General features: G+C 34.4%; 2 protein-coding genes across 2 annotated transcripts; both read left to right on the plus strand.

Moving 5' to 3' along the window:
* Positions 1 to 4014: 4014 nt before the first annotated feature.
* Positions 4015 to 55839, plus strand: LOC123538484 (multidrug resistance-associated protein 1-like). The gene is made up of 17 exons (XM_053544586.1): positions 4015 to 4117; positions 20543 to 20725; positions 21694 to 21822; positions 22521 to 22649; positions 23884 to 23997; positions 24314 to 24375; positions 24718 to 24861; positions 25262 to 25480; positions 26219 to 26396; positions 26954 to 27274; positions 27991 to 28128; positions 49619 to 50379; positions 50467 to 50998; positions 53673 to 53831; positions 54163 to 54329; positions 54493 to 54687; positions 55165 to 55839. The coding sequence occupies exons 1-17, from the start codon at positions 4085 to 4087 to the stop codon at positions 55274 to 55276; spliced, it is 3576 nt and encodes a 1191-aa protein (XP_053400561.1). The 5' UTR covers positions 4015 to 4084; the 3' UTR covers positions 55277 to 55839.
* Positions 55840 to 64359: 8520 nt separating this feature from the next.
* LOC123539370 (uncharacterized) lies at positions 64360 to 65492 on the plus strand. The gene has a single exon (XM_045323934.2). The coding sequence runs from the start codon at positions 64374 to 64376 to the stop codon at positions 65490 to 65492; it is 1119 nt and encodes a 372-aa protein (XP_045179869.2). The 5' UTR covers positions 64360 to 64373.
* The last annotated feature ends 6597 nt before the right edge of the window (positions 65493 to 72089 follow it).

The following is a 72089-nucleotide window of genomic DNA, read 5'->3' on the forward strand; positions in this document are numbered from 1 at the left end:
CATGCGTATATGTATAAATATTGTCATTTCTAGTTACAAATAACTCTGGCTGAGCATCACCGACTTTTACATTGGTGCTTCACTTTATTCTCCCAAATTCAACGCCATTGGTCCTCTTTTGTAATCATATTTCATTCATCTTGCTTATGTTAATGTTGAATTTTTCTACATTTTAAAAGGATGTTATTGGCGTGCAAATTGAATACCAAGTTATATGTAAATAATTTACTACATGTATTAAAAACTGGAAACCATAAATGCAAGAAAAGCAAGGGAAATACTTTTCTACTTCACCTGTAGAACCTTATTTTCTTTAAAAAATCATACTTCACTCATTGAATAACACCTCACATTGCACAGAAATGTAAATGTTCTATTCGGTAATGTTTTATTTTTTGACAATCTAACTGGTCACCTATTACAGTTAGCAAGGTACCTCTGTAGACAAGTGGTGAAAGATGTAGGTATCAAATCACTACACCATAGTCTCTGAGGGTTCGAGCCCTTCTTTGGTCATTATATGAGTCATCGTGCCTGCTTGCGGAAGGATAGCGGTTCAACCAGGTGCCCACATATGCCCGAAATAATGCCCTGAAGGGCATATGAGTCTTCATCAACAATACAGATAGAAAGTTGCCATTTATCCTGCACTGTGTCAATGTGATGTAAAACTTTAAACATATATAATTATGTACAACAGAAGTTAGAGTGTCTTCAAGAAATGTGCCATGAAGTTTTGTTTAATTTTAGGGTTTATGTCCTACCAAAATAATTTAGGAATATGGCAATTTTTCAGCTCTGAATAGTAAAGGAAGGCCCAGACGCCCGCCAGTATAGGCATGGGCAGATGCCCCGATAAAACCAATAATCTTCGGTAAATAGCTGCATTGCTAACTTAACTGAAAGCATTTTACGTCACTTAAAGGATTTCAACCCCACATAAGTGATGGAAAAATGATTTGAAAGCCAATGTCCAGCTTTGAATGACAAAGAAAGGCCTTTTAACCATTCAGTTATGCATTGCTCTGAGACAGCCGCCATTTAGTAAAAGTATAACACCACAAAATTAACATTTGATAATTATAACAACAATGTATCTTAAAATTACTTCCCGGTATTTCCTATTTATTTTATTCAAGTTAAACGTTTTGTAACAAAGCATTGTACATCATAACTGCAGCTCCAAATGGAGAAAAACTGGTACAGTGTGAATGTTCATTCTAAAATATCTGGATATAGTTCTCACATTTTGTAATTATCTCCATTTTTCATTAAACCAAATAGATAAATACTGATAATAACACACAAAAATTTACCTTGACTTATTTAATGTAATAAATGCAATCGCTTTGCAGATAGTTAAATAATTTCAATAATATAGGATGCCAAGAAACAAATACACATTTTTGCTTTTTACCTCCCTTTACTTTGTCTTTTTCATGTTATCGCTATGCTTTAAATTGTAAAGATTAAATTAAAAGACATACAGTATGGTTGGTTTAAACATATTTTGTATAAAGAAATGTATTTTGTTCATGTCAAATCTGTATCTTAAAGATGTTGCAAATTATACTAAATTAATAACATTACAATCGAATTATCTCCCTTTAAGCACAAATTACTCCACTTTAAAAACACAAGAATGAATTAAATGTTGAATTTAAACTTGTTTAATACACCCTAGCATTTATGTAACATACAAAGTGCATACAGTACATTTTAGAGAAATTCAATTGGTAAGAAAATTGAAAATAACGTAATTTGAGGCGGCCATTTTAAAATCAAGATGGCCGCCAAAATAATGATGACAAAAAATGTTACCAATGGATTTTGAGAGGTTGGGTGTTTAAACTTTCAAATAAATAATGATGATAAAAAGTTTTACCAATGGATTTTAAGAGGTTGGGTGTTTAAACTTTAAAAAAAAACACAATTTAGTAAAATATAGCAAAAAAACTCTTATTTTCGGACAATTCCTCACAGACTAATTACTATTATTTCTTTTGCAAACTTTATTACAGCTAGCTTGTCCTATATAGGATTGTCTAGCTGTACATGACTCCTGTACGGCTTGACTATTAGAATAAACATAGGGTACCAGTAATTCTAAAGGCAACAAAGGGAGATAATTAAAGAATATATCTATATATAAGGGAGATAATTTATCTAAAAAAAAGAGGTTAGGCACTGTGAGTGACATAAAGAAATATCTCACTGATATTTTTCAGTATTTCACCAGTTAGCATAAAATAAACCGTGTTTACAGTGACCTGCCGTAAATGCGACGTATACGATGGACACGGTGATGTTTGACGTCGTGGACACCGATACCAGAACATCTGTTCGTTGTTTTGATATAAGAATAGAGGGTAGAGACGTAATAAATAAGAAGGCACAATTTCTTTGATTTATGTTTTATAAATTGAAAAATACGGCATATATTTTTTAAACAGGCCACTCAAAATTAAATTTGCGGTTCTGGTACCAGGGGTCGTGGGAGTGAAATAAAGTCATTAATTACATCAGTTTGATAATACACTAGTGTAATAAAGCTTTGACATAGACCTCGTTTATTTATAGGAGACTTTGTTCTTATTTAATAGGTAAATAGGTAAACAAAAGAGAAGAAATGCTGATGTTTCAACTAAAAAAAGCTTAAATGTGATGAAAAGAGTATATCATTTGTGTCTTTCCACATTCAATTTTTTAAAGTCATTGAATAAAGTTGATAAAATGCTCGACAGAGCCTCGCCTTTTATTATTTTATTCGACTCGTTTAATAAATTCAATATGAAAGACATTCATGCAATATCCTCTATTTATATACTCAACATTCTGGAAAATATGGGCACTACATTATTATTTATCAACTATTTTAAACAACGACGTTGAATTCACAATATTCAGCGCTATTTTAAGGAAAGTGCCTCAAATACTGTAGATCAAATGTCCGCATATGATGTATCTTTAATTTAATCACAGGCTAGATTTTACAGGTAATCTTAGAGTTAGTGTCTATGCATGCATTGTTCAATTAATGTATGCACATAGGTTTATACGTCCTTAAATAAATGCAAAATCTGTTTGATAAAGCACAATATGTCTGTAAATCTTCCGAAGGGAAGTATAGTACAAATCTGTGTTTGATAAAGGTTTCTGATTTAGCGCGGGTAGTCGAAGAAAGACACCAACCTGGAACGGATGAAACGATTTATTTCTGGTCAAGCCCACGGAAGATGTCATATTTACCTACCTAGCATCCCGTGTAGGATAATACAACTAGACACAGTACCAAGAAAAGTACCCGGTACCGAACACTAGTCAGGAGATCCCCCATTCTCTCTTCCCCTCCCTCCCCCCTCCCCACTCCACCCCGCCCCCCACCCAACACACACACGCACACGCACACGCGCACACGCCGAGACTCGAACCTGGAACGACAATCCAATCTGCTTTCTTGCGTGGACGAGAAACGTAGCGGGAAGACACCCTTTCTGCAATTTTACCCTTACAAACTATTAACTATTTATATGCCTTTTTATATTTTTTATCACCAGTACTTCTGTACATTGTCCTCTAATTCTATTGTCATTGTCACATGTGTAGCACTATAGGGGATATCCCTTTCTCGCGATCCATTTCCACTGCTCTCTTTATACATTCTAGGATACACCTATGGGCTGTCACCGAAGAATCTTCAGTGGTAGTGAATATACACAGACAGGACTGAGAAACTAAGCTTGTGCACCCAACAACTCGAATTTAGATACCGTGGCGTTAGTTTAAATAGTATAAGAAAGGCATAATTAATAAGTCGTATTGATGCTGCGCAACATGTAGTTACGTCATTAAATTTCAACATTTTAAAAATAATATCTTTCGTCAAACTTGTGTAATAAGTGTCTCTCAGTGGTAGTTTTATTTTTATATAGGTTATCGCATCAGAGGCGCCCGCCGCTCTGCGCGTACTTGGCGGAAATTGCCGAACACTGTTCGTAATTTATGCATGAGGACTGATTGTGCAACACAATGAACTATTTAACTAACAAACTGGATGAGGAATTGAATAATAACCTGAACAAGGATGGAGCAATTCTGTGGGAGAGAATCGTTTTGGGTAATATGTTTTAATTTTACCTTTTAAAGAGATTTTACTTAACTGATGTAACTTACTGTTTGTTCAATGTTAAAGGGTCACCTACAAAATAAATGAAAGATAAAATTCGATGAATACAATTATCTACGAAAATATCTGCACTTATAATATATTATTGATTGTATTCACACAATATATGCACTTATTCATGCGAAGATGCTGCATTGGTTAAATGTTGCCAGAACTATATTTCGACCTCTTAATGCAAAAAGGTACCATAACCTTCTTTAATTATCACCGCTTGGCAAAAAGGTACCATAACCTTCTTTAATTTGGTACTTGGTACCTTTTTTGCTTTAATGGGGGCGATTTGTACGTTTCATTGTAAGATTTAATACAAGTTGCAAACAAACTAATTTTCTCCTGTATTTTGTTTGTTTGTTTGTTTTTACTCGTTGTCTTTTTAAATGGCTTAACTAAAAAGTTCCATACCAGCGAAAAGTGAACTAACCATATATTTCACTATATAACACAGGATAATTATGATCCAGTTTTTTAACAAGACCATAAGAACTCATGCGGTTTATAAAATCCGTTTATTTTAAATAAAAAACTTTATACTTTCGGCTTGGATTTTTCAAAATGATTCTGACGAGTGTACGCTTTAAACTATTTTCAGTTTAGGGGCCTGAAATCACCCAAAGGTAATAACTACCAAGACAATTATCATTACATTAAACTAAATGAAATCAATCGTGAACAATGTAAGTGAATTTAGAAAAATAAAACGTTAAAAACCATACAGAAAATATAACGCAATTGAGTGAATTGATGGGATTCGAACCATGGGGTTAATTGCTGTCACAGGAGGTGTTGTATATGCTAGTGTATCATATTACATGTAGCATGCTTGGTTAAGCCGCACGCTGTCTGTGAGGGGAGTTCTTTGATAGCGTTAGAAATGAACAAACGTCTATAATGTATGAATGAAGAATGAATTTATGTTGCCTCATTTATTAAACTATAAGAACCCACATAGATACGAACACATCAAATGGTGACGCATATGGGATATAAATGAGTTTTAAAATTTTGGATAAAATTCCGGAAAGAAAATGTTGGATTTGATTCCATTTGACAAAGTCATTAAACTGAAACAAAAACATATCCCATGGGCTTCTGCAGACGTTAATACACGACAAAACGTACGTGTATTGTCGCTATTCTTGCATAAAAACAGTACACAATGACTAAATGTATTGTTTTCATATGTGATGACTACGATTCCGGTACATTTTTTAATTACCATTCTGTTGTTCTTGAAAACGGTAAACATGTATATGTTTCATAACCAGGGCCCAGAAATCAACAACGTTACCAAAAGCACATACTGAAGAGTTTTAAACGATTTTTTTTATATCTTGGTATCACAAACATGAAATTACCAAGAATTGTTCAAATAACTTCAAAATTTGGTAAACTGGAGCACAATTTCAAGAATAATAACTTTACATTCGAGTTATTTTGAGTACGGACACATGTGGAGTACGGATAAGTACGAACGTAGTGTCAAGCTTTCAAGCCTTTTATATAAATTCTTCGAAAAATTAGACAAAAACATACCGACTGATACTTACCAAACTGATAAATATGATTCCTGCAAACAAACAATCGCACAAGTTACATGCGATTCTTTAACATTCATGGTTATCTACAAAAACTGAAACAACGCCGGGTTTTAAAAGGGGAGTAAAAAGGGAAGAAGCGAGTATGAACATTGTTGGGAACAGTGCATTTGGCGTTGGTAACTGATAAAACAAAACATTCTATGCTACTAAAAGAGATTATTAGGGAAGAAACAAGACGCAGATACCAGATATCAATCTGCGGAGAAATACATGTACATCCCTGGGAAAGCATTTTAAAAATAGAAATCATGTATTAACAGCACCTAAATTGCCTTCTTTGCACACGATTTTTCTCCCGTTAATACATTGGGCGGATCTAGTGAAAAAAGTAGTTTTTATGCAAGAATGTTGACAAAAACACATGGAATTTTCTAAAATCACAGAAACAATTTCAACATACAAAATCCACAGATAAAAAAGACTGAAATTGCTTGGTGTATTTCTTGCGAAAATTGAATTTAATTCAGTCACTATCAATAACGTAGAATTTTCAGTTCTGGACGGTAAGGGACAAGCATTTTGGAGTCGAGAGATTTCACACATATTTACACGGCTTGTTCTAATCTCTGGCCTGGCCCGATGAGCAAAATTTTCGACCGGGCCAGGCCAGGACAGGCCAGGCCAGGCCAGGCCAGGCCAGATATATATTATTGTACATACAGAAATGAATGGCATGAAATCTAAATATACAATTACAATAGTAGACAGTATTAACCTGTGTTGTTTACTTCCTGCAGGTCAAACAGAATGACAAACCAGTCCTTTGGAGAATCATTAATTAGCCATCATTCATCTTATTTGAAATACGGATTTCCACTGAGGAAAATGGTGTAACTAAATGATAACTACCCGATTTTTTCCTGTAATCAAATTATTAAAAGTCAACTATAACACTTAGTTTTATAACTAACGGCTAATTTCATTGATAACTTTACCTGCTGCAATATAACTGAATATTCGCATGCCGAGAATGCATCTCTTTAGCTTGAAGGGGCCTATGACAAGACTGATTCTACTACACCTGATTGCTGCTGAAAGTTATTGTCCGTAATTACAGGTTGTATTCCTACTATCCTTAGCTGACCTCTTAATTTTAATGAGTGTTTGGTTTAATCAAGATGTTCAATTTATGGGTGGGTAATAAAAATAATATTTATTGTGGGCCCCCTTATAAGTGGTCAGGGTGTTGGCATTTTAGATTATTTGATATTTTTTTAAACACAAAAATTAATGGTGCATCTAAGTTTTGTCTTTACTTTCCTGTGACAAAGCCACAAGAGCTATTACAGAGCTAAAACCGTCCCCCATCCCACCACCGGCGCCAGCATTTGTCTGTTCATCTGTCTGTCTGTCCGGAAGGAAGTTATCGTTTTCAATTAGTTTCTATGTGTCCCTTCACAACTCCCTCCCATCAACAGGTGTCTCGGACGCACAGCTCCGAGATTGGTAGCTGAGCGTTTTGTCGGCACAACTATATCTGCATGTACGACCTGGTAATAAAAAATGTTTATGTTTTATTTGGTTTTCAATATTTATATTTTTATTTAAGTTTAGGCACCGAAAATTTATTTACGGAAGCATACGGAATATTCTTGAGTGCCAAGTCAATAGTACTATATATTTCTCAATAGACAAAATAATAATAATTATTTAGGGGGAAAACCAAGCCACCAGTCAAGAGTCAATGCATAGATCCGATTTTTCTGATAAGGAACGCCCCCTTGGATATTGTTGCTATGTCTCACAAGCTTTCTCGAAAATGGCACCGCTATGACGGAGTATCTAAATCCTTTACACATAATTTTAAAAAAATCAAAAACCTGTCGGATCACGCGTTAAATGAATAGTTAGATAATTACACGAAAGGTCACATTAATTCTATGAAAAAATGTGGTGAAATACAGCTGTAAAATGTCGGTGATAAGAAGGTCTTCGTAGGTACGAAAGTCGTAGGATTTGATAAATTTGTTTACTTTGGGACCGAACAAAGTGTACACAGACTATTAGTATAAATACATGTAATAAAAATCACTATACGGTCGTGTTCTTGCAAAGAGAGATATGTCTATAAATAAATTATAGTTGAAATCCATTTTACCTGCGCTTGCAAATTATGTATTTTGGTGCATGATATGTTTGCTTTTACGCAACCGGTTAGATCATATATGATTCAGAAGTTCATCCATTTCTTTATTTGCGAATACGTACCAGTATATTATTTAAATGGGAATTTAAATAATTGTACGTTTTTTTATATGTTGTATTCTTCTGGAGGCTCGACTGATACTGTTAGCTACGTGGAAAATCCACAATGTTTGTGTGTACCTGCTGAAGGAATGTCCCGCGGTTTGACAAAAATAAACTTATGTCAGTAGGTATCACATTTATCGCCCGCTGCGAAAGATCGATTTTCACATCAGTGTTAATCACAACTAGAGGGTACCTGTTAAGCTGTAATTGATAATACATGTTTTTACTGAAATAATAGAACAAGTCAAAATTGTACCAATTTAGTTGAAACTGAGTACCATTTTATTATGTGTTGTCCCAAATATAGAGAGCTAAGACAAAATGTTTTTACCAAAATACTGTATGAACTGGCCAACAATTGAAAAGTTTATTACACTTATGAAATCAAAAAATCAGTTTGTTTGTTTTTGTTTTGGGTTTAACGCCGTTTTTCAACAGTATTTCAGTCACGTAACGGCGGACAGTTCACCTAACCAGTGTTCCTGGATTATGTACCAGTACAAACCTGTTCTCTGCAAGTAACTGCCAACTTCCCCACATGAATCAGAGGTGGAGGACTAATGATATCAGACACAATGTCGTTCATCAAATTGTCACGGAGAACATACGCCCCGCCCGAGGATCGAACTCGCGACCCCGAGATCCGTAGACCAACGCTCTTACTTATTTAGCTAAGCGGGCGGGCTTAAAAATCAGAGAACCATTGTTAAGTTTGGAAAAAATTTAAAAGCTGCATATAAGCTTAGAAATAGCACAGATTAATAAGTAATAAAGTTTATGTTCTTCTGTCCTGGTAATACGTACAAAACGTTTTAGTTATAACAGGTATATCACTGCGTGTCTATCTTGTATAATTATACTTTCGCACAAGACAGACAACAGTGAGAAATTTTGCTATCATATGCATGGTCACATGTCATTCTTGTTATTTCGTTTCAAACAAGTTTGATACTTGTGAATCCTGCATTTGTTCTAGTACATAGTTATATATTTGTAAACATGTATATCTGTATAAGTTATTAGAACAAAACTATTATGTTTAACATGTAATTATATAGTAAACCTTTCTTTAAAGATCGTGATACCTTATTATACATACAGATCTAAATGCTTATATTTAAATTCAAAATGCTTATGAGTATGAGATCATGTTTTCTATTGCAAAATGTTTTGTATTATATAATATATGATTCACATTATGTTTGTAATTTTTATTTTGTTTGTAATGTTCGTTGCCAACGTCATGTGAATGATGGTGTGCAATAAAATCATTTGTTGTTTGTTGTTGTTGTATTGAAAAGAAGGAGAAGTTAACTTTTTATTCAATATGCGACACATTTATTAATGTCATTAATTAAATTATCTTATTATATAATCATTCAATGCTACAAATTGACGTAATTCTTGCAAGCTGTACAAAATGATATTTATGGACATCAAGGTGGTTATTACATAAAGAAGCCATACCATATGGTAATTCTATAAACAGACCATTAAGATTTGTATTTTGAAAACAAGAAAGTTAAGAAATATTTGTCTATACATCATTAAGGCATTTGTCTGATCATTTCGATATAAAACTCATGCACGCACGCACACACGCACATACGCACAGCACATCCGAAATATATACATAACAAGTTGGAAAAAAATATGCAGAAACACCTTCTTCCGAATATACCGGTATACCGATTCCCATGAAAAAATATAAATACAGTCTATTAGTCAGTTAGATCACTTACAGCTATATTTGTTATTGAGCTTCAAAAATATATTTTTTAAAACACATTTTTGCACAGGGAGAAAGGAAAATCCTTTTGCATTTTATATCACCACAGTTGGTTTAAAAATGCAAAGTAAATAATTATACTATAGGAGCAACAGTGGTTTCACCACTTTGGTCAGATACGGATCATTTTGGTCTATCTCAGATCATTTTAGAATAAAACTAAAACGCACTGGGACACCTGTGAAATAATAATTGATTTCTCTCATTCGACCAATCATTACATATTGGCAAGCTAGAAAGGTAAAAATACTTCCTTGTTTAAAAAGGATTTCTCGATTGTGTTGTGTCACTGTTGCGTGAGTTACGGATCACATTGATTGACAAAACATGAACTTTCTTCACATTCCAGCGATCTGTAAAACTTATATTTTGGTATGTTATTTCTCTTATTGAAGCAAAAATTCATGCTAAGAACTAAATGATTATCTTCGACTTGTAAGTGTACACAGTGCTGTGATCCGGAACCCCTGTGATCCGGAATTGACTATTCAATTGTATTTATATCTGTAAAAGTAGATATAGTCAGAACATCGACTTATGTAAGTTAAAGACCCATTCTTGCATAACATCTTTTCACTGGATCCGCCCATGTATTAACTGGAGGAAAATCGTGTGCAAACAAGGCAATTCACGTGCTGTTAATACCCGATTTTGATTTTTAAAATACTTTCCCAGGGACGTATATGTATTTCTGCGAAGATTGACATCTGGCATCTGCGTCTTGTTTCTTTCCTAAAAACCACTTCTTGTAGCAAAAAAGATGTAATCTAATCCATAGAATGTTTTGCTGTATCAGTTACCAACGCCAAATGCACTGCCCCAGACAATGTTCGTACTCGCCTCTCCTCTTGTTTACTCCCCTTTTAGAAGTCGGCGTCGATTATTTGTTTATTTTTATTATTATTTATTTTAGGACATAGTACACAATACAGACAAGACCAACACATATCTTAGGTATCACAGACAGAAGTTGCAAATATTAAGAATCACCATTTAAAACAAGACATTATAAAAATTAAGACAAGCTTGACAATTTGCATAAAAAACTTCCAAGTTCATAGCTTACTTTTACTTATGCATATACCCTCTGTATGCGAATAAAAATATATTTGCATGGATATATATATACTTATACACACACACACACACACAGCCAAAAGGGAAATGACTAAAAGAGTTAATTTAAAAAATTGTACTATGCTCCTATGGATAACCCATTAAGCTAAAAACTTATTTCCAATGGGGTCCATGGGTAAAATTGACATGCCCAGAGTTATAAAAAATGAATTACACATAAAAAAAGATGAAATCCTTTGTCAAGATTTAGGTTAAAAACGGGAGTAAAAGTAGGCTCATTATGCATACTTAAAATGACTAGAGAATAAAATGATATTACAATATTAACACTTATCAACGAAGATAACATCACATTCAGTAATACAGAAATGGATCTTCAAACACTCTCTAGTGCATTTATTGTAAGTAAGATTTAACTGATTTCTTAAAGTGATAAATGTTCTTCAAGGATTTAATACTTTCAGGAAGTGCATTCCATTCTTTAATGGCATTAAAACAAAACGTTTGTTTAATTAAAGAATTAAATGAGGTAAAACAAAGTTATAACCAATAGAGCGAATGTTAGCCTCATTACAGAAAATGATATTTTCTCTTAAGGTAGACAGGACTATTCCTGTAATAAATCTTATGCATATGGTTCAATCTTAATTGTCTAACTCTATATCTTACATTCAGATAGTTACTATCCTGGAACTCTGTAAAAGTAATGGGAGTTCTAGAGCTATAACCTTTAAGGAACCTAATTGCTTTGTTTTGTGTTATTTGCATTTTTTTCAGATTCTTTTTCAGACCTTCAAACCAAAATGAAGAAGAATAATCGAAGTGGCATTGTATAAGAGCAGAGCATAAACATTTCTTAGTATTAAAATCTGAACTATTGTTGTACCTATATAAAAATTTAAGTTTACCATTAACCTTTGATATGACATTATTAACCATGTATCACCAGGCAGGAAATTAACAATATGGAGACCTAGATACTTGAAAAACTTTGTGGCCTTGATCATATTACCATTACACGAGACTGAGAATTCTTCGTGTTTACGTAACATTGTCTTTGGTCCAAAAAGCATGCGTTCTGTCTTACCCAGATTTAAAGATAGCTTATTATCAACCAGCCAGTCAAAACATTTTTCCAAAGCAGTACCAAGTTTTTGTGAGATGAAGTCGGGGTCTTTATGAGTAAAAAGAATTGTACTGTCGTCAGCATAAAGTATAAGTTTACAATCATCATCATTACTGGTGACCATGTTATTCTGATAGCAAAGAAATGGCAGAGGCCCTAAAATACGCAACAGGTGACAGTGTTAGGTTTAGAATGAGATTTACCTATGTTGACAATTTGGCTTCTTGAGGAAAAATATGACCTAAACCATTGGACAGTTTTTACACCCATAAGACCAAATCACCACAAAGTATCTCGTGATCTTCTGTGTCGAATGCTTTCTGAAGATCAAACAAACAAACCGTTTGAGGTATTTGATTTGATAAAATAGAAAAGGTATATTAAACATGTATCTGTGGAATGTGATTTCCTGAACCCCGACTGATGTTCATATAACAAATTGTTCTTAGCTAAAAAGATTCTAATTGTACATATAAAGCTGTAACCGTGAATGTTTAAGAATCGCGTGTAACTTGTGCAATTGTTTGTTTTTAGGAATTATATAAATGATTTTGGTAAGTATAAGTCGGTATGTTTTAATCTAATTTCTCGAAGAATTTACATAAAAAGCTCGAAAGCTTGTTCGTACTCATCCGTACACAAACTCAAAGTGTGTTCGTACTCAAAATAACACGATTGTAAAGTTATTATTCTTGAAACTGTGCTCCTGTTTACCAAATTTTTAAGTAATATGAAAACTGTTTTGTAACGTCATGTTTGTAATAAAAAGTGATTAAAAATCGTTTAAAATCCTTCATTACGTACTGTTTGTAGTGTTGTTGATTTCTGTGCCCTGGTTATGGATATTTAAACATGTTTACCGGTTCACAGAGCAATAGAATGGTAATTTAAAAATGTACCGGAATCATAATGTCATCACATAATGAAAGCAATACATTTAGTCGTCGTGTTATGTTTTTTATGAAAGAATAGTGACAATACACGTTTGTTTTGTGTATTAATGTCTGCAGAGGCCCGCGGGAATGTTTGTGACCGAGACATGCAGAAGGCCTTGGGATATGTTTGTGACCGTTTCCCGCGGGCCTCTGCAGACGTTACCACACAAAAAAAACGTGTATTATCCCTACATTGGCATTGTTCTAACACTCCTCTTGGTACTGGCTATATTGTTTTCTAATTGTGGCAAAGCATTCAACATTACTTCTGATATTCTTTAGGAGAATACCAAAAGTTCAGTTCACGGATACTTAGCATTAAAATTCTTATTCAAAATATGTCGAGTGTGACCAAAATAATAATGACGCATTCGACATTACTTTTGACATTTTTAGGAAGAAAAACAAAAATTCGGTTCACGAATATTAAATATACAAAGTATGTAGATTTCTGGACTGTGGCTGAAATTTGAAGACCGCCGTTCACATGTATAGTAACTGTTTTTATTTGCCTTAAATGAATTTCCTTTTTCTCCTGTGCAATATCGAATGAAAATCCTGTAATACCTGTCTGAGAGTCAATTTAAAAAATAGCTGTAATATTTTGAAATGATAAACTGATAAATGAACATGCTACATGGGTTTTCGCAATTATTTATTACATGTTGTCACTTCGTTTCTTGTTTCTGAATGTTATATTTACATTTTATATGTAAAGCATATCTTTTTTTTTTCACATAAGGCCGTGAAGGAAACGTAAAAGAATATTGTTTTTATTTAAAACTTTACAGTCTGTAGGTACTTAGTTACGGTAAGGAGGCACAATGGCGCCTATCGAAGGATAACGCATTACAGTCGAACTTCGATGGCTCGAACTCGAGGGTCCCGTGGAAATTAGTTCGAATTTTCCGTTGTTCGAGCCATCCAAATGGCGGCCATTTTGAACTTGGGAATTCGAGAGCATGATGTGTTACAAACCTTACATTGCAATATATTGTCATATTTTACCAAAATTTGCGTATGATACGGATGATAAATAAAAAACGAACGCTGAAATATTTTTTATTATTTATTTTCAATCGAAAAAAAAAACACATATAAAACATTATTATAATTACAAGAATTCGATGATGGCGTTATATTTTGTTTCTAAAGTTTTGGGATCTAATTTTCGTTTTGTACCTTGCTTTCCAGTAGCCGACTTAGCTATCCCCCCGTTTCCGGGTCCTTTACTAAGTTGTTCAGCCATGCTAAAGCAGTATGAAAATTGACATCAGATCTCCTGTTTCTATGCAGAAAAATAGACAGACATTGCTCAATTATCTTCAATAATTTTTTTTTGTGATAATCAAAGCCCACTAAAGCATTGCAGTGAGCGAAAGTCACTTTGTTTAATTTGTTTGTCGTATACCGACGCTAATTACATAAGCGCATGAAAATTACGCACGCGCCGGTTAAAGGGGAAGCTTGGCGAATGTCAGGCAGAGGTGTGAAAAACTTTGTTAACACAAGCCATTCCGGCGACAAATTGTCTGTTCGACTGAATTGGTGTAATTATCACTGTAATTGAGCCGACGGGACCACCAAATGAGTTCGAGAGTTCGAATTTTCGAAGTTCGAGCGATCCGATGTAGAACTATATAGAATAAAGAAGGAATAAATTCGGGACCGGGCAAAGAGTTCGAGCGATCCCGGGTGTTCGAAAGATCAGAGTTCGAGCCGTTAAGTTCAACTGTATCTTATTCAATATTATTGGTTTGACTGACAGGTCGGATCTATGCTTTGAGGTGGAGATTCCCTGATAATAGTCATAACAATTAATCCACGCATCACCTTTAAATTGAAATCCTGGAAAACCTAGGATGGGCTCGTGGGATGGGATGGGATGGGCTCAAGGACATGGGCTGAACCTATTTGCCCCCCATATTTTTCTCAGATTCGCGAAGGTTTCTTAAGGTGAATCTGTTCTTTACAAAATAAATGATACTCCTTGGAATTCGTGTCATCGTGCCAATAAGATCTGGTCTAGAGTAACAAAAGGGGTAAATGTCTTCTTCAATGGGCAAGTACAAGTAAGTACAATGAAAATAATATTTATTTATTTTTTATTATTATTGTTGTTAAAATTTTTGATCCAGTCAGTAATACACTTTTTAAACAATAAGTAGGCCTAATAAATAAAAAGAATACAAACACATAGAATATAATTCTTGTATAATTATGTACTTATAAGTGATATTCTTTATGAAATAACAGTAGACTTATTTAGTGAAAAAAATGTACATTTATATGCCAAAATAATAAATAATTCGATATAGTGAAGAATTATATGTACAGGTTAGAACTATATGTACATATATGTCACAGGGAGAAAAAGGACGAATTCAGCAGTGACTTCGAAACCAAGTCAGAAAATGAAACTTCACTGTTTTTCATTAAGACTGATTTGTTAGGAAATAAAAATTAATTTTGAGAGAAATTATGAAATGGAAATGATTTAATTCTCAAATAAAAGTTACCGAAAATAAAAAGAAAACATTACTTCACAAAATTCAATATAAAAACATTATAAAAATAAATGCATTATATTTATTATAGCGTACGAAAAAGTGGATTCTCAAACATATGTCAGTTTTATTTTATCAAATGTAAATAAAATGAATAAATTTTGATGTTAACATTAACACCAAGTGGACAATGAATGATTAATATTTTGTTCCCAAATAATTACTGTTTTGTTTTAAGATTTTCATTACTTAAATTGGAACAGTAGAAGTACATTCTAACAAGTTAGAGATCTAAGTATTGGGGTTTTTTTTCTTTGTTTCCCTTCTTGGCAGCATATGTACTCACTCTATGAATTGTAATTACAGGTTGTGTCCCTGCTATCCTTAGCTGACCTCTTAATTGCTCAGATGAGCTTTAAATTCATGTTCATCACTGTATATGTCTTTGACACTGGGCTAACGATCCCATGACCTAGAGCCCATACCATCCCATCCCATGAGCCCATCCCAGATTTTCCAGGCTGCCCTTTATATTAGACTTAATAGTTATGTTAGCTACAGGTCTATTCCCAGATGTGTAATTTTGCTGAGTAGGAAAATACCAACACACATTCAAAATGTATCTATAGTCTGTGGCGAATTGTAATCCTGTGATTTTTTTCCTATATTTTGAAAAGTTATGTTTTTATGAAAGCTTATGTGATACCTTTTCAGAATTCCATTGGTACCATTTTTTCGGCCATCAGTGTGGCAGCCATCTTGAATTTTAAAATGGCTGCTATAATTCCGTTAGTATGCCCATACATGTTCAATCTCGCCCTCAAATAAACCTGTTTTTTTCTAATTAAGAAATAGAAATTTATATTTTTAAATAGAAAAGGATTGTATTTATAAAGTTCCTTTAAAATTTTAATCACGTATTGATTTTGTATACATGAAAAACATAATTTTTAAATGAAATTATAGGTAGAAAATCGTTATTTTTGCACATCTAATTTTTAATGGTAAAATCTGGCCATTTTTTGAAAGAAATAGTATATTTATCCAAATACAGACTTAAGACATCCATCTTAAACATAGTATCAATTATTTAAAGAAATTGTATTTATAAATCTTGATTGACTGGATGTAGAAAAAAAGTCCATGCTGCAACGAATACCTATTATAGTGTAAGAAAACACAAATATGGATAATTGTGATGTAATTAGAGTTGTTATCTGCTTTTCTTTTCATTTAAACACCATCAAATTAACTATAACAATTTTTACATGTAAGAGTACAGCTTTTCCAAAATCTAATACAGGAAGCCTGCTACAGTGTCATAAACTGGTATACTGTTGTAGAAGGCAACATGAAATAGCATTAGCAATTTTGAATTACTTTAAGAGTAACAGTTAGATATGACTTTAATAAACTTTCTGCAGCTTTAAACAAACAAGCATTGTTAATATTCAAAATTCAGCATATTAATGTGTTGGTGTAACATGTGTGCATCTAAATTTGGATACAGATAAGCATATCTGTATGAAATAGGACGAATTCCCTCCCACCCCTTTCCCTCACACACTCCCTGTATTTGATAACTCTTTCATTCTAACTGTAACTATTATAATCCCACACATCTACTAGTATATGAATTAGAAATCACTGTTGTGCTATGGAAGGTATCAGTCAAACTGTGAATGAATGCATGCAGTTTAACTGTTTAACTACAAAATGATATATTTTTCACACACAAAAACATTTGATATGTGTTCTTTCGGGATCTGATGAGTTCAGTCTTATTTAATCCAATATCTTCAGACAACTGAGTATTAACAGTTGCAAAAGGGGAACTAAAATATCTCCCTTTTTATTAAACCATTCATGGCTAAGCCGTGGGATCGACTATTTCTATTTCCACGGGGTTTCCACGGAGATATAGCCGGGGACTCTAACTCTTTGACGCGGCTTTCACTTGACAATATTGCGGCCCCTTATAGTGGTTTGGGGATAAACAACTTATAATTACTGAAGTTTATAAAATATCAACTTTCTTATTACTGAACAGAATTTAATGAAATTTACATGGAAATTTAAGTTATGAAATACAGAAAAAACATGAGAGGTATTTTATGCGTGAAATGTAACATTTACCTCAATAACTCAAAAATTTACAAAAAGATGATGCAATACCTGCATTTACACTACAGATAAAATAAGGCCCGTATGTCAATTTGTGACAGAAACCTTCGATATTCTGAGAAAATTTGGGGGCAAATGGGTTCAACCCATGTCCTTGAGCCCATCCCATCCCACGAGCCCAGTCCAGGTTTTCCAGGATCCCGTGCTGACATGCCATGAACTATCTTGAACTTAGTTAATGTTTTGATTGAACTGCGTGAATGAATTGTGACAGTGAAAACCTAGGTCCTGGAAATTATATTAATTGCTTTAGAAGTTTGTTGGTTTAGAAATAAATAGCTTTCGTGATGGAATTTTTATTTCAATTTGTACTTTAAATACGCATTCATTTCATTTGCTATTTTAATTTAAATTCAGTAAATATTTAATGCATGCACCTTTAAAAAACGTTGTATACGCTAGTGTATCATATTACATGTAGCATGCTTGGTTAAGCCGCACGCTCTCTGTGAGGGGAGGTTTTTGATAGCGTTAGAAATGAACAGATGTCTATTATGTATGAATGACGGATGAATAAATGTTGTTAGTTTATGTTGCCTCATTTATTCGGCGACGCCGTCTAAATTCGTTTTCGTTACCTATGCCATGTTTGCAAATCAAACTACTTGATAACGCATTATAGATAATTTATCAAAATGGAATATTTATGCAACATTCTGCCTGATTGGACGAGAGTGTCAATTCCTTTCACTCTGTTGATTGTGCTACGCTGAGTGAAATGTAGACAAAGTGTTTATCCTAAACGACGCTGTTCACAGTTTTAAAGCTAACTTTGGCTCAGTATATTTAGCAGGAATATTGATATATCTCAAAATGATAAGTAAGTTTAATAAATATGATAAAAACCTGTTCAAATACCAACATATATCAAATTAAAGAAGGAGCTGAATACAGTCTGCGTATCACATGAATAAGGGTGTGATAAGAGTATTTTTTGTAGAGAAGTGCTTTTTAAAAGATTTTCCTTGTTACAATTGTCGTCTGTATATGAAAAGGTTTCTTGCTTTTATGAATTATTCGGATTGCATATTAAAATGAGTACTTGTTTGTTTTGATAAATTTGTTATAAATTGTTTAACTGATTTATTATATATTATATGAATATTTTTCTTTAGTATGGTATGCAAATATTGAACTCAGTCGAAATCTGTTTTATTATATATATGCTATATAATGACTGAATCTCATTACACTGAAATGAAGGTACGCTGCATACAGTTTATCTAGTATGTGATATGACTACGGTCAAACTTTGCTTATGAAACAGAAATATTAAAATAATTACAATTGTATGTTATGCTTGACCTTCACTTTTTTATAGGTGTGACGTCGTTGTCCAAAGATTCATGAATAGCGAATATGCATTTGTAAAAGCGGAATCAGTTGGCCTATTTTAGAAATAAATAAAAATAATAAATAAAAAATCCTTTAATTGATTTTTTCCCATGTATTCTAATCAAACTTGATTTGTAGCATCTTTATTAGGCCCGCAGCCAACTTTGTTCAGCTGGGACATTTAACCCCTTTTAGGGGCTGCTAGAGCTAAAACTAGAAATGCCTTTATACAGCGTCTCATGAACAGCTTGGTGGATCTTTGTCATACTTGGTCTGGAGCATCATTATAAGGTCCTCTTCTAAATTTATTTATATAGGAACTTGGGCCCTATTAGGGACCACTATAGCTAAAAGTAGATATGCCTTTCTTCGCATTAACCACTAAAATGTAATGGATTTTTATCAATCTCGATGTGTAACAATATCGTAAGGTCTCCTGCTATTTTGTTACAAATGGGGATAGGGACCAATTAGCTAAATATATAAACACGTTTAATGACCTCTTCTCATGAACCGCTTCATGAATCTTCATCAAACTACTGCTGTAATTATTCGTCTAAGGATAAACGAAACAAAATTGCAACGCTACGAAACCTTTGCGAAAGATTAAAAGAGAACCATTTAAATTGTTAAAGTGCGTTGTTTAGTTTTGCAATTTGAAAAATGTTAGATAAAAGATGAATGTTAGATGAAAAATTCATAAACGTCTTTCCTTATTACAATTCGCCGACCATCATTGTTAAAGATATTTCTTGTTAAACTATAAGAACCCCAATAGATACGAACACATCAGGACGAATATACTTTTGCACGTGTATTAACCAGACAAGTTCTCAGTCAAATTTGTTTTCGCCTTTTTCTGCAACAGTGTCAACCTCTATGACTTAATTAACAATCATTTTCTCAACGAAATCTAATTATCCACGATCGCTGCACCGCTCGCACAGCTTCCGTACTGAGATTAGTATTACCATGTCACAGATAGCCGGATATTTAAGTTCACGGATAGCTAAAAGAGCGACCCCGTACTGAGTATCATAATAGAGAAGAAAATAAAGTATGTCTTAGATAAAGTATGTCACAGTTAAATAAAGTATGTCACAGTTCCTGTGATACGCAGCCTCAATAACCTCAGATCCCCTTCCTAAATTCCAGTTTCTTTAGTTCTGCCCATTGTTTTCTCGTTTGGGGCAAACCCTTTACTTTATCTGGGGACCAAACGCCGCTCTTCGTGGAATTACACGCCTCAACACGTGTATCATTGAAGGTTCCATGTTCACCGCCGTTTGAATACATCTGCGGATGTCTCTAATTTGTTTTGTTTTTTTTGTACTTTTAGCATGTGTAAATGTTGAGTTCTGCTCAACCCGGGGGTAGAGGGCGTGGACGGTAGCATGCATTTCCACTACCGTCCATGAACAGGCTCAATCAAACCGAGCCTGCAACATTTTCGTTTTTGTCGTGTTGAGCGACCTGTGAAGTTTCCACTTTTTTCTAATTTAGAAATAATTTTGTTTAATTCCATGGCTTTAGAAGGAAGATTTATTTATTTTAGAACACAAGTTTGACGTGGGGTGATGACAGAAGTTACCCGGGATTCACAGAATGTTTTCAAAATACAGTGTTGCTATGGATACCCAGCGGATGGTTATGGCTGACCATGCCGTTCTACATACCTTACCTGCGGTCACAGTCAAATGCTATCCTGCCAAAATCATGGAAGTACCTGTCAAAAATGGTGAGTAACCTGTGGATTGTAAAACAAAAGAACGAAGAAAGATAAATCTTTTGTTAATATTTCCTGTTGTCTGTTTGTTTCTGTGTAAGGTCGATTTATTTATGCTGTATATAAAGTCAGTTCCTGGGCAAAATAATTCCCAGGAACTTATTTCATCGAGTTCATTTTTGAGTCAGTAGGTCAAATGTCATGGTCAAGATCTCAGTAACCTCGGGCTAAATTGTTTTTGATTAATATCTGGAGCGTGCTTGGACATACAACTATGAAACGTTGTATTACTATATATGGTCAGTAGATGACACCCATTGCTTCAAGCGTCAGGCGGTCAAAGGTCAAGATCACAACAACAGGATGGAAAACGCTTAAGCGCACGACCATCAAACTCCATTACTGTCTATGATCGGGACAAGGCCAAGGTCACGACACACTTGAGACTGGAAATTACGTACCAGCTAACTTGGACAGTCCATCATAATAGGATTTGTGTTTTACAAACAGCTGTCCTTTAAGCTGGCATCGTATGAATTAAGTAATACGAGCAACTGAATTCTCATTGTTTTACCATTCGTTTATGTATTTGTCACGTGACTATCATTGAAGATAGCCGTTCTTCATATTTTAAAGACAAACTACTGACAAGAACTAACAGAGTTTATTTAGCATAACAGTAAATATTAAAGTTAAAACAGAATACTGCTCTATACTCAAAAGTGAGTAAAAAGAAAAAACGACATAAACAGCAACAATAAGAACACCAAAAGAAGATTTTAAGTTGTGCCAATGAATAAGGCTAAAAAAAGCAATCAATGATAACATACTAGTACCTCCTACGAAGATTCTCGTTTGTCTTGAATACATTGCTCAACATCTGAGCACACACCTACAAACAGCATAGACATTTTTATTTATTCTAACTGGATATATGAATATATGTTTCTGCAAATTATCAGTTTATTTTTGTTTTTCAGTTTATAGCCCTTTCACAGCTAGCTATTTTAGTGTTGAAACTGTCATATAGAGCAGTGGATTTAAATCAGAGGAACGAGACGTGTTTACAGGCCTTCTTTGTCGGTCCGCTTGTCGAAGCATTGACATTAGTAAGTGCACAAGTAAAATATTTGTATGATTATGTTTACATTTGACTTTGATGTAACCATGTTATATTGCCTCTGAATAATGAACTACGTATTTCATTTTAATACGTGTTTAGCAAAAGCACGACATTGAAGTTTTAACGCAAAAATAATGACAAATGTGTGGCAAATGAACGTGTTTGCAAATAAAAAAAATCTTATGTGAGAAAAAATACACGAAATACTTACATAATAATAATAATAGACAGGAGAATGTTTGTGTCAAACTTTATACATTTTTTGGTTTGATATATTGTAATACATTTTAAAATGTCAAGAAATGGTGGCATTCTAAAATAAGCTATTTCATTACATGCTATTAGCCCGAACGTCTGTACTGTTTGTATCTGCTGGGAATCCAACACGTCCTAATGTATGCAGAGACACCGTCTCCATAAAAGTACCACGGTACCCTGCTCTTAAATATTCATCTACAAAGGCTATCGTAGAAGTATATATCATAGATTTGAAAACGAAAACTGACATAACTATAGTATATTTGTATACTTTAATTTGAATTAATGTTATGTTTTTGCTACCGTTTAATATTAAAGACCAGCACAGACATAACATTAATTCAAATTAAAGTCCTATAGAATGTTTTTATCATTTAAAAGTACAGCAGGTCTGATAGCATTGAGTCACGTGATACATATTTTCAGATTCTGGTTGCTTATTATATAGATCTGGACAGATGGAAAGGACAGATAACGTCGGGTGTACTTTTTACATATTGGGTATTAGTGAACACCACATCCATCATTCCATTCTACATTAAAATCATTGAACAGGTAAACGTCAGGTATCGTTTTTAGGTTGAAACCGCGAAGCGGTAAAACCTATTACTATCGTATTCTGGAGACTGCAAGAATATCAATATTACAGTTTTCACTTAAGTAGATTAATCCGCCGATCTATTTCCGCACTACTTTTATTATTTACGAGTATACCGACCGCTACATAATTTCTATGTAAAAGTTCCTGGTCAGATTTAACAATCGTTTCAGTGAACATGATAAAAGGAAATATATTAAATTATACATCTTAGATTGCAAGCTTTTTAATGGTGTATATTTTTAGAAAATCGAAAAGGAAACTATGGCACACTGGCAGTTTAAACATAGCATTTTCTATAGATTGTTAGCGTAAAGTAACGACTTTTAACTGTTAAATATAAAAGAGGCATACCTAGCTATGACTGAGTGCAATTAAATATCTTCAGAAACCATGTGTAAATGAATCACTGAATCAAATTTACATCATACATCACCAAGCAGTGTACTTAAAGAACACAACACATACGGCGCCGCAGCAACAAGCGAATTCGCTGCGAAAACCACGCTATTTGGGGGACAAAGTAGACAGTAAATTTGAAAATTCCACTAATCTGCGCTGTTACCAGTGCGAAAAATCATAAAAAATCCAATTGTGAGAAATTCCAGAGAAGTGTTGAGCGGGTGTATTTCATATACTTAGCACTTCATCATGTGACAATTTTTGCCTGCCGATTCCGTTGTTTCTATGATAAAAACGAGTAAAACTGGGTTTAGTCAGAGCAGAATTTCTACATATAATATAACATTGATGCAAATGGTTTGTATGTTATACTGTTTAAAGGAAGTGACTTGAAGTGTTAGAGCAGGTTTCAACATTTCTGTGCTTTCAGCGCTTTGATTTTCTTATGTTTTTTTTTCACTTTGTTTTCTGAAATTGAATGGCTACAGGTAAATGCAAATACACCGACCCTTCATCAAAGCTCACTCTCATTAGATTAAATTATATGTACATTTTTGTCTAATTCTTTGTAATTTTGGGAAAACACCGCACTTGTACACCCGGTCCGTTCAGCACTTGAGGGATATCAATGGACTACACAGAAAAAGGATTCCGGTATACGGGGATACCTATCTAACCCAAGCCATTTTTCTCAAGCCTTTTTTTTATATATATGCAATATATATTGTCAGTAACAGTTGCAAGGACTATAGTATAAATATATTGCATGCATTTCTTTCTTCTCCGTAGGTATATATATACAGACCATTGGACTTCGCTCTGTTGATTGTATACTTTTTCTTGTGCTTGGTCCAGCTTGTATTGAGTTGTATTGCCGAAACATTACCTACATCGGAGGGTAAGGTCAGTACCGGCATACATACTCTTTACGAAGTAATCTTCAAAACACCAACAAAGTACAAACAATCAGATTTGCATAATTTCTGCCAATTGAACCTGTTTTGGAATGTGAAGCTTATTTAAAACTTTATATCTATTATCTGAAATGATTTAAGTTGATATTGTTTTTTCCTGTCTATGATCTTCACATGAACAGTCTTCCTTAGAATAAATATATTGGAATATTTTTTTATAAATACCACATTAAGTTTCGGAGAGAACTCTTACTTATATACTGTTTGGAAAGATATCTAAACGTCCATTATTGTATTTTCGACAGAGACCTTGTCCAGAGCTTAGATCTTCATTCCTATCAAGAATAACCTTCCAATGGATACAGCCGTGAGTATTCATGAATTAAACACGTTTGCGTACAAGGTCTTAAAAGATTAAATTTAAAGCAATAGACTAGACTAGTGTTTTTACTCTACAAGACTACTTTTGGCTTCTGTCGCATTTTCTCTCAATTTAGCATTGAAAATATACCTGTCCAGAAGCGCACATGCCAAAACAATCCGAATTCAATATTTGCGATATCTGGTTGTTTTAACAACCCACAATAAATTAAATAAAACGAGAAGTAGTACTGGTACTGCTTCGAAATGAGTTCTTGGTAATACATGTATATCCGTCAAAACTTTTCTTTAGTTTATACAAGCTTGTTACGACTTTCTTATTTTCCAGGTTGGTTGTGACTGGTTACAAAAAGCCGTTGACAGAAGATGACATGTTTCGCTTGAATCCTTTGGACCAGTCTGCCGAGGTTGTTAAGAAATTTGAATACTACTGGAAACAAGAAGAAATCAAGCAAAATGAGAAAGTATCAGGGTAAGAAATCCTGTTTCCTGTATGCATTTCCATGTCTATCTACAAGCAAGATCATCAATGATATTTGTTCTGATGATATAATTTAAAGATCGACAGATACCTGCTTTTCATTTATTGGTGCTATTTGACAACAACATTGGTCTTACGGTTGGATAACTTGAAACTAAAGACTGCTATATATTTAGCTTTTCAATTACATACTAGTATGTCTAAAAAGTAATGTCTATATTTTGGTCAAAACTTAAGCATGTGCATAGAATAAACGTATGTCCGTCAGTCAGAATGATTGTAACGTTAACAAAAGTCTGTAATCCAGCTGTACGTGACTTTTGCAAACAGATTATATATTTTTTCTATGCAAAGAATATCTGTATAATTATTTACCTTTAATTAATTACAGGAATACTCCAACGAAAAGTGTCAATGGTTTTGGGGGATCTCTACAGGAAGCAAGCAAGCTGCTGGAAGCAGCACCTCACTTTGATAATACTAGTGATGCAAAAAGTAGAATCTCATTACTTGCGGTGTTGTTTAAGACATTCGGTTGGGATCTGTTTCTCAGCAATATATGGATGCTGGTTAATGACATACTCATATTTGTCAATCCATTTCTTTTACAGTAAGTATAGTAATGTTGTAAAGATAAACAGAGCAGTCACGTTGAATGTTTCAAAATCTGGATGCATGTATATACAACTTTTCCGTTTCTCATAAATGTGTGTAAAATCTTGCAGTTAGGAACCACATGAGTCGGCAAACCGCGCCCGTAACAGTATTTACCTAAATTTTAAACATATTTTTGTTACATCAAGATATGTATTGAAATGCTGCCGTTATGCTATCCTGAAATTTTTGTAACAAGACATAAACAAACAAAGGAATAATTGAAATTTCATAAACCTTTTGGTATCAGAAATACAAAAGTGTAAGGAAATCATTAGTTTATTTGAGTGAGTGAGTTGGGTGTTACGGCGAATCGACACAAAATGGTCATATATCGCCCAGAAGAAGTCATATTGCAAACGCCAACGGTAAAGCATAAACATTGATGTAAAAATGTAAAGCATACCTAAAATCATCCATGTAAAAATGTAAAGAACACTATGAATAATGTAAATAGTTTATTTGATGATAAACTCAAAGTTAATGAGATATTGCGAAATTTTAGAAATTTCCTGTTACCACCATACCATTGGACTTGTTTGGAATGATGCATAAGATATAAATGATATTGTTTTATGTTCAAAGGGAAATCAAGGATAAACCTTATTACAAACATATGTTCTCATATATATCTCTTTTGAACCCTATCTGTTAGAAAACTTTATATAATTAAAATGCTAATTTCCTTTTACAGGTTGTTGATAGAATTCACCGGGGATAGCCAGAAACCAATGTGGAAAGGTTTTATTTATAGTGGAGCTTTCTTTGTTGTTATAACAGGGCAATCGTTTTGTTTCCATGTACAAGCGCACCAAGCCAGGACTGTTGGTATCAGGATGAGATCAGCTTTGATGTCTGCAGTCTTCCAAAAGGTATGCTCTCCTTTCATTACTGGTCTTTAGGATCCCCTGTGCAGTCCATTGATCTAGCAAAAGTGTTGTATAAATACCTTTTTCAAATCCTTTTCAGATTAAAACATTTACTCATAAACACAATCATGCGTATCCGAACTTACAGATTTTAAACAAGGACAAGCCGTATATACTAGTAGCAAAAGTTAAGAAACCTTTGTGTTGTAGGCTGGCACAAAAGGAGTTGCATGGTTCAGGCTAAAACAAGATAAATCACTAGAACGCTGTTAGAATAATATGGCTTCACAGTATAATCTACATACTAGAACGAACGACAAGTTCTACTAAGTATTACCAACATACTAGAACGCAGTCAGAATAATGGCTACATACTAAAATGCTCTTAGAACAAATGCCCAGTAGTATAACCTACGTACTAAAACGCTGTTAGAATAATGGTCCGCAGTGTATAACCTTCAGTGTTGTTCCTGAAATTGTGCTAGGTATCGAGTTTGTTAGTAAGAATAATAGTAAGCTCAGTTGCAGCGATGCATTCAGTCTGTGTGTTTCATTTTCAGTCATTACGAATAAGCAATCGTGCTAGAGCAGAATCAACTACTGGTGAAATTGTGAACCTTATGTCTGTTGACGCTGAACAGATACAAGAAATGACTGCATATTTATGGGAAACATGGTCAGTGCCGCTACAGATTGTTGCCTTCGCAGTTTTCCTATACTTCACTGTCGGTTATGCTATGTTTGCCGGTCTTGGTGTGTTAATTCTGGTAATGCCAATTAACATAGTTTCCTTAAAGAAAATTAAGCAATATGAAGCCAACATAATGGAGAGAAAGGATGACAGAATCAAACTGACAACAGAAATTCTAAATGGCATAAAGGTAATAAGGATGGCTTTAATGAAAAGAATTTCTAGATTTTTCAACAAATTAGTAGATAAATCTTCTTTTTTGACTGAACGTGTTTGGTCCACTCCGCACGTCTCTGTCATTGTGTTCCACTTTGTATGTTACGCCCGCCTGCCTAGCTCAAGGGAGAGCGTAGGTGGAGGCGTGTGTTCTCCACGACGACTGATAAAAGACATGGTGTCTAAATCATGCGTCTTCCGCCTCTAATTCATGTGGGGAAGTTTGCAGTTACTTGCACATTGCTCGTTAATACTGGTACAGAATCCAGGAAACCTAATTATATTAACTGTTACATATTAATTGAAACACTTGATATTGAAACGGCGCTAATCCCAATCGTAACAAACAAACAAACAAACAAACACATTGCTTGTTCCGCTTCACATATCTGTTACACTACTCGCTGTTCAACTTTCCATGTCTAGGAACAAAAATAATGGTCAATAATACAGACTAGACAGTGATACTATACATTTACAAATATGCTTTATACAAATACTGATATAATTAAAGTCATTGACAAAGTAAGCGATGGTTATATCGTGAAATGCACAATGTGACAATTAAGTTTGTTTCCTGCTAGCGTTACATTTTTTCACACTCTTGGTACAGTATACTATTGATTATTCTAGACACATATTTTGTTTACTGTATGCAGAAATTATTTATTACAACTGTTTTTGTTCCAGATACTAAAATTATACGCTTGGGAAATGGCATTTGGAGAAAAGGTGACAGAAATAAGGGACTGCGAACTTTCAATGTTACTGAAGAGGGAACAGCTCTTTGGTGTAACACTGTTCTCTTGGACGGTTGCACCGTTTACTGTAAGAATATATTTTATAATTTGCCACAATAATAATAATAATAATAAGTTCTTTATTTAAAGAGGGTACCCTATAGAAAATTTAAGTGGAAATCCCGACGGGATTTCGGTAGGATTCCAGTGGGAATTTCAGCGGGAAAAATTTTCGGGATTCCCAGTGCCTTCCGGTGGGATTCTCAATGGGAAATATTGGTTTTCCCAGCGGGATCCCACTTGATTTCTCATCGGGAATCCCGGATTTCAAGTGGGATTTCCACCGGGAATTCATATGGGAATTCAGGTGGGATATACCGGGATCCCGAAAATTTTTCCCACTGAGATCCCGGTAAGATTCCACCGAAATTCCGCCGGGATCCCAACTGATTTCAGTGGGATCCAGGTATATATAGACTATGGGAATAATCGGGATCATAGAGTGTTTTTGGTTGTAATCCCGCTGAATTATAGCGGGATCCAAACAAAAATAACGCAACAAAAATCTGGTGAAATCAGCTATTATATAGAGAAATAAATGTCTTTGAACATGTTTTAAAGTTAAAAGGTTGCAAATTAACACCAAATTTAATATTTTCTTTAAAATGAAGTCAAAAATTAGTTTATTGTAACATTTTCCCTTTGCTCTGCGTCTTTTCTCCCATGATACCACATAGTGAGAATGATTACTAATCAAAATGATATCTACTTAAAAAGAATTTTAACTCATGCTAAATGTGTATTAAAGACGACGTGAAAAAATCCAAATCTCTCCAAAATAGCAATAATTCTACTAAAACAAGCACACATATCGATTGCAGAAACGAATGCGATGTTAGTTTAAGCTATTACACCAATAATTTCCACATGATCTTGATTTACTTTTGACAGGGAAGTCGTGGAGACGAAAAATTCACGATATTTACAGATTTTAATTTAATCTTTGCAGGTTAATAATATAAACAATGTTTTCCCTAATAAAATGTAAGTAATATGTTGGCAATATGTGTGCTTATATAGTCTTACATTATTTCTTATTAAAATACGTACTCACTAGGAAACACATTGTAAGTCTGCAACCACAGAATTTGCATTACAGCACAAAATAAATACAGAATAAAACGTTTATCTTTCATAGAGTTTGCTCCCTTTAATTGGTTTCTTCGTAACTCAAAATTATAAAAACGATTTTAAAATTGATCACTTTTATTTGAGTTTGCTCCCTTTAACAAATATGAACATGTATCTTGTGAAAAGACGTATAAAGGTGTTACAGGGTATAGCAATAATGCCTATGCTAATATACTTTTCTTACTAGATCTTTAACATTAGCATGAATAAATCAAAACCTGTGAATCATAGACTTGAAATGACGCACATTGTTTAAGATATCATTATTACAACAGTAATGTCAACAATACGTTACACGACTAAGACCCGCAGAGTAAAATATAAAGGTGTTCTTGTATCAAAACTACCCTATCCAAGGCTAATAATTTTTTCCAGTATCTCGTGTATGTATATGTTAATCTTAGTAAACATCTTTATCGTTGCATATATAACTTATTTGCAAAGTAATTGAAAAGCCTGCAGATACAAAAAACTAGCAATTTTAATAGGGATGACCTGTCATTTGAGCAAGGTCAACCACATAATTAGAGAAATATATCTACATAGTTTTTATCGACTGATCGGCCGTGTGGTATAGTGTTATGCATACCCGACCGTGTAGAATTTCATAGTTCTTTAGTTCCTGGTCTAAATCTCCTTTAAAACAGCATCTATTAAAAGTAGATATTGCGAATGTTTCAATTTACATTTTTCACTTTTATCTGTTATTTTTAGTGTTTTTGATATATATACGCTTTGATGTTATCCACACAGACAAAGCAGCTGAAATAAAGATAACACGTTCCATTTGCAGTTGACAGTTTCCAAACTGTCAAGTTATGTCAAAAACATGCCAATTTGGTATACAAATCGTTTTATCCTGACATTTTGGAATAATGTTTTCTTTACTTTTACAAAATCGTTAAGCGGTATTATCAATTTGCCATAAAAATGCAGAACCTAACCATTAAAATCGAGACTGTTGCTACTTCATTTAGAGTTCTTATGTATGTACGTATCGAAGGAATTCGTTACTTTCTTCTTAGACAAGAATAATCATCAACGTTTATACAATGTTCCTCGCAAACAATACTATAAAGTTTATGGTTCATCCAATCTATAGATAGCGTAATTTCGCTAAGGCATTCTGAGGAAAGAGTATATTTGCAGTGCAACGTCCTCCTCTTAACGAAATTTCGCTAAGAGCGAATAGGATTTAAACCCTTGGAATAAAGTGTAAATAGCACACGTTTGCTAGTTAGGGAATAATTGTATGTTAAAATAATTCGCTTACTCCAACACATGAAAAGCGGATCGGACAAGTATATCATTTTGAATGAGGAAATTATTTTCAAGTTTGAGAATAGCGTAATTCCGCTGAAACGCTGCAAAAAAAAAAATTAAAAAAAAAAATAAAAAACGTTAGTTCACGTCATCCTTGAAAGAAAATTAATTGATAGGGAACATTTGGAGGTGTTAACTGTTTACTTTCTTGCGATAAAATCGCCATTTAATTTCTTTTTTTCCCCAGTTAATTCTTTGTTTGGTCACATCGCACAAATTAAGTTCATATGGCAATTTTTCAGCCTTCTTTGGTGGAGTAAGACTTCGCGTGCCCCTCTCTGCTTTTCAACAGTTATATCACACCGAATAGTTTTCGAGTTCTGGAATGTATTGTAACCATACTCTTATTATGATATTATATCCATTGCACTGCCAGGGTACAATTACATTGCTTATAACATCTGTTTTAGTAGATTATGAAAGTAAATGGATGAAATATGTCTGCTCAGTAATGCTTTTCAATGGTACAGGTCTACACTTGAATTGTGGATAAATATATATTATTATTAAATAAAAGTGTATATTTATTACATTTACTTCATCAGCGAAAAAATGTACATGATAACTACATGAATATTTCGCAGCTTGGTATAAACACGTGCTAGTATATAGATATCGCTTAAAATGAGCTTGCCAATACGGGGTAAGATATGACAAATTAAGGGCCATAACTCCAATGAAAATTATAGGCACTGGCCAGTCATGTAAAGTTTGGTAAAAGCGGGCCCATTAGAATATAAAGTATTATAAAACTCTGATCACAAAACAATGAACTGGTGTGAATCCGCATTGCTGTTTCACATGATATGCACATTTAGGTTTTGTGACATACAAAGGGACAAACGGACAGACCAAAATTTATGGGTCAGTCACTGTACTAATGCTAGATAAAACGTCGAGTGTACTTTTACATATACTTTCAAACCTGTCTATAAAGACAAGACTAGGTAGAGCCAAAATGTGGTCTTTATTTGGAGGTAGTCACAGGCTAAATAAATGTTAAAACTGGAAACAAAACTGTGTCTTTAGAGTCAGGTGGCCTCTGTTCAGAGGTGCTCTTTAACACAGGTTTGCCTTGCATCTCTTTTAAAGTTATGCTAACTGCACTACAAAAAAACATCCGTTAAATTAAAGAAAGAACAACATTTTGATTAAAAGCTCAAACTATATTTCATGTAAACTGCTTTTACAAACAATCACATTTTTTTCTTCGAATACGAGCCATATTCCGGACTTACTAGGAACCATTTTCATGAAATCTCACTTTATACATTTCACCTGAAAAAATAATGCTGCTTTATTGTAAAATATAAAGAATGAAGATAAAATGACATGTTTTTGTGTATAAACAACTTTTGGAACAATAATTATGTTAAACAAAACTGCGTTGGTTTTCTCCGTAAATGATAAGCACAAGAAACAATTTTAAAAGAAAGTAACACGAAAGTACTAGTTTAATATAGTACAGCCTGGACAGAATCAGCATGATTATAGGAAGTATGGTCTATCAATCGTGATGACCAAGCTTAATTGAAAAAAAATCTTAGTAGTTTCCTATGGAAAACATGACACGATTAACAAATATTCTATATATATTTTTGTAATAAAATATCGGCGATATATCATTTTCTCGGTACAGATTTACTTTACGTTACGTTACGTTTAGAGAGAATATGTGTTAAGTAGCCAGTTAGCCCAGTCGGTAGGTCCAAAGTTCGAGTCCCTAATTGAAGTCATACTTTTTCACAATTTGCTCAGAAAGTGGGTCTTTAGCATGTTTGCTTGGACAGTCTTGCAACGTTTGCAATATTGTGTTCTTTTGGAATTCGAGGACGAATTTACAATTTCTTGGGGGGTGGGGGTGGGGGGGGGTTGTCGAGGTACGGACTTAGTCACGTTAAACAGAGTATGTGTCAGGCAGCCGGTCAGCTCAGGTTCGCGACCCGAGCAAACTTCACATTTCTGTCATCCTGGATTTATCACAGCATTTTTTATTAAACAAAGATTTTCTATTATTGAACCTAATGACCTAGTTTTTGAATGCACATGAACCAGTTTGGAACCTGACCTAGATATTATCAAGGAGAACATACTCACCAACTTGCATGAAGATCTCATGAAAGTATGGCCTCTAGAGAGGTCACAATATTTTTCTATATTTATACCTACTGACCTAGTTTTGACTACACGTGATCCAGTTCAAACTTTAGCTGGATATCATCAAGGTGATCATTCAGACAAGTATTCATGAAGATCAATTGAAAAATATGGCCTCTAGAGTGGTCAAAAGGTTTTTCTACTATTAGACCTACTGACCTAGTTTTTGACCGCAGTTGTCCCAGTTTCGAACTTGACCTAGATATCATAAAGATGAATATTCAGACCAACTTTTATGAAGATCCATTGAAAAGAGAGGTCACAAGGTTTTTCTATTTTTAGACCTACTGACCTAGTTTTTGACCGCAGTTGATCCAGTTTCAAATTTGACCTAGATATTATTACGATGAATATTTTGATCATATTTCATAAAGATCCCATGAAAAATATGGCCTCTAGAGAGGTCACAATGTTTTTATATTATTTGACCTACTGACCTCTCTAGAGGACATATTTTTCATGGAATCTTTTTTTGAAGGCACGTGACCCAGTTTCAAAGTTGACCTAGATATCATCAAGGTAAACATTCTGACCAATTTTCATGAAGATCCATTGAAAAGTACGGCCTCTAGGGAGGTCACAAGGTTTTTCTACTTTTAGACCTACTGACCAAGTTTTTGACCGCAGTTGACCCAGTTTCAAACTTGACTTAGATATCATTAAGATGAACATTCAAACCAAATTTCATTTCATACAGATCCAATGAAAAATATGACCTCTATAGAGGTCAAAAGGTTTTTCTACTATTAGACCTACTGGCCTAGTTTTTGACAGCAGTTGTCCCAGTTTCGAACTTGACCTAGATATCATAAAGATGAATATTCAGACCAACTTTTATGAAGATCCATTGAAAAGAGAGGTCACAAGGTTTTTCTATTTTTAGACCTAATGGCCTAGCTTCTGACCGCAGTTGACCCAGTTTCAAACTTGACTTAGATATCATTAAAATGAACATTCAACCAAATTTTGTTTCATACAGATCCCATGAAAAATATTGCCTCTAGAGAGGTCACAACGTTTTTCTATTATTTGACCTACTGACCTAGTTTTTGATGGCACGTGACCCAGTTTCAAACGTGACCTAGATATTATCAAGGTGAACATTTTGACCAACTTTCATGGAGATCCATTTAAAAATATGGCCTCTAGAGGGGTCACAACGTTTTCCTGTTTTTAGACCTACTTACCTAGTTTTTTTTAACCCAGTTGACCCAGTTTCAAACTTGACCTAGATATCTCCAAGATGAACATTTTGACCAACTTTCATGAAGATCCATTGAAAAATGTAACCTCTAGAGTGGTCACAAGCAAAGTTTACGCACGGACTGACGGACGCCGGACGCCAGGCGACCACAAAAGCTCATTGTCACTTCGTGACAGGTGAGCTAAAATGCGGATATTTCACAGATTCAAGCAATAAGAAATGAATTAATGCAATAACAATTACCAACCTTTCTTAACTTTCAAAATACTCTCAGCGCTGCACCATTTCCTGAACCGGGGACTCTTTATTTATCGATAAGGCATCCACTTCATCCCTATCACTGAATGTCTGTAAATACATTTATGTAACATTTGTTCTAAGGTTACTATTAACAACTAAAAGATATAGTTTCCGATCTATATAGAGCTGCAGGAGACAGATTTCACATTTTACCAACCCTACTGTCTTTTATCAAATTACTCCGACGAACATATACCCCTCTCACCTTGGGATCGAACGGACTACCCTGCTTATCCTGAATCTGCGCTCTACCTACTGAAAGAGCCAGCTAACAGCAAAACAATTAGATCAAGTCATAAGACGGACGCGGGGTGGTTAGCGGAAGCAGTAACCATATTACTTCCATATTACATATCACTAATTAATGTTACAGTAATGTTTACAATTTTGATCACCTCTTATTTTGTTCTGCCTTTATAAGCTCCCCATAATTAAAACCAGGTATTACAACAAGGAATGCACCAAACATAATGTCCATTCCCAATAAGCGTACCTAATCCTGTTATCGAAATTACATTGAAAAACAAATTAACTACTTATTTCCAGGTGAATTAAGATAAGAAATATCTTATTTATAAGAAAATTATATTAAAAGTATCTGGCATTTGAATTCGCTTAAAAGTTGCAGTAAGTTCATTGTGAGTTGTTAGATTTTAATTCAACATTCTAGTCATTCTTTCTTTTTTTTTCTTTTTTTTTTTCCATTTCTAACATAAATTAACCGCTAATTTTTAAACTTGTTTTATCCCTTTAAACTGCTTTCATTTTCCTCTCGTATCTAGACAAATCTCATCAAATGTTTATACAATATCATTATGAATTAGGGTTTCATGATATTAACGTACATGTAGTAACAAGTTGTAATAATGTAATTTAGAATCATCTATCGTTATATCCATAACTTTTAACTTTTTCATCAATATTCCTGCGATCAACTAGTACAAACATTGTGTTTCCATTGACGTCAATATCCTATGATGTGCACACAATTCTTAGTTTAGTTGTTCGTTCTCTAAAAACAATATAAAAATACACACGTATGAAAATCAGCACTTCTGAGGAGTGCATATTGAAACATACCGATATTTTAAATACTAACGTTTTCGTTAAATTTACGTGCATTGCTAAACAAGTATTAAGTATGTCAGTTGTGCTATAGAATTTTCTTTGTATTATCAAAAGAAAGGTCTTACATCATATGGTGCACTTCTACTAACATATAATAAACTCTAAAAAGAAATGTAAATTTCACTCATGAGAATTCTTTTTTTGACAGGTAAAATACATTTTGTCAGCAAAAACAAAAAAAAAAAAAAACAACAACAAAAAAACGACGGTCTTTATAGAGCCTGTTAGTGTTCAGATGTTGTCTTTAAAACATAATTGATTGTATCTAGAATTTATGTATACAGTCGAGACTGTTTTAAGAGACCGACTTTGGGAAGCAGCGAAAAAGGTCACATATGACAGGGAGTCTCTTAAAACAGTCTCACTTAACAGGATGACGCTGGTTTCATATATTTTTCCAATTAAAGTACATGAATATCGGATACTTACATATTGGCCTTTTTTAAGGTAGGAGTGGAAAATGATTAAATACTATTTCTTTAATTGCATATTGATAAAATATAAATTTCAAATAATTTGCATCATTCGTGTGATGTTGATAAAACAAATTTAAGCTCATGATCTGGCAAGAAAATAAAGGGGAGCAGTAAAATATAAATGTTCCATTTGAACTATTTACACACTGAGGTTTATGATATTTATATTTTTGTGTACTAATTGTTCATTGACATTAATTCGATTATTGACTGCATCTTTAATCTGTGTTAACTTCGTCGTTTCCTGTTAAATATACCGCCATATTTTTGTTTCACCAGGAATAAAGTTAATTTATGCACCGACTCCGAATTCTTCAGCGACTTTATACGCTGGTTTTCCCTAATCGAGTAATTCAAGTGCCTTAACACGCTGTTCTAATGTGAAAACAGTTCTTTTTTATGCTTTTTCATCAGCCATTTTTTTGTAAACAAATAAGTTCTCGTCTCAAACAACTTCACGCGAGATAAAGAACGGTAACTCTATCGTGTAAAATCTTGCGAGGGAGCGTCTCAAAGTCGCTGAAAACGGTCTAAATATCGATTCGGGAGCCTGATTTCACAGTCGCTTGTCGCGTAAGGCAGGGGGTTGCTTAATTCAGACTCTTTTAATAGTAAATTGCGCCCGGAGCATAAAATAGGGTCGCATATGACAGGGAGTCGCTAAATTCAGGGGGTCGTTAAGGCAGTCTCGACTGTATTTCTACACGCCAAGGTAATAACTTAAAGTATTATGAAATTATATAACCTTTTGTCCAAACATTCCAACTATTTAAAAAAGAAATAAAGATATATAACATATTTAACTTACTTTAAAGGTTTCCACTTGCTTTAAATACAGTGGCGCCCGCGTGTTGGTTCCCCGTGCACACGATTAAACCCCTTGCGTGGCACCATTCATAAACGTTTCACGTTACACGCTTAGTTAATCGTGCAACCAATCAAATTAGTTTTAAACCGTGTAAGCGTGCGAAAGCGGGAGACGAATTTTTTTGCATTTAAAGCATGCGCAGCGTGTAGATTGGAGATGGTAAAACGCACGCGATCAGACGCCGATTTAATCGGCGTTTTGATCTGGTTCCAAGCTGTTTGCAAAGGCTGTTAAATTCGCCTGCAGCAGGCTAAGGGTTAAGGATTTCTATAAAATTAGAAAGGGAATATTTCTTCTTTGCCAATAGTATACCTATATTTCATTTTGGTTTATAAAATATCTCTAAAACTTCTTTGCCAATTAATTATATATAATAGTATACCTATATTTCATTTTGGTTTATAAAATATTTCTATGACATCTACAATAGTTTTCTAATGTTAGTGTCTAGTATCAGGTTTAGCTTGTTGCCTATATTGCTATTGTGGCCAAAATGAAGATAATTATATTTATTACACATCTGCGTCATCAGACAAATGTATTTATTACAAGATAAATGACTTGTATAAGATATAGATTACAAACACTGCATATTTAATTACCTAAAGACACATGTTAGTGGATCTAGAAGCTGCTAAAGCAAAACAAAACATGACACATAATTATAACTTTGTAGAATAATACAATTTCGACAAATTCCTACTAAATACAAGAAACTGCAATATCATTATGACTTCTCATTGAAATAATCATCTATTTCCTTAGAAATTTTATTATTCCAGGAAACAAGTCATTTAATGTCACTAATCTGTATAATACAAAATACGGACATTCAGGTAAAATTGTTACTATAAAATGATATTACAGTTCAAGACTAAAATTGCTTTGGATTAGAGGGTAAATGTTTATCATAAGCCATCTGTTTTTCTACCTCAGGTTTGTTCATACAACACTCAGGGGTATAATCTTACCGATAATTACTGAAACAGATTTCTTCACAGACTTATTTCTAAATAAAATCATCTAATAGTGATCAAAAATACTCCCAAACCAACAAAACACAAAGCCTCACACCACAATTATTTTCCATGGCTTGTTCAGAAAGAAAAAAGCCTCACACAAAGAATTACACCGATATGTGCCTGCAAATGTAATTTACGTAGATACCAAATCTGTCATGCGTCTGCATGCTTACTGGGCTTATGGCAGTTGATAAAAAAAGAGGCTGCAGAATGTGTCATATGTCTATTACACATTCCAACAGATGAAACCGTTTATTTTTCTGTTAAAAACATGGAAAGGCATCAAAGTTTTGTCTACTGTATTAACCATAACTCAGCAGCTTCTTTTGCTCCACACTACTATATATCTAGTAAAATACTAAACGTTTTTCAAAAGATAGTTTCTCTTAGCCTGGCTCCCTGGCTGCATGGCTATTTTTTTAAAAATATTTTATAAGTAAATTTTAAGCTTCTAAAATAGCACATTTTTTACTGATGGCTGTACCTATGCTCCTATGCTTAGAGCCAGGGGCAATAAAAATGGCAGTCTAGAAAGAACCTGCAGCAGTATAAAAAAAATTTATATGAGAAATATGACAGAACAAACATTATCTAAGGAACGGGAACCAGTCTTAGTTTCTCTCTTTAAGTGTTCTTACATGTAGTAATTATGAATAACAGATAATAAATAAGTTTGGCTGTTTCCATTTCCGAAAACAGTTAAACCCAGACATAGTCAACTCAGTAATAGGTAAAGCTCCATCATAAAAAACAAGTTTTTTATTACTCAATTTTTTGCCTTCCGAACATGGTTCTAGTGAAAACTTTGTTATAAAAAACACCTTTTATAGTCCAAAGCAGTAAATGACAAAGAAAAGTAAATGGGTAAAACAAACATTTTCAGATGTGTAATTTTAATAATTTCTTGTGACTACTGTCTTTCTTTTCTGATGATCAAAATGAATGAATGTTGACATGTATGTTGCAACAATAAAAATCAGACTTTTTATTTCCAAAGTTAAACTTGACTAAGTATACCAACTACCAGAAGAAAATATATAAAACCATATATTCTTATTGCTATTTTGTACAAAAATGTAAATCGTAAATGCAGCCCTTACTGACATACAGTAATTTCTTATAACTATCTGTTTATAAAATAAGTATATATATGTCATTTTAAAATATCTACTATTTAAAGAAGAATGTTTTTTCTTTATGGGAAGCCATGGTTCGATATACATACATAATGATATTTTTCTTTAACAAATTACCATAAAAAAATATGGAAACAAGAGCTGTCACTATTAGCACTATTAGTGACAAATGCCCACCCCCCCCCCCCCCCCCCCCCCCCCCCCCCCCCCCACCCCCCCCCCCCCCCCCCCCCCCCCCCCCCCCCCCCCAAGCGTGCCCAAGTATGCTACAGCAGCTGTCTGCACAAAACATGCTGGAATAGTTTAGGTATGAATCATTTTGTGACCAGGTCCTTGACCTTGACCTGAGAGACTAAGGTAATAAGTGCGACACACCTTCTCAAGATGGTTAACATTTGTGTCAAATTATTTTCAAATGCCTTGATAAATGGCAGAGTTATGGATTGGACAAGAAACAGACCATGTTAACCTTTAACCTGTATGTGTGACCTTGATCTTAAAGCTAGCTTTCTGGATCTTGTGCAGGACATGTCGTCTCATTGTGGGGAACATTTATGCCAAGTAATTTCAAAATCCCTTCATGAATGAATGAGTTATGAACTGGACACGAAACAGACCCTGTTAACCTTTGACTTCTAAGTGTGAAATTGACTTTAGTGCTAGGGGTCTTGGTCTTGCACATGACACATCGTCTGATTATGGTGAACATTTATGCCAAGTTATTTCAAAATCCCTTTATGGATGGCAGGTGTTACAGCGTGGAAAAGAATTTGCATGGGGCACACACACAGACGCACACACACGGAGGACAGTGCGATTTTAATATGCACACCTACATTTCAACATAACAAAATTTACTTTTATTTATGCTTAAGAAGTCACCTGATAATGCATCATTATTGTTAAGTTATTGGAGTGTTTTGTAAAGATTTGCCATCTCTTAACATTTCAAAGGAGTGATGAGCTACAAAAAAAACAAGGTAAATTATGTTTCTTACACTTCGTGACTTCTTCTGCAGTCGCTTTCATCAAAATTTCCATAATGCTGACAAATACTTTTAACATTGAAGCTATATTTACATTGCAATGTGCAATATGTAATGGGTGGTATGCAAATAATTTACAAAATTTATTACATATTATCACTCAACGATCCACCGCAGATTTACTTTTTGTAATAAATAAAACATTCATTATGCATGCTGATATTGCAAAACTATAAGCTTTTCTTTAAATTATACTCAGCAAATCTCAAAAATTTCATCAGAGATTTCTTCATCATTTCATCAGAGCCGTTACAAGCAAACACAGGTTTTTATGATTTAAATACTGTGGCCGAGGAAAAATTTACAGCAAGTTGAATATAATTAATAATTTCCATGTTATCTGTCTGTTGACTGTTTAAAAATTCTTATATATAAAATTTCAGTGATTTTAATGCCACCTGTAGGACACAAGATGACCTTACATGGCTCATAGATCTGAAAAAAGGCAAACTGGTTGCTCTCGAAAGAACTTGAATGCCCATAATAAATGTGCAATAGGGATATAAAACATGAGACATAAATAACCATAGCAATATATGTAGTATTCATCGCTTACCATAAAGGTAACATTTTGAGATGTATATCTGGTTATTTTAGTAACACTCTTATATTAGATTATATTAACATCGATTTTTTTTCCAGTCCTGAATTAGAAAGTCCACAATCTACACCTGTGCAACCCTGGAACCTTGATCTTGGATGCCAGAATATACTTTGGCATCCGATTCACACTGACTGAAACAAAATTCTATATATACTGCACTGGTCCTCTCACTTGTACTTCTGAGCAAACCGATTACATAATTGAGCCGCGTCATGAATTAGCATGGATCCAGACCAGCCTGCGCATCCGCGCAGTCTGGTCAGGATCCATGCTGTTTGCTAACAGTTTCTCTAATTGCAATGGGTTTTGAAAGCGAACAGTATGGATCCTGACAGATGCGCAGGCTGGTCTGGATCCATGCTGGTCGCAAAGCCACTATGTTGGTTTTCTCATGGCGCGGCTCAATTATTATTATGTTCAAAAAGATGGCAAAGACTTTTGCAATCGTTGGAAACATAATTATGTAGTCACTACCATGTTTGGTTCCCATCAAAACTGGCAGAAATATTTCGCGAATGCTTACCTTTATCTGTGACTTTGAAGAAGAAACTATCAGAACTGGCATTTTCTCCTGCATTCAGCACATACTGTATCTCTTGTCTATCTATGTCACCTGAAAATAGATAACATTCTATTTTTAGCACTGAAGATCTTCTTCCAATCAATAAATAACTCAAAATAGAAATCATTCTATTATTAGCACTGAATATCTTGACTAAGAAAACCTGAAAAAAGGTCAATACATAACAAATTATCCTGCAGTTGTCAAACAAAAGCAGAGTATATTAAAATGCAATTTTACTGTTTTGTTACGCATTTTGAGTACGATATGAGTACAATTTCTTGCATAACCAGAAATATTCACATGACGTAATTAACAGTAATTTTTCTCGTCTAAAATGGTATAAGCCTAAATTGTTAATAACTAAGATCTGAATATTAACAAATACTGGTTTGTTGAAAAAATCGTATTCTTCGAAAAGCAGGCGCAACAATTGGAAACATGGAATTACATTTTTTACCCATGGAGGTTTTGTTCAAACAATTAAGATATTCTCTCAGGGCAAATTCTGACTGTCTGTCTATATGCCAATATAAATTGTAGATTGTTTTATCATTGGCAAAAAGGCTTTGTCTGGAAACTATTTGTCAGGCTGGAGACATTTTGTCTGGTGTATGCAATCTTTTCAGGTATGGCAGAGCTTTTTAGAAACTCGAGGGAAATCTGTGCATGGCGGTTACATTAAATAATTTCTAAACTGCTTACAGACACACATTATCTTCACTACCATTTTTGTAATGGCGTGTACTCTGTCTTTTGGGCTTACACTTCTATTCTCTACAGACTGTATTGGGTTTGATAGAACAAAACCCCCATATCTGATTATCAAATATGCAAATATAAAGACCATCATGGAAATGAGTTTTGTATATTACATACAAGATTATTATTTTTTTTTTTTAATCCTCATGTCTCCTCTATCTGCTTCATTTAAATGGAAGGGTGGAAGACTTTGCAGTATCTTAAACAGTTCTTAACCGGCCCGGGTTATCATGCTGGATACGACTAATTCTGCATTTGCGACCAGCGTAGATCATGATCAGCCTGCATGGATGTGCAGTCTGATCAAGATCTGCATGCACTGTTTGCCATTCAGTCGGTATCTTTTTGATTATAGCATCCCTTTTAACAGTTAAAGGTATTGTCCAAATTGATAGATGGACAAGTTCATTACAGAAATTTTGCGGGGTAACTTCCCTTATGAAAAACCTTCCCTATTGTCAGTGTGTGGTCAGTTTATGTCCAGTGTGTTTCCAGTCAATAATACTCTAAAATCCAGTTACTTGCCAGCCTATTTCCAGAGCTGACAATAAACTGAACCAGTGTGTTGCCACTGAATAACCATCATGTGTCCATGTGCTTGTCAGCTGATTTCCAGACCTGAAAACCAGCTGTAAAATTTAACTTCCAGTCTGCTGTCAGTTTATATACAGTTTGTTGTCAGTGATGTTTATAATGACGTTTAAAAAAAATTTCATTGATTTTTCATATAAAACTATTTGAAGGAGCTAAATTATATAGAGGTATCTGGAAATAAACACTGACAACAATCTGGCAACAAACTGGTATGCAATGTCAATCTGGCAACACACTGGATACACAACTGACAACAAGCGGCTTTTTGGACTTTCCAGTTGTTGTCCTTGTATTGTCAGTGCACAGCCAGTCAACTGGAAATATTTTTTCTGACAACACACTGGCATATTGCCAGTGTGTTGTCATTGTATTGTCAGTGTATAGTCAGTCACAAACATGCCAGGCTCTCTTACATGGACAAGAGAAACACTTTAGCAAACTATCATTATTTAAAGTTTTAACTAAATTCCTTTATTAAGTACAAAGTTATGAGCACTTATACATTAGTGTTTTTTTGTTTTGGGTTTTAGCGCCGTTTTTCAACAGTATTTCAGTCATGTAACAGCGGGTATACATTAGTGTGGCAGATGGACTAGTTTTGTTTGTTTGTTTTGGGTTTAATGCTGTTTTTCAAACAGTATTTCAGTCATGTAACAGGGGGCAGTTAACCTAACCAGTGTTTCCTGAATTCTGTACCAGTATAAACCTGTTCTCTGTAAGTAACTGCCAACTTCCCCACATGAATTAGAGGTGGATGACTAATGATTTCAGACACAATGTCATTTATCAAATAGTCGGAGAACATAAGCCCCGTCCTAAGATCGAACTCGCGACCCCATGATCCGTAGATCGACGCTCTACCTACTGAGCTAAAGATGGACTAGTATCCCAGTATATCGCTTACTACTCAGTGTTACTAATTTTTTTTATTTCCCTCTAGGAAAATTGTCTTTATTTACCATTGTATTGTCATAGCATTGTCAGTGTATGGGAAGTTTGTTTCCAGTTTAGTGTCAGTATATATTTTTTTCTATTTATCCTTATTAATGTTTAATATGAATTTTAATGTGACTTAAACCTTCATTTGCTTGTGACTCAATTTTAATACCAATTAAGATTTGCAATATAATATAATATTGAAACCAAAGGAAATTTGACAAAGATTATGGTAAATCTGCAAGTTTAATTTTACAGGGTAGCGAAAATACATGACTTTTAAAATTTCTGTATCTGTTTAGCAAAAATACTTGTTGCGGACAGAATCTGTGTTACAATGAAAAACAAGTAACTGGAAAAATGATGAAAAAGTACCTTTACAATGTGCCCATCAGTGCTGGAAAACTATTGAAAACTGAAAATAGTTTTGGAGGGAAAAATGCAACACTCGGCCATTTGATAAGGTGTCTTGTAATATTTGTTTTGCTGTGAAAATTGCTAAGATGGGTATATTGCCAGTGTGTTGCCATTGTGTAGCCAGTGCATTGTCAGAATCTGCTCTGAGTAAATTTATATCCGATGTACTGTCAGACAGACAGAAAATTCATACAATATTGTCACTTAATGTAATTTTTATCTCGATTATTCAAAGAATAGAAGTTATTGGACATGCCCCTATGTTTTTGTTTTTTTTTTTTTACAAAATTATAGATTGAAACTAATTACACACTTGTTCAATGTCATGACCTGACATGTACTAAGCAGGTCCCATAACTATACTTTTTTCCAAAATTAAGCCCCTTTTTCCATATAGCATTTTTTGCTTAAGTTTTTGTATGCAAGCTGGTATCTCAGTACTCATTCAATTCGATTATAGAAATTATGTTTTTTATTTCCAGTTTCTTGCCATTTTCCTGCCAGATTTCTTCCAGACACTGGAAACAAGCTGACAATATTGTCAGTGTGTTTACATGCTGATTGTTATGAGCCAGTTTATTGTCATATAGTTTGCAGATTGTTCCCAGAAACTGGAAATAATATGGAAATAGTGTCCATATTATTTTCAGCTAAACTTTTTTTCTTGGAAGTTTGTTCCCATATAGGAGTCAGATTATTTCCAGTTACCTTTTTTTTTTGACAGACTGTTGCCAGATCATTGACAGTTACCTTGCAGCTTAATGCCAGCTTGTTTCCATATTTCATTTTCGTAAGGGTTGGTTTAAATCTCTTACTTACGACTCAGACGCATTTAAGCTTTCTTCCTTAAATTAAACAATTTCATAAGGATGTTTGCGCTAACAAGACAGAATCTATATTAATTTACAAAATAATACAAAACATATCCTTGCCATAAACAACATCTGTTCTTAACATTACAGTACAATTTGTATGCTGCTCCGATTCTTGGAATAGATCTCAGGTAATTTGTTTTGAAGTAAAATGTATTTTTACATAATAAATGGCAAGATTTCATGAAAGGATGTAGCTTAGATGCTTTGTTATTGTAACGTCATTTGAGTGTACCTATAATCTACCCACTTCAAATTGAAGGAGAATGTAGTTCTATATGGATGATGAACACTTATTCTCAGTAACTTTTTGCAATTTCATTTTCAGTTTCCTGGGATAAACACAGACAGTAATTTCTGAACACAAATGTCATGTCTAAAGGAGATGCATATCAAAACTGAAGGAAAAGTTATTTCTCACAACAATGTAAGCCTGATTTAAATCAATCTGAACTTTTATCTCTTACTTTTCAAGACAGCAGACTCAGTCTGAAATTTAATCAAATCAAAATCGGCACTACCAGCACTATCAGATACTATCGATACCATGTCAAGATTACAAGCATCTACCTGGGCTGATCCTTGATACATATCCGGTAATAATCACACCCAGTTGCAGAATTTTTACATACATTAAGTGCTTGTTTTTTCTTAAAAGATTCCACCGATATTTGCAGGTGAAATAGACCGATTGTCTTTTAGAATTACTTTTTGCAATAGTTTTTTGATATGATCTTGCAAAACGAAACTTGTTGGAAAAAAATCAAATTCAAACTTGGTGTCTGTCTTATGTTTAGAAGAAAGAAAACATGATTTAATGTCTGTCTGTGATAATGATAGGAGAAATTTTAAAAATTAATTTCAAGGGAAAAATCATTAATAATGCAGAAAAGCAAACCCCAATTTTCACAGTAATTATAAAGGCCTAGTGTGATTTATATACAAACTGATTTAATACAGTAAGTGAAAGAGCTGGCTCATAATTCACTGCTTAACTACTGTAATTGAGCTTCTTTAATGACAAGTTATAATAAAAAAAATATGCATTGGAAAAATAAGTAAGAAATTAGAGAAACATTTTTTGTTACAATCTATAATAAATTGCAACTTTGACTAAACATTTTTTGCAAACAGAAAGAAAATTATGATACCTAAATCTTAAAGGTTACATAGAACCGTCATTTTGCAAAAATGTACAACTTTGAAATTTTGTTGCAAATTGTCTTAAATTCTGGAACAAAATTTCCTAAAGAAAATTATCTAAAGAAAGAGACGATACTAAAAGATCAACAAGACCAGTACTTTTCTTATTTTGTTGTTTATATTATACTCACAGAAATTATAACTGATAATTCTTTTATTAAGTACAGGGCTAGTGCAAATTCTCAAAATTCCTCATATGTTCAAGAATTTTATTAATGCAAAATGTTTGGGTGGCAACATCATTTGGGTGGGTACACTTTAATATTAATCAGATACTTGTTTTTGACAGTTGTATAAAATGACTAGTGTCTATTATAAGTAGGAAGGTGTGTTGTTTTGTAAAAGAGGGCCCCAAACCTCTAGAAAGGCTTACCTACCCTTTACCCTTAGGAGCGTTTGACCAAGGACCTACTTTCACATTTTAAAGCTACAGCCTTCAAATCTGAAGCCGTGCATAGTTTTGTGTACCGAAATGAAATATGACCATGACTTTTACCTAGTACCCACTTTCACATTTCTCAAGCTACAAGCACATACATAGTTTTCTTTACCGAAATGAACTTTGATCTTGAAATTGATCTAGTGACCTACTTTCACATTTCTGTAGCTACAACCTTGAAATTCAGACAACGTGCATAGTTTTGTGTACTGAAATAAACTTTGACCTTAAAATTGACCTAGTGACCTACTTTCACATTTCTCAGGTTACAGCCTTCCTGTCTGCAAAGGCCACCATTTTTAACTCCCATCATTATAAGTTAATATTAAACTCATTAAGATAGACCACATGTCAACAAAGACCACTTCTTGCTGTTCCCATTGTTGGTCTTTACAAACAGGTTTGACTATACATGCATTATACTCTGTTCAAACTCGGGTTTAAATTTGTTTTAAAAGGGTTTTATTTTTTAATCCAGTTTGTTTCCACACACGATGTGTATTAGAATGTGTTTCATTTGAAGGTAAAGTGGATTAATAAAAAAAAATAATGTAAAATTAAAACTACGTTAAAATTTAATCTACATTTATTTGACTAGTGTGAACACATATGTTGAATATTACGGTTTTAAAATCTATTGATGGCTTTCCACCAAATCTGACATTTTGGCGGGAGAATACCGCATGGTTATTTCTAGTGTTTATAAACAATGGATTCAATGACTGTGAATTGTACATATCCTTCATATATCTGCAGGCCTCCTTGTTTGTTAGCTTTTTTGTTTATTACAAACCATTCTATAAAACAATTATGTTTCTATATCCATGTTTTCTTCCCATAATGCAACAGTGCTTATAGATATTCATGACTCTTGCATGTATATACCTTAATCCACATTCTACTGCCTAGTGTGAATGCAGACTAGATTATATTTTAATGGCTTTTTTATTTCAACCACCAATTAGAGCCCGCACAATAATAATACACATGTTCAGTCTGAACATGGTATTATTTGCATAGACAGAAGCTGCTTTAACAGTTTAATTAGTTTGTCATTGCAAATTTAATCAATTTAATAAAAGGGATCTAGATAAATTTATAATACCGCAGTGAGTTAAAAGAAGACATATTAAGCTATAAAATAAAATACTGTGACATTTTAAAATTTCAATCATTTTTGCTCCATATTTTTATATAAATACGATTAAGAATGCATAAAAAATTGAACTCTAAAATTACAAGTACATGTATCTAATTTATCTGTACATGTACAATGTACCTAATGATAAATGAAAAGCACCTGTGTGTGTATACAACTGAGGCTACCAGTTCTCAATGAGATTTATCAAGCATAACACATTGCTGTGGAACCCAGAGGGAACAGGATGTAAATTACTTTTTAGGTCAGTATATAAAAGAGCCATTGGAAAGTATTGTGAAGAATCTTTAACACACAATGCATTAGTTGTTATATAAACTACAGTGTGATTATATTTTAATTGAGGATAATATAACAGTACCAAGTTGACTTCCAAGAACCTGATATTTACAGCATGTGTAAGGTAACATTTAAACTTTATTAATTATTGTAATATTTAATGTTTAAAGGTAACTGACCATAAATCGGTTGGTTATATATCTTTTATTTATGTAACTATAACTCAATATCTCAATCTCAAGTATCAAGTATAACAGCATCCTCTATATACATACATATATACACTCTCTCTGATTGGATACTATAATGAAGTAAGCGGAGTTATAATGTTATAATGTCTCTACTACATCCCCCAGAAAGTACCTTATATTCAAAAATTCATATAACAAGGTTATCATTAACATCTCAAGTTCACCTGGTCCTGACACTCCATAAAGTGTTCACACTGGTTTAATCTCAATTATTTACAAACAATTACATTTTAATTGTTTTTAACAAAGCATGATAAAACTGTCTGATAACATAAACAATTTCCCAGACTATAGTCTCATGCTCTGTTAACATCCAATTAACTCCTATGATAATACAAATTAATGCATTCCCTCCTTTTTAATGGAAAAACTGTCAGACTACAATGTTAAACAAATATCAAGTATATGTTATTGCATGCTATTTATCGCTGACTCCGGTCATAAGGCATGCAATAACAAACTTGTTGCTACTTGCTGTGGTGACAGGTTATCTTGATAAGCAAAAATTACAGCTTACAGCTTTGGCCATGTGTGTTCATTCACGTCTGAATTGTGATATTGGTATCACTTTCAAAGATAAAGCAAATTAGCATTGTTTTTAGATAATAAACAGGAACAGACCAGTTATACAGAATTATTACTTTTAATTTGTTTTAGTTATAGTCACTTTCAAGTATAATGTACGTACATTGTACTTTACAAATGTATTCTTATTATATATATCTCTGCTTGTAAAAAAGACAACAAAAAACAACAAAACAATAAATTTGTAATCCTCTCTGTGTTTCATGATGCTGTCTTCTTTTATCCGAGGAATGACATGCTTTGACCCGAAATCAACTTCTACATATCTCTCATGATTAAAATTAACCATAAACATTAGCTCTATTATCAGGCTATCTGTCATCTACAGCAAGTGTCTGCAAGTCCATGAAATTCATTTATTTTGACTGATATAAAATCCCCATTATTGCTGAAAAAGCAACAAGTAAAGTGTGAATTTGATAGCTGAACAGATAAATGTATCTAGCACAATGTGGAATGTTAGAAATATTTACATCCATGGAGGTCTAACAAATTAACACATGTTGTTGAAAAACAAAACCCACTTCAGTTATTTGTGAATCACTTTTTCAGTCAATCTTGATCTTAATTTAAAATTTACCAAAGTATCGTTAAAATAATGTCTGTGACAAAGACAGATTTGTTTAGCAAACTGAACTACAGGCATTATTATGGCAATATTTGATACATTATAATACAATATATTTTGCATTTCGTTTGATGAAATTAAAGCGTGACAGACTTCTGGCACGATTCCTGGTAAGGTGTCAGTACGGGATTAGTTTCAGCTCAGAGACACGGAACAGCATATAAACATCTCTGAGCTGAAATGTTTTAGCTACAAGAAGGCCAGCAAAATGTGAATATTATACATGAATGGAATCAGTTAAAATCAGTGGAAATTGAAGTGCATATCAATTTCAAATCATAAATGGCATAGTTTCAAAGTGTTTAAATCAGGCCATAATAATGCAGCATAGAATATAAATGGCTCGACTATAGATTCAGCCTTTCACAAGAAAATGTTCCAGAAAGAACAGCATATGCACAGTGATGAGTTGAATACATTTCGCACCACATTCAAGAATCTCACGGTTGTCATCATTGATGAAATTTCTATGATTGGAAATAAAAAGTTGGCCTTTATTCACCAAAGACTCACAGAATTAACAGGCAAAAAGCAAGATTTTGGTGGAATAAGCATCATAGCTGTTGGTGTTCTCTATCAATTTTCATCAGTAGGAGAGTCCTGGATTTTTGAAGAACTGCGAATTTCTCTAGCAAAGAACCTGTGGAAGGAACATTTTCAAATGTATGAATTAGAAGAAATCATGAGACAGAAGGATGATTTAGAGTTTTCAGAACTGCTCAACAGGTTGAGAATCAATAAGCTAACTAAGAGTGACCTTGCAGTCTTGAAGTCACGCATTACTGATACAAACTCGTTAAACGATCCAAACAAGGCATTACATTTATTTACAGAAAACAAGAGAGTTGATGCTTTCAACACCTTACTCATTGAAAAGCTGGATTCAGTCAAAGCAGATATCAAGGCAGATACTTCTGTTATTTCACCTGCAAATATCTCCCAAGATTCTAAAGCAAACCTTATTAAAGAAAAGGATAAAAAAGAAAAGAAACACAATGACACAGGAAATCTTCCAACTATATTGGAAGCAGCTGTTGGGATGACATGTGATTTACCAATAAACGTGTCTGTTGAAGATGGATTGACCAATGGTGCAACTGGAGTATTGAATTACATTAAATACAAGGAAACTTCAAATGCTAGACCAGCTATCCTTTGGATTTATTTTTCTGATGAACAAATTGGCAAGAAGAGAAGGTCTGTATTCAGACATTTGTATCACACTAGCATTGACAGATCTTAAACACCAATTTTTGAGGAGAAACGCACATGTCTTTTTAACAGGAAAACATATGAACGTGTACAGTTTCCACTCGTACCATCAGCAGCAAAAACTGTCCATAAAGCGCAAGGTGCAACTGTAGATGAACTTGTTGTAGACCTTAGTTCAAGTTTCGGAGCACCACATATTCATTACGTGGCATTATCAAGAGTTCGCAAGTTAGAGAATCTGCACATTCTCAACTTGAATGAGAAGGCACTGAAGGTTGACCGGAAAGTAAACACTGAAATGGAAAGACTGCGTGAAACCCCAATGAAACTTTGCTACCGACCTCTATATGATATTGACGACTCCTATGTGGAGATTCTTTTCCATAATACCAGGTCGTTACACAAACACATGGAGGATGTAAGACAAGAGCCAAATATACGTAATGCTGACGTTATTGGCTTGTGTGAATCACGTTTATTTCCATCAGAAAGTTCAGACAATTATGGTTTACCAGGATTTACATTGTACAGAGCTGATCAACAGGGTTCCTCAGGAAAAAGACCAAGCTATGGTGTAGCAGTGTTTGTACAGAATAGCGCTATTGTAAATAAGATCAGGAAATATAGTGAAAATGGTATGGAATTCATTTTCTTGAACCTCACCATTAAAGGAAATGAAACACAAGCAGTGTTCCTGTACAAAAAAACAAACAAACAAAAAACTGACAACAGAAAGATTAAAATCAGTTCTAGAGGTAGTGAAGACCCATGTTAGCTGTGATAAACCTGTTTTCATTCTGGGAGATCTCAATATAAACAATGACCAATCTGCAAACTTAGAAAATTTCAAGGAAAGGACCTTTGTTTGCCAGCAGCTGATATTAAAACCAACCACAGTCTAGAAAACCACAATAGATCAGATCTACACAAACACATGCAATGTCGTAAGTGATGTGATCCCGGAAAACTTGTCTGATCATGATATAATATACTGTGCAAAAACATTCCATCCTGAATTGTTTAGGTAAAATGTATTACTCCAGAAGGCTGTAAAATGTTAGACAGGTGAATATCAGCTTTCACCACAATTTCAGTTTACAACTGACAAAATTATTTAAAATATTAAAGCAAAAGATAAACCGTGCTGCAGTTCTTTGTGCCAATTATATAATAATAAAATAGTTTGATGTTTTCAGATTTGTACAGAAACACACTATTGGATTACTGTAGAACAGTTAAATGATTTTGGAATTAATTTTGCTCATTCATGTAGTGGCTGTATAAATATTGGGTTTTTATATTTGAAATTCAACTTATTTTTGTGAATCATGTGGAGAACAGTCTGTGTATACTGCCGATGAGCCTTTTCATATTGTTCCTGGTTATATTAACTGAGACAATGTATATCACATTGCAAATTCTGAGTAATAAATGATGATCAAACAATCTTTATGTAATCTGATAAACATGGTACTTATAAATTAAAGTCAAACCTGTGTTAAAGAGCACCTGTGAACAAAGACCACTATTACAAAACCCTTATGCAAAGACCATCATTTTTATCTTCCAACAGTATTTAACCAGTTACCTCCTGCCAACAAAGACCACTTATTGCTGTTCCAATGGGTGGTCTTTACAGACAAGTTTGAATGTACTTTGCTTATGTAATTTATAAGAAATGATAATAGTGTGCTTTTGTGCATGCAATTTTAGTTGTATTGCATTCTATTAAAAAAATGTATATTTCAATTTAAGAAACTATACTACAAGTCTTCAGAAACTCTTAAAATATTTATACTTGTCTTCAAATATTTGAACCACTCTAATTCATTTAATGCCATGTTCAAACTATTTGATGTGTGGTGCAAATCATTTGATGCATGCATTTAAAATAGATTAAAGAGAGGTTTAAATCAATTAAAGTATGGTGCAAATCACCTGAATTGAACTGCGCTTCCAATAATTTGACGAGACGTTCAAATGATTTGAAGAGAGGTCAAGCACATGCTTTGGGGAGCATCATTCGGTTTTACCGATTCCTTGTTAGTAACAATAACCCCTTTGGGCCCTTTTGTTAAGTGATCTAAGGTCAAAGTTCATTTTGTCATGCAAAACTATACATATGGATGAAATTTGAAAACTGTTGCTCAAAAAACAAATAAAAAATGTCACCAGGTCATAGTATACCACGGCTGACCAGTTTTGCATGCAGAATTAAATTTTGACCTCAGTTGACCTAAAGTTTGACATTGCGAACTACTAGGATTTCAAGCTACAGCCTTGAAATTTAGGGCACTTGCTCAGATTTGCATGCAAAAGTGAACTTTGACCACAGTTGACCTAGATTTTGACCTCGTGACCTACTTTTAGAATTTCAAGCTACACCCTTGAAATTTGGACTACTTGCAAAGTTTTTCTCTCTGGTTACTTACATTTTGACCTTGTGACCTACTTTTAAGATTTAGCAATTTGAAGAATACATTAAATAGGCTTTTAAGTCCAAAGCTTAAAGGTTGTGTATTGGATTTTGACCAATAATCATCGATTTGTAGGAAACTTTGGGAATTGATATTCAAGCACTTAAGTCACATATGATTTGGGCAACATTTTTCTTTATATTTTCATTTTCTATTAACTTGTGTGCTCAACCAGGCTGAATTTTTCAAGCATGAAATTTAAATGTTATTTAAAGTTGTATGAACAAAATAATTTATCTAATCAAAATGTACCATTAAGGGTCCAATAACTCTTGGAAATTACTTACAAAGACAAAGCAGTTAACTCCATATACTTGTAATATGACACTCCTCTATAATAGTGAAGAAAGGTTAGGGTATTCAAACATACTTGGCAAACGTGTTAAGTTCTCACATAATTTAAACAAATTAACCTACTTCACAGTTCATTTTGAATAGAACCTGAAATACTGTTTTTAAAAACCTAAATATGAAAATACATTATGTACAAATCTGTTGTTTCAGATCCCATATTCTGTCCATATTTGAATTCAAAACTACCAAATTGGATTGGTATTAGAAGTCCTGTGATGTCCTGGATTCTGACATAGTTACCTACTCTTAGGATTTTGAGCTAGTCTTGAAATTTGGAACATTCAAAAATGGCTCAATGGTGGGCGCCAAGATCACTCTGTGATCTCTTGTTTAAGATGTTCTATTTTCCATTGTATAATAAGTTCGCGATACCCAAGTTTATTAAAAGAAACAAAAATAACCTTCAATAATTATATTTTGTTTGAATAATTTTTGTTTATATCGTAGATTGGTATAGTTGGTCGCACTGGTGCTGGAAAATCCTCTCTCACATTATCTTTGTTCAGACTTATAGAGCCCTCTAGCGGCAGAATACTTGTAGATGGCCAGGACATCGGGCATCTTGGATTGTTTGACTTGAGATCGAGACTAACAATTTTACCTCAGGTAAAAAGTATTTGAGACAGGAAACAGTCTGATCTCAACATTAACAGAAATGTAGATCGTAAACATTTTGAAGTCCTCTTGCATGGTTAAACAAATATATACATGTATAGAGTTGACTACAATTGCCTTTGATTTCATTAATCATCAATTTAATATTCATTTTATACGCACATTTCTACATTGTCTTGTCTAAGCAATACACATAATAAATCACTTCTACATAATTCCCTTACTCTTCAGAAATAACTTCAGTTTTAATATGCTTACAAATATGTCTGCTGACTTGAGTTTATTTTCGATATGCACCATATATTTCACATGCATTTTACAGGAACCGCTTTTGTTCTCTGGAAGTTTGCGTATGAATCTTGACCCCCTAGGTGATCATGATGACTCAGCAATTTGGACTGCTTTAGAACATTCGCATCTGAAATCATTTGTTGGAGATTTACCTTCAAAATTAGAATATGAAGTGGGAGAGGGAGGTCAAAATTTGAGGTAAGCGATCTTTTTAATTTTTGATGGTATATTAAATAATAGGCTGAATGCTCCTTTTGGATCACTCTTGATTATTTAGGCCGACAAATGTTTTTAAACAATGAAGTAGTTTGGACTTTGTGTTGATATCCATAGAAACAGATTTCATTATTTTTTCATGTAGCATGGGTCAGCGACAGTTGATGTGTTTGGCCAGAAGTTTACTAAGGAAGAGCAAAATTCTTGTTTTGGACGAGGCAACTGCTGCAGTTGATTTAGAAACAGATGCTCTCATTCAGAACACAATAAATACAGAGTTTAGAGACTACACTGTACTGACAATAGCTCATAGACTGAACACAGTAATGGATTATGATAGGTGGGTTGCTTATATAAGACATCAAGTACTGGGTGTTTAAATCACCATTAATACAAAGAAATATTACAAAAACCTGATTAGTGAATCTGATCTCGAATGCTTATGCTCGATAGTAAAAATAGACATTTCATTAATACGCTATGAATGCGAAACGATACATTTTGTTGACTGTGGTATTTTTTCTTTAATTCTATTTTTTCAACAAAAGTTTGGCAGAATTTATGCTTAATTTTTATCCATCTTAAAAAACAGAAACATATTCACTCCATGAATAGTAATGAGTGCATTTTGCTTGAAAATGACACGGATTTGTTTGGCAGAATTTCTCAAAAGTACTTTCTTTTTGATTAAACGAAACTTATATATGATGTATTATTTAACGATGCTATTTTATGGAAGGTGTTCATGGTAAATATGGCAAAAAAAATTTGTTTTTCCTAAAGCATATTTCTATAAAACATTCTACATGTATTTCAGAATACTTGTGCTGAGAGACGGAGAAGTGCATGAATTTGACGCACCAAAATCGTTGTTACAGAATTCATCTTCCGCTTTTTATGCAATGGCAAAAGATGCAGGTCTAATTTGAACATTGGCTGAATAAAGTTAAAAAAGAAACTGTTAGCAATACAGTTACAATATTTGTACATTGAAAGTAATGCAGATTAAAATATAGTTTACAAATAAGGAACATTCTATATATCTTTTAGGGGACAGGTACTGGAACAATTTATGACGTCATAAAGAAAAGTACTTTTTAGGGGGGAGGGGGTGTAGAGTCACGGTCTTATGCCTCTCCGGGCATTGTTTCACGTATCTTTAAATAGATTCACTGACCTTCCGAAAGCCAGCTGGATGGCTTCCTCAACTGAGTAATTCTACAAACTAAGCGAGGTTTCGAACCCACATTGCACTATCGTGGTGTAATGTAACATTATAGTTTTCGAGCACCACATTGTTTCCAAGACCTTGGTATAGTTTATTCCTTTTTTGTATTTCATAACCAATGACCTCGAGTGTAGCTGTTTAAGCGTACCCAGTGGCGGTCTTTTACTAAAATCAAAATGAAGTGAAAATGATGCAAAGTCATCTTCAGTAATCAGTGAGACTTGAATTAAGACCTTAAAGGTTTATTAAAAGTTATTTACTAGACATTTTATTTACTTCTAGTTGTCATTCATCTGTACTTTAATATACATATTGATATCGGTGCTGCTTTATAAGCGTTTTGTTTTGTAGCAAAAGATCAGAACCAAGGAAGTCGCAGTTATGAATTGCAAAACGTGTGTTTTAGGGCACGAAATCACTTGGAATTTAAATAATAACATATAGAATGTACACACTTGTTTAAGCGATACTTTCATAACCAAATGGTTCACAAAAGAAATACAAGAAGATTAATTTGGTGGGGGTTATAGGAATGGTCTCCGTCCGTCTGTCCTTCCGTCCATCCGTCTGTCCGAAACATTTTGTGTCCGCTCTGTATCTCCTAAACCCCTTGAATGATTTTCATAAATCTTGGGTCAAATGATCACCTCATCAAGACAATGTGCAGAAGACATGAGTCAGTCATATCGGCTCAAGGTCAAGGTCACAACGCAACGTCAATGTTTTGAGCCTTCCATTTTGTGTCTGCTCTGTATCTCCAAACCCCTTGAAGGATTTTCATAAAACTTGGGTCAAATGATCACATTATCAAGACATTTTGCAGAACTAATGTGTCAGCCATGTTGGCTCAAGGTCAAGGTCACAGCTAAAGGTCAAACGTTTGAAGGATTTTCATGAAATTTGGTTCAAATGATAACCTCATCAAGACATGCAGAACGTATGAGTCAGCCATGTTGGCGCAAGGTCAAGGTCACAACGCAAGGTCAAAATTTTAAGCCTTCCATTTTGTGTCCGCTCTATATCTCCTACACCCCTTGAAGGATTTTCATAAAACCTGGTCACCTCTATCAAGACAATTTTCAGATCTCATGAGTCAGCCATGTCGGCACAAGGTCAAGGTCACAAGTCAAGGTCAAAGGTTTGAGCCTTCCATTTTGTGTCTGCTCTCTATCTCCTAAACCCCTTGAAGTATATTCAAATTGTTTTCCTCATGCATGGACTATAAATATACTTAACAAAGTCAATGCCTCCACCCAACACCATCAACCCTTTCACCATCCATAACAGCGGCGGGGGATATAGCTGTCTTTCAGACTGCCTGGTTTCACTTATTAAGGTGGAGTGACCCATTACTTATATGCAAAGCTGAAGTGGAGATTCACACTTGTCGTATCTTATTGGAGGCCTGCTTTCCAAAGCATCAAATATATTATCCATACCATCCTTACGAAACAGACATTCCATATAGTTTTAATACAAGGACGTTTTTACACTCGAATCTGGCCCTGAATGGTGTTTTTGTTATTGCTTTGCCTTCTGTCAAGGTACTGAGTACATGAGTCTTTGGTTCATGCGGTTTTTTGGTGTGTGTTTTTTTTTTTTTTTGTTGTTTTTTTTTGTTTTTTTTGTTGAGTGTGTACATATTTTGCAGTGTTAGGTTTTTGCACCGTTTTTATCACAACTGTCAGGAAGCACTAGACGGACTGAGTGGCCTACAAAACCTGACAGCTTTTCTACCCATCCCCCATGGCCATAATGTGTCAGTTCTGAACGTTTGTAAATGATAATGATAATGGTGAATTACGGGTTCAGGGTAATTAAAGTAATCTAGAATTTTATTGTCATAATGTACTACAAATATTGTAACATGCCTCAAAATAATCGGTACACCCACATTTTTGACATACCCTGATGGTTTTACATGTGATGTGAATGAATTGTTTGATATTATATGGACTTTCCAAGAAATGACTAATTCAACGGCATACCCATACCTGTTACAATGTACCACCCAACTTAGGAAAAAATCGGGATCTAAGTACAATGTTAAATACTTTTCTGTTGAAAGCTCTCGATTGTTCAATAACAAATGCTTAAGACAGTAACACGAACTGTTTCTCAAGTTGACAAGGCGGACAAAATGTCCCTTTTGATTAACTTAAATATTAAACCAAAAATAAAAAGAAATGTAAAAGTAACAATTTTAAAGATGATTACTAACACTTGTTTGACGGATGAAGTGAAAATTTTATATTGTCGGAAAAATGAATTATGGTAAAAATACTGGTATGATGATAAGCAATTATCAGAAGAAATGGAGCAGCAATATGTACTATCATTAGAGTAATTTGTGTAGAACTGAGAGGTGAAAACGTGTATACTTGTGACCATTAGAAAATACGCATGTATTATGCGGATGATCGGTCGTCCATCGTCCGTCGTAAACATTTTTACTTAAACATCTCCTCTGAAACTGCTGGTTAGAATCATTTCACACTTGGCCAGTAGCATCCTTGCATTTACCTCTATCAGGTTTTGTTCTTCGAAAATAGAGATTGGCCCTTTGAAGGTTCGCTAGAGTACAAATATCTTAAAGCAACTTTTTATCATAAACCAATTGATACATTTTTATTAAACTTGATCTGTAGTATAATCATAACGTCCTCTGACAGATTTATAAAATCATCATGACCTCTTTTAGGGTCCGCCAGAGCGTTACGCTTGATGGATCTTCATAAAACATGGCTTATATCATCGCTATTAGGTCATGTCCCAAAGTAGTTCAAATGGGGGCACCCGGCCCATATTATGGGACACTAAAGCTAAAAATAGATATAGCTATAAATGACTTTTAGGGGCCACTAAATACAAATATCTTTAAGGAACTTCTTCTCATGAACAGCTTGACGGATCTTCATCAATGTTGATCTGTAGCATCAATACTATGTCATCTCCCAATGTTGTGCAAATGAGGCATTTGTTTCGTTTCAGGGGCTACTGGAGCAAAACATTTTTTTAAAAAAGAACCTTTAAACTACTACTTCTCATAAACCACTTGGTCTGTAGCATATGGAGTTATCTCACATTTGTCAAATGGTTCCGCTAGGTCTTGACAGATTTAAAAAAAATTACATTAAAAACATTTGAACGACTTCTTTTCATGAACGGCTTGATGGGTCATTACTTCTCTCAGTTTTGTTTAAATGGCTAAGCTTGGCCTTTTAAGAGGCTGTCAGAGCTAAAAATAGAAAACAAAATCTTAAAACAACTTCTTCTCATGAACCGCTTGATTGATCATCGCAGAAGTCATTCTAATGGTTACGCATTTTAAGCCGTCACTGTAAAAAAAGAAAACTGTCAAATAGATTTTAGCGAACTGCTTCAAACGCCGTCAGAAGCAAGGTCAAATCGTTTAATTTTGCATCAGTTTTTAATCTTCAAACGTGTTTAACGTCGCACCGACAAATTATAGGTCATATAATGACTTTCCAGCAGTGATGCTGGCAGAAGACCCCAGGTGCCTCGCTTTGCATTATTTTATCATGGGCGGGTACCCGGGTAGAACCAACGACCTTCCGTAAGCCAGCAGGATGGCTTCCTCATGTGAAGAATTCAACGCCCCGAGTGAGGGGGGAGTGATTCGAAGTTAGAGACGTTAACCATTGACAACGGAAGCCCGTTTTTATAAAGTAAAACATTATAACCGGGTTTCATAAAGTTGGAATTTAAATCATGGCCTCTACTGTGTTAATAATGTTTTTTTCTTAAAGTTCACCTAGTGACATTTATTTTTGACCTTATATAAACCAGTTTCAAAACTGCTGTAAGTTTTATATAGACAATAAAGTTTGTAAGAATATTCTTTGAATGCATAGAAGGCAACCAAGCAAAATAATAACACACTCGGTTTTATTGAGTCTGTTCATGAGAGATAGTGGAATGTGCAACACCAGTCACGTTCTCTTACACCGGCTTAAGCGGAATTCATGATCCCAAAGGACCAATATATATAACAACACTGAATCCAAGTACGGGAACTTTGACCAGATCTAATATAGATCCGCTAGAAAACATTAAATCTGTCTGCGTTAACATGGTTTTCTATGAATTGACCTGGTCACATAGTGTTTGATCAGAGAATATCCCAGTCTCAAAATCTGCTGAAATATTCTTTATTAAGTTTCATTACGACTGGGAAAAAGTCGCAACCTCTTAGAATGTTAACAGTGAAGCTGAGAACGACGACGGACGAAGATTGACGACGGACACAGTGCTACAATAGCTCACATTGGGCACTTTGTGTTCATACGTGCTAAAAACTCGAATGCATCACACACCATGTTGAATTACATTCTTATACAATTCCATGTTGTTCAATACTTTCGGTAATATGTGTAACACAAAATCTCTGACGTACAGATGGATAGACTAACAGTCAATGCGAAATCTATTAACCCGTATAATCTTGACTCTGTTCAGCGACCCTGACTCAGTGCCAACATGGTGGATGTAAAGCCGATACAATTTTGTTTCTCTATAATTTCGATGTATAAAGGTATGTTTCGGTTGTTATATCTGTCTCCACTGATCAAGTGTATATTTATTTCAAAATGTATCATATGAGATATATTAACACTTGTGTTTTCAGTTGGAATACCGACGAACAAGGCAAAATATTCAATGAAATTTTTTTATAAAAATTTTAAAGAATACTTATATGCTTTTATTGCCCCTACTGTTTTTTTGTTTTTTTTTTTTTTTTTTTTTTGGAAGCAAAACTGTACTGCTTTATAGGCCCTTTACCCTATGTTGTTAGCCCACTGCATATTGACACAATACACTTTCAAATGTGCTGAGAGCGAGAAAAAAGGGATAAAAACCTAACTTTGAGTTGATAACCGACTTGGGTTTTCAGGAAGAATGGATAAAACCTGACTTAAACGAAATCGTGTAAGGATAAACACCTAACTGACTATTATTCTATAGATATGAATGAGTTCACATGTACATGATGTATGCTAAACGACTACATCTACTAGTATATATACCCTGTATGTGTCTATTTTCATTCAAATTGTATTGCTAGCGTGTATTTCTTTCAGGGTACAAACTATGGACCGTTTCAAGTATTATCGATGTAAGGTGGCATGCATGTCAATGACAGTTACTCACTGCAAACTTTACCATGAGGACGGGTGTTTAAAATATCGTGAGTTTGTGCTGGAAGAAAACAGTGGGAAATATTGGTATCGCTCAAGAATGTATCCAGATATAGTGCCAAATGATTTGCAAAGACAAAAGAAATCAGTTGTTGTCAAAGACAATGTTATTCAAAATGGTGAATGTGAAATAGGAAATGTTAAGACCCCAATAAAATCTAAAAGCATACTACGGAAAGCATTCAAAGTGACTTAGTGTGAATATTTCTGATCGGCCAAAGTTTAATTGTTAAGTGTGCATATTGTGATACATCTATTGACAGTTTAGAGGAAATAATTGAACACTGCTGTTCGAAACATAGTGACAATGTTTTGAAATACCGCGAAATTACGAAAGGTTGTCCTATAATTTCACGAACATTGTTGGTTGTGTCCACAATAAGGACGCAGTAAAGAAAGGAAATTATACTGTTATCAATGAGTTATCGTAATACCGTATATTTTAAACATAAATGAACCCTGATCTGATTATCGTACACATCTTTGTTTGTCGTCTTCAAACTTGTTCGAAGTTCTGTGACCCACTCACTGTATGTCTGTCTGTCACCGTTTAGAAGAATTGCGTTTGTTTCATACCTTGTATATGAATGGACTGACAGGCATGTGAGTGTGCAGGGGCGAAGGGGGTGGGGTCACAGAACTTCGATCATCTACGATTCACACATGTAGCACGGATTTTCGTTTCGTTAGATATTTGTCCAGAAATGTTTACTATATCAGTCAGGAATTATCCGAAAATCTAAACCCACCTCAAAATCAATACAGCTTTTTAAACTATAAAAATGATTTCTAAACTTTGATACTGTTACACATTGTCATAACGATGTTTATTGAACAAATAAAGTTGATAAGAAAGGTACTCCGGCATTTCAGTTACTTTAAAAGGGTCGGAAACATAAAAATGTTCATTTTGAAGACTTTTTCGGGCATATTTTAATGAATTCCAGCGACATAAAGTGATTTGTCGAACAAAATATTTGGTACACAAATCATGTTATCAATACAGGATATAATGGCTATTAAAAGTGTCACACTTACATTGCACACAAACATAAAAACATGAAAAAAGAAAAGAAAATTAACTACATAGTATTACATCGTCTTTCCGTCAACCATGTTGGCACTGAGTCAGGGTCGCTGAACAGAGTCAAGATTATCCGGGTACATAGTGTGAGTACGCTTGAATGGTTCGAGCTATACATGAGCAAGAATTTTCTTTATTGAAAATCAGATATCATTTATTCAAATTAAAAGCCAAAACGAAAAGCACGATTATATAAAGTCACATAAAAGTTTTTAGTCATAGTCAAAATTGACGCTTAAACATTATTCTATTATCGTTCACGACGATATAAAATAAGCATACTAATTTTACATATATGGCACGCCAGTTGTCCAGTAATTATGTGAACCCAGGCTCACGGTCGAAAAATGATAAATTAGGTTTTTCGAACGTAAAACCAGGTTTTTCGAATACTTACCTATATTTTTGAGCGAAAACATAAGATGGCGGGCGTAAATCGTAGTTTATGTTCGTGAACCCAGGTTAACGTTCGATAAACTAGGTTTCTCGACTGAACTATTAATTTCGGTCGTTATCCTAAGTTCACGACCGTAAACCTTTTTTTACGGGCGCAAACCTTAGTTCACGAACGTAAACCATAGTTTACGAACGTGAACCTATGTTAACGACCGTGAACATGTGTTTACGACCGTAAACATAGGTTCACGCTCGTGAACATAGGATTACGACCGAAAATCATAGTTCTGCTCGAGAAACCTAGTTTATCGAACGTAAACCTAGGTTCACGTTCATAAACTATGGTTCACGCTCGAAAACCCAAGTAAACGGTCGTAAACATAGGTCCACGCTCCATAAACTAAGGTTCACGTCCGTAAACTATGGTTCACAGCAAGCCAATTATCCAATAAGTACGTTCTTGGTCGAAAAACAAGGATTATCGAATACTTACCTATATTTTCGAGCGAAAACAGGATAACGATTACGCACTTGAACCTATGTTTACGTTCGATAAACTATGTTTCTCGATTGAAATATAAATTTCGCTCCTTATCCTTAGTTTACGAGCGTGAACCTAGGTTCACATTCGTAAACATAGGTTAACTTCCGTAAACTACACGTCCTAGAATTTCGGTTTTATCTTATGTTTACGATCGTGAACCAGGGTTCACGAGTGTGAACCATAGTTTACGAACGTGAACCTATGTTTGCGACCGTAGACTTGGGTTTACGAACGTGAACCTACTTTATCCTATGTTTTCGCTCGAAAGAATATGTTAACATGCTTTTATGTTTGAAACACCTAGTTAATCGATCGTTAATCCTAGTTGTTCGACCATGAACCTAGTTTCACGTAATTATTGAAATATTGTGATACATGTCACGCCTTTAAACTATGGTTCACGATCATAAACTTAGACTCACGGTCGTAAACATGGATTTGACGTTCGTAAACGAAGGCTCACGCTCGTTAACGTAGTTTCACGGCCATAAACCCATGTTCACGCCAGAAATTCATAGTTGATTTTATAACCGTAAACCATGGTTTACGTTTGATAAACTAGGTTTCTCGATTGAACTACGAATTTCGATCGTTATCCTATGTTTACGGTCGATATCCTGTGTTTACGCTCGTGAGCCCCATTTCACGCTCGTAAACCATAGTTTACGATCGTGAACTTGGGTTTACAAACGTGAACCTACGTTTACGAGTGTGAACTATGGTTAACGGCGTTATCCTATGTTTTCGCTCGAAAATATAGGTTAGTATTAGAAAAACCTTGTTTATCGATCGTTAATCCTAGTTTTTCAGCCGTAATTATTGGAAAACTTGCGTACCATATATTTAAACGTAAATTAGTTAAAGTAAATATTGTTACTGTCAGGGGTTTTGCAAGAATGAGACGAAACATTCAGTGGTACTAGACATTCGCTTACTCCTGGTGACAAGAACTACAAATACGAAATACAAAACTGAGTTTTATTTCTGTTTTTTTTCCAGGGCGAGTCGACCACGTAGTCCATGTAGTTTGTTATCAAGTTATAGTTTATTTAAAATATAGTTGACAGTAGACTAGTTTCGGTATAGCTATACATGTTAATTCATAAACAGATATGTATCTTTCATAACGGACTAATTATGATATAGAGTCTAAATGTGAAATAATTTTGCCCATGCCGAAATATCATGTTGTATTTCATAAAGTACATATTTGTCGTCTCTTAATGAAGGCGTTTCGCAAACAGAAGTGAGAGTTTGTTGTTATTTTGTAAGTGTAATTTATGCGCTTGTTTTTCTTACCATACACAATATAATTAAATTTTGTTGAGATGCCTCCCCCCTAAAAAGTGTTTGGGTGTTTGTTGATAATCACTATGACTATGTTATCTGTTAGAGAAGAAAAATGCGGAAATAAATTGTCGTTAAAACAGAAACTCTGAAAAATCTGAATTAAAACGAATACGCGAGGGAACGATTAATTTCTTTTGGAAATTTGAATGAATTTGATTATGTGAAGTGATTCAAATTTACTTGATTTTAAATTCGTTTATTAAACATGTCGGACAAGGTAAGCGGGAGGAAACAACCAAGCTTTGTACCCAGACAAGGTACATCGCGTGAAAAGGGAACCAGTAGTTCTGATATGTCGGTATACAAAAGTTCTGCGGAAGAATCAGTAAGAAATAAGGACCGAAAACAGTCGTCTATTTACAAAAGTTCTGAGGAATATTTCGAGTATAGCTGTGATCCCTGCAAAACTGTCGGTGATCATGTTGAGGCTCAGGGATACTGTACTAATTGTGAAGAATATCTCTGTGGCACGTGCTTTAGAAGCCATTCTAGGAGCAAGGCATCAAAACATCACACTCTGTTGGACAAGGACGCTATGCCAAAAATGACTGCTAAAATCTGCGATCCGTGTAAAACAGCCGGGGACGAAGTAGAGGCCGCTGGATACTGTAAGGATTGTGACGAATATTTATGTGATAGCTGTTACAAGAGTCATTCGAGGAGTAAAACATCGAGGCACCATGTGTTGGTGGACAAAGACAAGATATCCGAAGAATCCGACCGTGCTGTTACATCTTCCATTGTTAAAATGAATATCCATACAAAAGGCGCCGGCGAGGTGAATTACAATGAAGAATATACTCACCTGCGTGATATCAATATTAAGGCTGACACTGACGAAAAGGACTGTTACATTACTGGAATGACTTTACTCTCGGACACTGAGCTGGTTCTGTGTGATGTTAATAACAACTCGCTTAAACTCGTTGATGTTGAAAATGGTATCATCAAGGACGTTTTCGTATTACAAGCTGGACCACTCGGAATCACAGCGATATCCAAGGACCAGGTAGCTGTTGTGTTAGGCAACAAACATCAGATACAGATTATTTCAATACGTGGAAGACTATCCGTAGTTCGTACTATTAAAACTACCGGTGATTGTGTAGACGTGAAACTTAATAGTGGAAAATTATATGTGTCCTTTTGGGAACCTGTACAATTTCAGATTCTTCAAATGACAGGTGCAATAATTAAGACAATCAAGCCGGAGTCTGAAGTACTAAAACACTGTGCTCACCCGCGTCATATTGCAGTGAGTCCTGATGAGGGTATGATCTACGTGTTTGACTGGAAAACAAAGAAAGTTATGTCATGGATATGAATGGGAATATGATATCCATGTATCAAGGTGAACTAGAAGAACCTGGTGATATCACTTTCTCTTCATTTGGTTCCGTCTACCTCTGTAACAGGGGACAGAACATCATGTTCAAGGTGACACCAGACCTGAGTGAAGCTATGGTGATACTAGGACCACCAGATGGTATGAAATATCCACAAGCAATTTGTTTTAATACCAACAAACAGCATCTCTGTATGAGCAATGCAGGTGCCAAATATAAAAACTTGATCAAAGTATTTCAATGGAAATATAAATGAACTGTATCTGTACACCGTTGTCTGTACCGATATGTAAATAAAGAATAAATAACAGTGTAAGTGTCCGGATTTAATTAATTGCGTTTGAAACAAACATTTAGAAATATGGAAGAAACAAAAAATTTGTTTTTCTGCTGATAACATTTATCATACCTTTTTCCTTGCTGTATCTTTCACTTGGCTTGGACTTTCTTCTTCTTTTTTTATGTAATTGTGTATGTAAGAAACAGATGTGTTTTGATTCTTAATAATGATATGTGTAGTTTTCATTCATTATTATTTATAATATAATATTTTTGAGCTGAATATTGAATGTATTTACATAAACTGTTAAAAAGTTGTTTATTTGAAAGTATGAAAAGTGTGCCTAACATGTTCTATAGCAAAAAAAAACAACAATAAAAAACGAGACATTTCAACCCAAGATACAACAAAAAATGATGACAGATTCCTAAAATCTTGTCGGTTGAAGACTTTGATATACAGAATGTAAAAGCAAGAAATCAATACGCTTTTTTACCATTATACTCTTGAACCTGATATCTTAAAGGGACATGCTTCAGATCAACATAGCTATATATCAAACAAATCATAACAATGTTGGTTTTGAGGTAACTTATCATCGTTTTATTGTTAGCGACGATGACCGTCTTACTTCCATAAGCATGATTTCGTCATAAACATTAATAAATATGACATCACGAAAAAAGTAAACTTCATAGAAATGTCTTTTTGAAAGACATATGAAATATTAAAGACTAATTATTACTTTATAAAATAAATATACAATGAACTGTACAAATATAGAAGGTGTGTTATGTACAGACTTGTAAAGGAGAGAACATTTCAAATTGTGTATTCTGAAATAGATTTTCCTGTTCTTGGTTAAATCGAAACATTCAATATTTTACGCCCGCCCACAGTTACTTTAATGATGCTCATCTTTCACAAAAAAAACCTATCATCAGATATTCATTTAAACCTAACTCAATTGTGTCTTAGTTGACTAAATATACAAACTGACTCAAACAGATTAACCTAATGAGTATATTGAAAGACAACGACCAGTGTAGGGGTAGGGGGTGGAAATGTGGGGAAAGGTTGTAAAGTTGAAAAAGAAATGTCTCATAAAATACAAACGGCGTAGAGGTAATAATGTTTGGCGCATGAAAAAATCAGATTTAAACAGGATGTATAGACAGAAAAGGTTTGGATATGCATGTACGAACACAATATTTCAACAAAGCAGCAAATTTAAATGATCAGTAGGTATCCTTTCAGCGATAGAAAGTCAAAATTATTTGACGTCCTGGACTGGTCTTGAAATAATTTCGTGTTGGGTCAGAATCCCCTATAAGTAACCATCTAGCACAATATGTCGACCAGTATACAATTAGTTGGACTGGAAAAGGCCGAATCAGTTGAATATCTGAAATGAAAATAAAACCTTAGTACTATAAAGTGATTATGGGTTTACATACGTCTGGAATGATCCTTACTCAGTTAACCTAAATTTATACGTTTGTTTACGCATTTAAGCAAATAGTGATAGATAGTTTTATTCAAGGGTAGACTGTTAGTAAGGAAAACAGTGGTATACTAGAGTTGTATAATTATTGTAAAACAACAATTGCTTATGAATTGTATTTAGATGTTGTACCACCTTGTTTAAGAATGTACCTAACACGCATTAGAATTTCGGCCCATTCTTTGAGAATTCATACAGGTAGATATTCAAGAAACAGAATTCCAAGAAATGAAAGATATTGTTTATATTGTAATAGGCTAGACTTAGAAGATGAATATCATTTTGTTTTAATGTGTCCTTGTTTTGAAGAAATCTGCAAAAAGTTTATAAAAAAGATATTATTACACTAGGCCACGTATGTATAAATTTATTGAACTAATCCAAACGTAAAATAAAAATAAGTTAACATTGCTAGCACAGTGCATACATTTTTCATTAATACATGTGAGCTATTTATGTAGGAAAAACTCAAAGTTAAATACAGTGAATATTTTATACTTATTGAGTATTACATGTATTTTAATACTAATTTAAAGTGACATTATGCGCATCTTAAAGTCTTTGGAGATTGTTCTATTGAAGCAATTTTCAGTTGCAGTGCATTAGAGGTGTTACATTTATGAAAATGCCGAACTGAGGTTGATGTCTTGGAAACGAAGAAATCGGGCTGATGAAATCATAGTTCATTTCCTTTACAGTGATCTCCCTTGTGTTGTTGTTGTTGTTATTGTATATTGGGATTTCTTCAGTGGAAGGGAAGTAACTCTTGCATAGAGTTTAATTTTCTTAAATACAGTGGCTGAATTTATGCTTGAAAAAATGTGCATAATACCACTTTGATGAATTTTGTATAATTATATATATAAATGTAATGGGATGAAATCAATACCAACTCGTATATAAAAGTTCATCCACATAAATCGTTGATGAAGCGACTACTCTTTCAGGGCTAATGGTACTTTGCGGAACGGAACGGAACGGAACAAGGTAAGAGGCAACCCACGGGGTGTAATCAAAATGTAAAAAACAATGCTTTCAAACTAATCAGACCACCAACTCTGATAAAAAAAAATAACCTATTGCATTCGATTCATTGTCCTAGTTAGTCGCATGTTAGTGTCAAATGAAGACTGTTCTTCTTTTCACTTACAGTTTAATTGTAGCTGTATTCATTGTAACTCTACGTACTATCTACAGAATTTGAAACTGAGAACGAGTGCCAATGCTTGCAAAACGTATTAGCTGCAGAAGCAGTGCATGGAACTAGTCGGTTGGTTGTCTGAGGTAAAAGCTGCTCCTAATGTAGAAATTACTAATCTGAATATGTTATAAACATCACCAGAATGTAAATCATAATGTGTCAGATGTAACCATCACTTGAAGATTACAGAAGACCGTTTTTCTTTTCACTTATAGTTTGTAGATGTATACTTGTTACTCGGATTCTATATACTGTCTACAAAATTAGAAACTGAGAATATGTGCCACCGCGTGCAACACGTGTTTGCTGCAGAAGCAGTGCATGAAACTAGTCAGTTGGTTGTCTATGGTACAAGCTGAAATCACATCAAGTAAAATATTTCTTGTTCCGTTCCGTTCCGCAAAATACCATTACCTATATAGCTATTGGTACTTTGCGGAACGGAACGGAATCGAGTCAGGAATAAAGCTCAGCTGCATATAAATTAATAAATGTAGAAATGACTAATCTGAATATGTTATAAACATCACCAGAAGTTAAATCATAATGTGTCAGAAGTAATCATTACTTGAAGATTACAGCAAGACCGTTTTTCTTTTCACTTACAATTTGTAGGTGTATACTTGTTACTCGTATTCTATGTACTTTCTACAAAATTAGAAACTAAGAGTGTGTGCCAATGCTTGCAAAACGTATTTGCTGCAGAAGCAGTGCATGCAGCTAGTCAGTTGGTTGTCTGTAGTACAAGCTGAAATCACATCAAGTAAAATATTTCTTGTTCCGTTCCGCAAAATACCATTGCCTATATAGCTATTGGTACTTTGCGGAACGGAAAGGAACCAAGTCAGGAATAAAGCTCAGCTGCATCTAATGTAGAAATGACTAATCTGAATATGTTATAAACATCACCAGAAGTTAAATCATAATGTGTCAGATGTAATCATTACTGGAAGATTACAACAAGACAGTTCTTCTCTTGGGCTCTGACTTCAGATAAAACATTAAGTACTATTTTGATACATTTCTTAATGTATCATTTTGTGTTAGGGGAACTCTTAGGAACCAACTTGTTACCAGTACTCACTAGAGAAAAGTGGGAGGTTTGTATACTTTTAAACTCGAGTTCAACCTCCCTGCTGCTATGCAGCAGACCATTCCAAAGCGGTACTCTCTAGTGTCTAATTGTTCTGTGAGCGTACATATTATGTGTCGTGTGTCTACAAGTGTGCCTAATACTTGTTTGTGTCGCTGTTTGTCCTCTCGTTTTCCCGTTTGTTGCCTGTTGGTCTTATAACCGTGTGTTGTTGTCTTTGGGTCGATAGTTGCACTAGGTCTGAGTGGGCAGGCTTTTAGCTGTGTACGTGGCTGTTCCTTGATTCATCTTTAAGTACTTCTTTTCATTTTCAGTTTGTAGCTGTATAACTGGTACTCTGATTCTACATACATCTACAAAATTTGGAACTGAGAATCCGTGTCAATGCTTGCAAAACGTATTAGCTGCAGAAGCAGGACATGAAACTAGTCACGTGGTTGTCTGTGGTACAAATTGAAATCACACCAAGTAAAATACCACTTGTTCCGTTCCGTTCTGCAAAATACCATTACCTATATAGCTATTGGTACTTTGCGGAACGGAACGGAACCAAAGTTAGAAATAAGCACAGCTGCGTCTTATGTAGAAATTGCTAACGTATAACTGTGTTATAGAAGTCATCAGATATGTTGAAATTTTCTTACTAGTAAAAGCTGCAGAAGCAAGGCATGAAACATAGTTGGTTAGCCAAAGTTATAGATAAGCACAGCTGCATCTTATGTAGAAATTGCTAACGTAATTGTTATAAATTCTGAAGTAAAGGAGATATTTTGAGAGCAGTGGTAACAAGCAAAATAGAAAGAACAAAGCAGAATCGGTTTTATTGAGTCTGTTCATGAGCATAAAATGATGAAAAGTGCAACACTGCACACGCCCTCTGGCATCTGCTTAAGCGATTCACAGTCGAAGTCGCCATTCTTGCAAGAATGTTCTTTGGTACTTTGCGGAAAGTAATTCTGCAACTGAAACTTGACTGTTCTTTGGTACAGTTAAAATATGTAGCTGTATACTTGTTACCCCCATTCTACGTACTGTCAAAATGCGGTACATGTATTGAGAAAACATGCCGATGTTTGTAGAGACTTCCTTATTAGATACCGAACGAGAGTAAAATGTGGGTCGATGTCAATTCATTGTGCCAGAACAACTAATTCGGAGTGACACAGCTGTATGAAAACTCCGCTTCCTACAGTACACCCAGTGCTTTGATTTGTGCCTGTAATACCATTATGAAGATCCAGTGGATGGGACTGGAAATAATCCGGAATTCCCGCAGTTCCAAGTTATATGGTAAGTGCCTTGAAAGAAATGGAGTAACGTACAAGTGTATGATGGTCTCATTTCGCCACTTACTTTCAGAGCTGACCATTTCGGTTAAAGGCCGTCTTTCGATGGCAAATCGACCAGAATGACAGTCACTGTTCAAACCCGTGTGTGAATTAAAGGGATTAATCAAATTCACAGCCAGATTCCAGCAGAAGGATGCTCTTGATCACATGCATTGTTTTTGGGTTTTTTTTACAACATACGAAATAAGCCGAAATATCTTTCTTGGAAAACAAGTTGTAATTTACTTCTAAGTTCACCGTCTGTTTCTGTTAAATCTCTTGAGAAGGCTATGCTAGCACAGGGAGGTGTATTAACTGGCCTCCATGATAAGATCAAGGTATGTTTAGACACGTCTTAAATTCAGCAATTTTCCCGGGGTGGTGGGGGGGAGGTCCCCGTAAGGGGATTTTTTTCCAGGGGGTTCAGGGACAATATTTTGAATGCTAAAATAGAAGTTTTTACCATTAAATGTGAAAATTCCAGGGAGCAGGCGGTCCGGAACCCTGCCTTCTTCTTGATCTGTGCATAGGTAGGCCTATGTCAGTAAAACCATTGGCAAGTAGGCCTAATAGTATTTGGTACCTTAAAAATGTCTGCGTTCAGTATCGCCTATTTACCCATTCCTGGCACATTTGTTATAATTCATTGACTAATACAAAACAATTTTAATATTATTGACACAAACATAGATCTGCTGTTTTCATGTCCGCTGTACTTACATGTATGTTCAACAAACATCCCGACTATCGTACGTCGCAATGTTCCGAACAATAGATTTCGTCCGGCAAATTTCGGTTCGGTTCTGCAAAGTTTCCAAGTTTCAAGTTTTGTTTCTAAGGGCATCTGCATGATATATAGAGCAAATAAATTTCACAAGACAAGATCATTTGCATAACTTCACATGTACATATATACAGCACAGATTTCGTATACTATAACAATTTAGCGTAATTCCCATTAAACATGACTAGAACTAAACCCCTAGAATGCTGAATGTAAGTATATGTGTCAAGCCACGACAGTGCGGGGCCCGCTGAGCCAATACAATACGATACAATACAATATAACATTTATTCTGAGCCGATGTAATGAAGTATTTCGACCCCCATAGAATAATGACCCCCCCCCCCCCCCCCCCCACCTCCCCCACCTCCCCCGCGTCCCCCGG

This window comes from Mercenaria mercenaria, chromosome 5 (assembly GCF_021730395.1).
Source record: "Mercenaria mercenaria strain notata chromosome 5, MADL_Memer_1, whole genome shotgun sequence".
Lineage (NCBI taxonomy): Eukaryota > Metazoa > Mollusca > Bivalvia > Venerida > Veneridae > Mercenaria > Mercenaria mercenaria.

Coding starts and splice junctions, on each gene's coding strand:
- LOC123538484 (XM_053544586.1), top strand. CDS start 4,085: ATGGAGCAATTCTGTGGGAGAGAATCGTTTTGG. Junction 4,118..20,542: donor GTGGGAGAGAATCGTTTTGG/GTAATATGTTTT, acceptor TATTTATTTTAG/AACACAAGTTTGACGTGGGG. Junction 27,275..27,990: donor AAATTCTAAATGGCATAAAG/GTAATAAGGATG, acceptor TTTTTGTTCCAG/ATACTAAAATTATACGCTTG.
- LOC123539370 (XM_045323934.2), top strand. CDS start 64,374: ATGTCGGACAAGGTAAGCGGGAGGAAACAACCAAGCTTTGTACCCAGA.